The following is a 58,687-nucleotide window of genomic DNA, read 5'->3' on the forward strand; positions in this document are numbered from 1 at the left end:
CGTAAGTTATAACCATTACACAAAAGTTATAAAAACTTCAAAGAGGTGTCACGGAAAGTCATGGCTTAATTTACAGCACAAGCAGCCTGAGGATCCAACCTCTTTTTACAAGCTTGAGGACTAGAAACTTAGGGTTCCACAGGTTTGTCCTCAGTGGATCCCAAACTCTCTAAAATAATCCCAAGATACCAGGAACGGGTCTGAGCGGAAACTCAGAATGGAAGAACCTGCCCGTCTGAGAAGAGGAAACATCTCATCTTGCAGATGGAAAAACACAAAATGTTGAGATAATTTTATTATTGCCAACCAGGTCAGGGCAGAGTTTCTGCTTCGCTGCCAACTTTAGCTAAGACTACCCCTTATAGATCCAGGTGAGATTCAAATCGTAGTATGTTCTATAATCAGCTGTTGTCCATCATTGAGGAATATTATGGGCTGTATCAGCCTTCCCCAACTCAGTGCCTTGCCAAGGTTTTTGAGGCTGACCAATGATCTGGGACAATGCAAACTGTAATCCAAAATATCTGGAGGGCACAGGTGCGGGGTGCGCCAGCAGAAGGAACAGACTGATCAGCTGACATTTTAAAATGCAATCCAATTAAATGATACCAAATCCCAAATTTCTTTGGCTTGTCTGCCCGCAGGATTTCCCTAAATGCCACCGGAAAGCACCCCAAGATTTCTTCTCCATGCTGCCAACCAATTTGAACTGAACAGGTCAGGCAAGACGCAACTGCCTTATAACCAATACATCTTCAATTGAGTGGAGGATAACCCTGGTTGAACCCTTTTTTCTTTAAAAGGCAACCCAATTACATTAAATCCATTTTCCCTTGGCTTGCCTGCCTGCAGACTTTCCTTAAAATAAAGCACCCCAATTTTTTTTCCCTCCACACTGCCAACCAATTTGGACTGTAAAAAATCAGATGGGATGCAACTGCCTTAAAACCAATAGGGTTTTCCTTTAGTGGAGGGTAACCCTGGTTGAACCTGGTTTTTTAAAACGCAAACCAATTATGTTAAATCCCATCTTTCCTTGGCTTGTCTGCTCGCAGGGGTCCCCAAAACTCCTCCATAAAGTACCCCAAGATTTCTTCTCTGCACTGGCAGTCCATTTGAGCTGAAAAGGTCAGGTCAAGATGCAACTGCCTTATTACCAATACATCTTTAATTGAATGGGGGATAACCATGGTTGAGCCTGGTTTGTCGTCTCTTCTAGATCAGGAAGGGGACATTCCTGAGATTCTGCCTTCTCTGCCCCCCAGTTGTTTTCCAATCCTGCCCACCAGCCATTGAGAATTCCCAGATCAGCTGGGAGAGTGTCTCTCCCCCGATTTTATCAGCTGTTTTTTCCTCTTGACCTTCGAAGCCGGAGGATCCAAGCCACTTGAATATTCAGAGGCAATATTCAGATGGGATTTGACCTGAGTCTTCCTGAGAAGGTCATGCCTGGTCAAAGAGAGAGAGAGGGAGGGAGGGAGCAATGAGAAATAAAAAATAAAAAGTTTTTAGGATTTGGGTTTCCAGGAGCAAAGGCTTTATTTATTTCCTTTTCCAAGGCATTTGATTTCTAAAAGTCCATTGTATTTAAGAACAAACCAACAAGCCAACAATAATAATCAAGCAATAACTGAACGATAAAAAGCAAGGGAATATTAAAAGAGGAATACACGGTCAAATTAAAAGAAAGATAAAACCACTAACGGCACCTGATGACACTGGTAATAAAATTAGCAGCAGGAAAAGGTAAGATTTTTTTAAAAAAAACCATGATGCTGAGATAATAAGCAATAAGGCAGAAACTTTTACACTGCGTGACCAACAGGCAAATTCTTGTTTTATTTATTTATTGAATTTATATACTGCCCATCTCACAATCAAAGGGACTCTGGGTGGTTTACAAATAAAAATTTGTAATATAAATATCAATTCTGTGTGGGCAAGGCACAGCTTTGTAGCAGGCCAGCTTCTGATGCACAAATCCCAAAGGGATCAGCATCTCCCACCCCACCACTGAGATGCTTGCCCTGCCATGCATTTCTGGCGACGAGGTAACCATTTCTCAGAGGTACCCTAGTTTTCAACCCAGATCCTGCAGCTGTTTCATCTGAAGGTAGAACTTGAGATCTTGGCTGTGCCAAGCATCGTAGAGGGATACCTCTGGCTTCATTCAATCTGGGCACCTGGTTTCCAACCTGCCATGCCCCACAAGCCATTGGTGGCTGGTGTGTGTTAGGAAGGGGGTGGCACTGGAGAACCATTTATCGGGGCATCCAGCAATTCAACAGACGTCTCCCTGCCACATTGGTGGCTGACACAACCCCACCTTGGAAAAATGGCAATTAAAAAAAAATCTTTGGGTGCAAAAGTCTATCTGCTCAGGGTGGAGTTGGGAAGCCTCGGAGCGAGGAAATGCCTCCATGTGCATGGAAGAACCGCCATTCCTGATCTTGCACAGTCGTGTCACGCCTGCATAGGTGCCTGAGAACGTCCATTTCCAAGGGGACAAGGGGAAGAGAGCATGTAAAGAGTTGGGTGGATTTACTGCATAATAAAATTAATCTTTAGGAACCCGTAACGTTCTAGCAAGCTGCAGACGAAGAAAACAAGATTCTTGTCTTGATTTCAAGCCAAGAGTCAAATCTTTAGTGTTTCCCTGTCCCCATCCCCATCCCCATCCCCATCTTGTTTCTTTGGCCAAAGGGCCACAGCTAAGAGAATGCCACCAGCAGTTCAGATCCAAACCAATTCGAAGGGCTAAACCATCCAGAGTTTTGATCCGACACTGGGCTCAACTCTCATTTTAAAAAAGAGGGAAAGAGAGAGCAACTTTTCTGTCGGACAGCATCAGTCTGGCGGCTGCACCAGAGCAAAAATCTCCCCCTGGGAAGGATGCCAGCTTTCCCTGCCACTAATTAAGTGATATTAAGGCATCCGTAAATGCCACGAGAAAATTGGCAGCCAAGCCGCTCCTAAGCTGATGAAGCGATTGCTTTGCTGGGAGAAGGGGTTTCAGCTGCAGGCGTTCTCGGAGCATCTTTGCATCCTTCTGCCCTTCCCGCATCTGGCCGAAAAGATCAAAAGAGATCGCCGCAAATTTGGACCCACCTCTAGCTGTTCCAGAGCAGCCTCGCCCAACATTTGGGAGAAAATCAAGACAGAGCGAGAATTTTAACTGCCACTGCCTGTCCCAAATTCCCTTTGCTTTAAACATTTCCAAATCGTTGCATTTTATCGTGCCTCTGATTTGCCTTCTCTTGAATGGGTTCAGAAACATTTCAGCTGGGCTTACACTGTGTGCTTAAGCAATGAATTCACACCCTGTTTTCTGGGTTGGCACCACGCGCTAAAGCTGGTGCCTCAAACCGCCCGTTTTTCTGGCTTTGCACAATGCGGTGCTGAAATAACCAAGCAGGCTGGATTTGCACCGCACAGTAAAAGCCAGAACTAGAGAATCAGGCTTAAGAAAACTGGGTGAGCATGGCCTTAGTGCTGCTAAGGAGCTCTGCAATTTGCCCCCAGTTTTGGAGGCAAACGGACTGACAAATAAATGCATTGGTTTATTTCATGTACTGACCGGTGGGGAACTTCAAGCCTATGAAGAATTGAGAAGAATCTCAGATGCCTCCTCAGGGGAGGCTCCACCCATCACTCTCTTCTGATGGGACTGCTAAGGCTTAAAGTTCACACAGATATCCAGAAGGCCAAATGTGCCCCCACCTCTGAGCTGAGATAATCAGCCAGCTGGTTCATACACCAAGTTACACCATCAATGAACGTGCTGCAAAGCCTGGGTTCTAACTCAGTGGATCGTGAGAACCCAGCCCAGGAACTGATTCCACAAGCCATCGTTAAAACGATCAATAAAAAATGGAGCAGACAGCAAACCGATCCAATTTCTTGATTAAAACCTTTCCCTCCCTTGGTTGGCTGTTGCGATGGAATTAAAACAGGAGCATCCCATGCGTTTTCCCACCGGGGGACAAAAGAGCAACACCGAATTAATTAAAAAAATTAGTCATAAACCAGTTAATGCAACTGGGTGATGGTTACTGTTACTTATTATTATCCTGTTGTTCGGCTGAGAGTAAGCAAAGGTGTCCTCAGATAAAACAAAGGGGTACCTAGGCTGAGCTCTCCCAACACACTTAAGCCACGCTCAAGTTAATCCTGGTTCCCTTTTGGGAACTCAGCAGGCTGCACCGAGCCGCTTACATTGTGGTTTAACAGATGGAGCCAATCCAGAGAAACGGGTTCATCCGGTGACCAAGTTAAGCATTTGCAGATAAACTGAGTGGTGATGTGAACCCCAGATTTTTGGAAAAGTGAAACCTTTACTCTTCTGCAGGGGTGTGGGCAGCAATGAGTTCGCTCTCAGTGCGCCATGCTTGTTTGCCAGACCCTTGGGTCCTTGAGAGGGGGGGGGGGAAGCGGCTTAAGATAATAACAACCTTGCAGGAACAGAGGGAAACGCTGTGTAGCTGTAATCTACCAAGAGACTTTGGTGTCAGTCAACCCCACTCCCTGCTGGGCCAAAGCGACATCAAAGCCCGGCCCCATCCCATCTTACATGTTCTTTATCAGCTAATCAGGCTACTTCCCACTAAATAAAGCTCTTTTAAATCCCCCCCTCGCTGGGGCATTCCGTGTCCTGCTGCCCATCTGCTGGCGAGGGTCAACGACAGCAACCTGCCAAAAAACACGGCATTCCCTAGCGGGTTCTTGAGAAGACGACAATGGACCAAGCCCTCTGTCCGACATCCCTCCCATTCCCCCCCATCTCACTCCCCCTCCCTTTAATTTGGCTCAGAGAGGCAGAATTGTCAGCCCCCCTCCTGCTCCTTGTCAAGGGGGGGCTTGGATTAAGAGGGACTTCCTTTGTGGGACTCCTGCGTCCCCTGATCAGTGTTGCTAGCAACAGAGGATGCTTGTAAGGGGAAAAAAAATACAGCCTTTTAGGGGGGGGAAGTACCTCAAAAACATGTCTGTTTGTGTGTGTATGGGTTTCCGTGGGGTGGAATCAACATGAATGTTTGTGAAAAAGGAACAGAAGGAAAAGACAGAGGAGGCAGAGCTGAAACAGACAACTACGAAAGAAAAGGGCCAAGCCCCCCACCAGCTCCCCCAAACCTCAGAAAGTTAGAAGAATAACAACACTGGAATGTGTTCACCGCCCTACCATCTCCAGATTAAAACCAAGGGAATTTGCGAGTGAAATTAAAAAAAGCAGAAGGTAAAACTATAAAAATGAAAGGTTAAAAAAAAAAACCAACCAGAAATGCATGGCTGGAAATGAAAATAAAATAACATAAGTGCAGTAGTTGGGGGAAAGAGGCTTAGCACACCATTCAGCCTAATTAGAAATATGCTAAAATGTCAGAAAGCCCAGAGCTTTGAAGAAGAGAGGAGCGCCAGGCCGGGCTGGGCTAAAATAGCCAAGGTACACCGGATTATTTATTGATTGGGCTCTATGTCTCATCTTGCCAGACCGCCACCGTGCCAAGAACAATAAAACTCAAATGACAAAATCCTAAAACGTGTGCTGTTCCTTTCAAATTAAAACGGTCGCCCCATGTGAAGAACGTGGAAAGATTGCCCCCCCCCTCTCAAAAGACTAACGTTTTACATCAAGGACAGCAGTGAGTTGGCAATAGGAATTTGAATTTTGTCTTTGATTTTTATATCGTTTTTTTAACTGATGGGAGTTGCCCAGTCATACGCTTGACTTGGGCAACTAGATAAGTCGAAATCATAAATAAAAGAATACGTAATACATAAATGGAAGATTCAGTTCCAAAGTAGGTCCCGTTGAGACTCAACCGGATCTGCTCTCAGGAATCTGAGAACCAGGCCGGAAGCTCAGATGGGAAATTAAAAAAAATAGTAATAATTGCAAGGACGTAGGAACATCCTGCTGAAGCATTTCAAAGGTGCCCTTTTTGGTAACAGTAATCTGGGCAGTGTTGGACTTCAGGGTTCAGTGACTGTGGTCTTTCTAGACCAGGGTTTCCCAACCTTGGTATCTTCAAGCTGGGTGGACTTCAACTCCCAGAATTCCCCAGCCAGCTGAAGTTGAGGTCCACCCAGCTTGAAGATGCCAAGGTTGAGAAACCTTGGTCTAGACCATGGTCATTAAGCCCTGAAGCTCAACAGTGCCCAACAGATATACCAGCCATGAATGCCTATCCAAGCAAATCTGGGCCAAAGAAACATCTCCAAGCTGCCTTCTGAGCATGGATGGATAACTTCTGGCTGGTGGGCTTCACCAGGCCCACAAGACTGGGACATCTGGCCTGCAGGACCTTGAGTGAGTTAGCTGTCACTAAAAACCTCTCTGCTGGGGCAGCTTCATCCCCACCTCCCCTTTTAAGGAAGGAAGACCCACTTCCCTGAAACCTGGGCATGATTTTCTATCCCTTCCTTCCTGCATGGAGAAAAAGTGGACTTTTTGCTGACGGGGTGATGCCTTCTCTCCATGCACGGTGCCTGACGATGCAGCCCAGCAAGAGAATTTGCTTGCTCGCTTTGAATATGGGGCTTGAAACAAAGCCCAGGTGTTTTACCTGTTCTGCGTCTTGCCCCGCCTCGAGGCCGCGGGAGCGCCGAGATTCCCAGGAGCATCGCGAAGCCCAAAACTCTTTGCCACGTGGCCCAAATGCAGAGCCCGGACGTGGAAGATGGGCTTGAGGTTGGCTGGGTAGGTGGCGTACGAGCGAATGAAGGACTGCAGGGCTGAAAGACAGGGAGGCAAATGAAGAAATTCAAAAGGCGCCACTCGCTTCTGCCAATTGATCTTTCATTGAGCCCTGCCTGGGTTTGAGAACCTTGGCCTTAAAACCGGAGCCCAGGCTGAACGCCCCAAATTGATGAAATCAGGAGCCAGTCTCCTAGAGCAGTTCAACTTGCAACAGCGACCGACGCATTTGGAATCTGTCGGGATCTTTCATGCACTCATTCTAATACTGGTCATTTTGCAGTTTTGAAGCCAAGAACCGACCTTTACTTTCCCAGCCTCCCTTGAACTCAACGAGTTCTACTCAAGAGTAAAAGTGCAACGGATCTGTACAAGATCATGTTTTTTCTGAACAATGTGCTTAACTAATTTTTTTTTCCTGAGTTTGCAACTAGGGGCCTGACAAGAGCGAGATGGGGTTGATGTGACGGTGAAGGCGCTGGGCCAGGACTGGGTGACTTGGGACCAGTCCCTCTCCCTCAGCCCAGCCTACCTTGCAGGGTTGTTGTGGTGGGGAAAAACAGCAGGAGGGAACATTAGGCACATGGCCTTGGGCTCCTGAATGAAAGGCAGGATAGAAAGCTAACAAGTAAGTAGTAGTAATTTATTAATTGATTAGTCCTGTGACCTTATCAATTAAATTAAATTAAATTAAATACAGAGTTTAATATCAAAAAGAATAAATATAATATTTTGCAGGTTCTGAAGAGCTGTTCCCTGCGTCCTCTGACAGCCTTCCCAAATTGTGCTTTCAATAATGTGTTTTATTGTTGTTCGTACCCTTCCGAAGGAGGCATCTCTTGAAACGTCCTTTTTAAGTGAATACTTTTATTTGACAATAATTGCTGATCGAATCATAATTGGAATATTTTAATCAAACAATCTATCCAATCGTTTCATGTCACTGAAACACCTGTTGGAATTTCAGAGCTACGGAAAGCATCAATCATTTTATTAAACCTCCTTGCGTTGTTCACAGCAGCTGGGGAGGGGCTGGCCTTGGGATTGTTTGAGCCTATGGCCGCCAAGCTCGTTTGCCAACCAGGGGGAAATGAATGGGTTTAGGTGAGCCCCCACCGTGATGCCCACTAAACCACAGAATTGGTGGGCTTCCCCAGATTTAGAGGGACTACGCCTCCCAGCATCCCTAGCAACAGGCCACGCAGCTGGGGCTGTTGGGAATTTTCATTTCATTACCTGGAGAACAGCACACAGCACATCCCCCTTCTGCACCCCAGCAATCTTAAATGCCTGGGATGCTGAGTCCCAAACCACCTGGAAACCCTGAATTCTTGGAGAAAAAGGCTAAAAACACCCACGGCGGATTCGGCTGCTTTCATTCCTGCCCTATAGGCTGACCACAGCTGCCCCCAGCCTCCAAACTCCCCCCCACACCCCTTCTGCCCTTCCTTCCTGAGTCAGAACACCACCTTATTTGCCCAGAGATTAAGCCTAAATCTCTGTGTGGTGGAAGATTGTGGTTTACGAACAGTAATAAAAATGTCATTTTAGCAGGCTCAGTCCTCAGAAGAACCCTGGGAATCCATCAAAGCTCTATTTGCTGAGCAAAGCGAACGCCATTTCCCAATCAATGAGGGAATAACAAAGGACAGCGCTGTGCAACCCCTTGTCTCATTTCCTATCATCAATTTTTTAGCCTGGGAGGGGGAAGCAAGAAAAATAGTGAGGGCCCCCTTGTCTTGAATGGTAAAATATGGGGTTTCAAGATGCTCAGTCACGTATTGGGAGGCAAATGACATCTCCAGCACACTCAGAGCAGAGGCAGGGCTCAAGCTGACCTAAGTATCCTTGCTGCCTCTGCAACAGCTCCAAAGGCAAGTTTCTAGTCCATATTGATTAAGGGAAAAGGAAGGCTTTTAAATATTGATGGATTTTGTTACTGGTTTATAAAAACAGCCATAAAAGTAATGGGTGTAGTAAGAGCCTACAATTTCCCCAACTTGACAGCCCTCCGGATATATAGATCAATTCCCAGAATTCTAGCAATAGTCAAACACTGGCTGGGGAATTCTGGGACGTGACGTCCATGCATCAGGAGGGTGTTGTCCAATTCCCAGAATTCTAGCAATAGTCTGGCTGGGGAATTCTGGGACATGACATCCATGCATCGGGAGGGTGTCGTTCAATTCCCAGAATTCTCAGCAATAGTCATATGCTGGATGGGGAACTCTGGGAACTGAAGGGAAGCTGAAGGAAAGTGGCTATAAGAAATAAAAATGTAAGTGCCAGAACGCCCTGTTTTGGGGAAATCTAGCCTTCTCAGTCATATTTCACCATAGCTATTATTTAGAAGCAACCTGCCTCTAATCCTGCAATCTCTATCTAGGCATCTATGATTTTTTTTAAAGCCCAGCCTGCCTGCATTCCTTCTCTTCCTTTTACGAGCCAAAATCTCACCAGCCCCAGATAAAAAGAAACATTCTCCAAAGGAGGTCCCAATCCACAACTGGTCATCAACACTGGCTAGGTCAAAAAAACAGGGCTGGGGTTGGGGAGTGGATGGCCAGCAGGCCAAGCCTTTGGCGCCATTTCTGTTTGATTTTTTGCCATAAGCCCAAGGCCCAGCTGCTGTGTTAATTATTCACCGTTCTTGGCTGGGGCGGAGAAGGAAGCGAAGGGAGGTGTGCGGATGCCAGCTGGGGAGGGGGTACGGATAGGACGCGTATGCAGAAAGCGGGGCACCGAGAGAGAGGGGAGGGCAGGGGACAACTTTGCAAAAAAAACAAGAGTGGGGGCAGAGGAATGAACTAAGGAGGCAGCATTTCAGCATTCATCATAAAATGCGGGGCCGTTATTCTGTTCACTTGGACGCTGGCACAGGAAAACCTGTTCCATCTGTGTTTATGGAAGCCTCCGTGGCAGAAACTGCTGATGCCAATATGGGTTTGGTAATGTAGAAGCCCCTTTCCTTTGATTCCCAGTGCCAACGTCTCATGCCGGAAATGGCGCTGGTGAGGAAGGCCCAACCGAACGCTTTGGTTCTCCTGCTGAGAACGCCACTCACTGCTCAGCCTGCTTCTCTGGCATTTGGCTGGTCTGTAAAAAGGGGCACGCGGGATCGAAGAAGGCCACAGTATAGTCAGAGCTGGTTAATACTGCGATGGGAGACCACTAGGAAATCCCGGAGTTAAGAAAGCACCCCTGTACTGCCCCTTAAAAATCACACCCGTAGTGTAGCCAAGGGAGACCTTGGTATATTGGTTAAGGCACCGGGCTAGAAACCGGGAGGCTGTGAGTTCTAGTCCCGCCTTAGACACAAAGCCAACTAGGTGACCTCTCTCCCTCTCTCTCAGCCCTAGGAAGGCAGCCATGGCAAACCACTTCTGAAAAACCTTGGCTGACCTTGAAAAGCTAACCAGGGTCCAAGCAGAGTGCAGCTTGGATGGGAGACCACTAGGTGATCCCACTCAACTAGACTAGGAAGTGGGAAAAAATAGTGCTGAAAAACACACGGTCTACGGCCATTTAGTAAAGTCCAGTTTGATTAGTCCTGAAGAAGAGAACGGCCAGATAATTTGAGGTTGCTGCCAAAAAGACAGCACAGGGGTATTTCTGATGTTCCCAGAAAACTTGAAGGAAGGTGGGAAAAAAAAAAATCAAAAGTTCCCGCTGGGGAGATACGCTTCTGTACTTTTTTCCTTCCTCTCGAGAGCAGTGAAGCTGAAATAAAATTAGGCAAGCTCTGGATGCGTTCTGTGGTTCATGTCCATATTAAATGAGGAGAGTCCTCGCAGGCCACAGAGGATTTCCATTCAGAACAGATCATGCAGGAAAAGGAAAGGGAGGCTTTCTACCAAAAAATTAAAGCCTTCTCTTCCCTCCCTTAAACTCAGAAAAACTCATAAAGTTACGCAAGCAAGTTCCTGACCTTTTTTGGCCCATCGGATTGTTTTTGTGCTGGAATGGACAAAATCCTCAAATTCAGTCTGCATCACGGTGGCTCTTCGGCGGACTTCCTGGGCATCTCCTTGATGGGTCTTCTAGACAGCAGAGGAAAAAGAAGAAAAATTTAAGCAGAGCAGGCCAACAGAAGAGATTTTAAAACTCAGGTGTCTCCTTTGCCAACTTGGAAAGGGAATAGGAAGCAATCCATTGCTCTTCTCAAAGGATCCAAGCTGTGGATCTGATGGGAAGGGATTCCAAAAGTCCATCAGGAAAAGCACAAACATTTTCAGAAAATTACAGAATTAAAAATTAAATTACAGAAAATTACAGAAAAATTATTAAAATTTCTCTGGAATCCCTCTGTCCCTAACCATGAATCAATCAATCAATCAATCTGGGAATTAATCTGGGAAAGAAACTGAAAATCTGCAATTTGTACAAATTTCTAGCTTCGTTCTTGCCTTAGTCCCGCATTCTAGATCTGGTGATCCTTGCACGGAGTTACGTTGGCTCTGTACAAATGTAACCCCATGCAAGGACCACCAGATCCAGAATGCAGGACTAAGGCAAGAACAAAGCTAGAAATTAGCTGCAAGGAGAAAATGTGAGAAAATTAAGCAGCTAAGGGGTGAAAATGCCATTCATGACTGCCTGCTCAGCTCAATCTTCCTTATTTTGCTATTTATTTAATTTACATTACCAACACTAGTGGTGGCTTGGTTCAAAACAGAAGAATATGACCACTGGCTTAACTGCCTTAGCTTCCTCCCAACCCCTCTCCAAAAGCAAGTTTCTAGTCCATATTGAGCACGGGAGAAAACTGTGCCCAGCTAACCAATTTCGCTCCCATCCTGTTAACACGGTGGCAGGAGAAGCATCCATTACACGGATATTTATCCTAAGCATTTCAAACAAAGCTTCTAAACTAGCAACAGTAACAACTACCCCTTTTGTGTTATTTATTCGGCTTACAAGGAATACAAAAGGCTTTTTCCCTTTTCAACCAGCCCAGTGGCAACTGTAACAATTAAAATCCTCTTGTTTTGCAGAGGGTTTCAAAACACATCTGCTTTTCAAGCAGCTGCAGAAATCTCTTGCCCTGTAAAATAATACACCTTGGAAGAACATGATGCTAGAAGCTGTGGAGTTGAAAAACAGGAATGGAGGACAAGAAGGGGAGAGAAATTTGCCCTTTTAAAACCAAGCCAAGCTTATTTACAAGCAGAATTGGTGCAGAAAGGAAGTCATCCTGCATTGGGAATTCCCGCTTGGAAAAGTTTAAGCCTTAAGCCGGGGTTGCTCCATCTCCAGGCTGAGGACGACCCTTGGATCGAATGCAAATTTCCATTTAATTAAGTACAATTCTTTACTTGTTCATTTGCTTGCCTTGCTGCTGTTTTTACAGCCCAGCCAACTCTTAAAACCTCCAGGCAGGCTACAGCAAGTTAAAATTAAGGCTGCTGCAATAAAATCAATGAAAATAATAATAATAATAATAATAAAAGGCAACTGTCAATCGGCAGTCATCAATCAATCCGGCCCTTAGATGGGTGCTAATAAAAGCTAGCTAGCTGGGTGACATAAAAATCTCTTTAAAGATCTCCCAAAAACCACAAGGAGGGGGCTTTGTGGGCGTGTTGGCATCGTGCCTTTTTCAACACGCATATTAAAAACGATACTTTGGTGGCCAAGGAGTGACAGGCTGGCACCTATGCCCACAGCATCCATCATGCAGAGCTTAGAGCAAATCCGGCACCCTCGCAACATTTTGGACTACAACACCCATAAACCATCTGACACTAGTGAGGATTGGCGAGACACCAGTTCAAATAATTCCTTTGGCCACGTCATTCTTGGACCTGCTTCGTACTTTGTGCTAAGCTGTTGTTTTCTTTCGAAAGAGTGCTGCAAAAAGCCACAACTGGCTGAATCCAGGCCTTACACAACATTAAGGTTGGTGTGAATCCTGGTTTGTGGACCAGGATACCTCTGGCTGCGTTCAGACCCCTTTGTAAACAATAAACCATGTTTGATCAACCATGGCAGCTGATTCACACACCACGCCAAGCCCAAACCAAACCATCTGCCCCTTTTTTCTTCTTGCATCTCAACTACCTGATCAGGCTGTTGTGAGGACCACACAGAAAGAGGAGAGATGTCCCCTTGACTTCCTTGGGGGGGGAAAAAGGGGACCACAAGGAGAAGTAATCAATGTAAAACATCACACCGATGTAAATACGCAGCTCTTTCTGCATTTTTAAAGAAAAGCGATGTATAAATAATATTTTAAAAAACGATTTCAGGGTCCTGTCCTGAAATAACTAAGCAAAAATAACTAAGAAATTTCCAAAATCACTAATAAATTTCCCCTCCTTCCCTCCCTCCCTGGTGCTCCTGCATTCACCAATCCACCTTTTTTTCCTTTCGTTAAGCCCTGTTGGGTTGCACACAGTGTCACCTTCCTTCCTGGTAGGTGTGTGTGTTTTTTTAATATGAATGTGAAATTAAGTGAAGTTGCCCTTTCCCCCGACGGACAGAATCCTCTGTTATTAAAAAGTAAAGCACTTTAATAATGAAAAACTTTTTTCCCTCCCCTGCCCCCCCGCTTTTCCTGTGTTTTAACTGTTTAAAATTAATGAGAAGGGCAGACCGGTTGTCAAAGCATTATTGAAAGCGGGCAGTGAGGACCAAATAAACTTGAAAATCCCCCCCGAGTGTTAAATAAACACAGCCTCACACCTCTCCAAATCCCACTGATGGTTATTGTATACTTTTCTGTAACCGAGCTCAGAATAGATGCGAACGCCAGGGAAGCAAGAAAAGATTTCAGACTTCCAATAAAGGCCTTAATTTAAAGACAGCCCAGCGCGAATTCCAGGAGAAAATTAAAGGGACCTCAAATTTAAGTGACAGGTGACTTGAGCTATGCCAAGTCTGTCTGGGGATTTAGTAATAATATGGCAATATATTACAAAGGACTTCTCACTATCCTCTTTCTCCTATGCCCAAACTCCCTATCTTTTAGGTTTCAAAATGAGGTATCGCCTCTTCCTTTCTCCAGGAAAAGAAAAAGAGAGAGAGAGAGAAGAAAGAAAGAAAGAAAAAAAGAAAGAAAGAAAGAAAGAAAGAAAGATTTTTAATAGATGATTAAGCCAAAGGATTTAAGAAACAAAATAAACAACCTCGCCACACAGTTAGATGGAAGTCAGACTGCAGGCTTGGAGGCCAAAAAGAGAGAGGAAAAATGAGGGGGGAAAAAAATAATAAAGCTCAGGAAATGGTGAGAGAAAAAAAGAGGTTTAAAAAATTTCCACCCGGCCCTGTCTCCCTGCCATTTTCTTTTCCTTCTCTACATCTCTTCTTGGCCCCCCAGAGAGCAATTTTATTTTTCAAACTGGACCCTAATGGGCATGTTTTGATTCCTGATTTCCAGGGCTTTGGGACTGGTAGAAATCTAAATTTCAAAACAGAGCTGAAGTGGCAAACCGGCACACAAACCGGGGTGTGCAGAGATTGTTTGGTGTTTTAGAGGCGGCGAAGCCAGGGTTGGCTGAATAAAACCTGAATCCAACCACCTTATGGCACAGTGTGTTGCCTAAATCCAGCCCTTGTCATCAGTCAGCCTGAGTTCTACGTCCTCACCATGGTTGAGAACTGAAAAGAATATTTATGCACATGAGTGAGAGAAGGAAGGAAGGAAGGAGAGATGAGAGGAGGGAGGGAGGGAGGGAGGAAGGAAGGAAGGATTAAGGATGGGGAGGGAGGGGGGGAGGGAGGGAGGGAGACAGACAGATGAGGGAGGGAGGGAGGGAAGGATTAAGGATGGGGAGGGAGGAGAGAGGAAGGAAGGAAGGAAGGAAGGAAGGAAGGAAGGAAGGAAGGAAGGAAGGAAGGAAGGAAGGAAGGAAGGAAGGAAGGAAGGAAGGAGACAGATGAGAGAAGGAGGGAGGGAGGGGAGGAAAGAAAGACAGAGGAGAGAAGGGAGGGAAGGAGGAAGGGAGGAGAGATGAGAGAAGGAAGGAAGGAGAGACAGATGGAGGGAGGGAGGGAGGGAGGGAGGGAGGGAGGAAGGAAGGAAGGAAGGAAGAAAAGCCAACTGTCAAAAAGAACATCTTCAAGAGAAATAGGAGTCCAAACGGACCCTTTGGGGGCTAAGAGAGGAGTCCCATCTTCCTTTGGGGGCTAAGGAAAAAGCATTGTGTGGGTTGGGCATCTTTTGGGCCCTTCCCCAGTCAAAAGTGGAGCAATGAAATCTAGTGGAACATTCACATCCCAGGACAGAGATCATTCAACTCCATCTCCTTCTCCATCCCCCTATCTATCAGCCCCACTAGGTAGACCAGACCAGGAATCAACTCCACAGGAAGGCTAAGACTACTTTGATTGAGAATGGCCGTAATAACGGGATCTTGCAAGTGGGATTGTGCCAGGCCTCCCCCCCTTCTTATACTCCAGTGGATTAGGGAGGTGTCTGTCTGAGCCGCTTCCGAATGTTACCTGGCTGTTCTGAAGCATCTAAAAATGCTTTAGCCTCTATGGCCTAGGGAACGGTTCCTGCTTATCTCTGCCAAGGTGTTCCTTGCTTGCCGTCCTTCTGTCTGGATCTGGTTTTTAAACCGTTTGACCTAATGACCCCTTTGCCCAGTCTCAAATAATATCATTACCGCCCCCAAAAGAATCTGTGGTTTTACGCAAGCGTCTCAAACCTCAACTCACAACAAATTGCTTCATTCATTACTCCCAGGATATGCCTAACTTACCTCCAGTTTAAGACCCACTAGTCTAAAGAGAGAGTATGTGATTTCATGCGCTTAAAGATTAAAAAATACATTTTATGGATGCCTGACATTTTCCCCCCAGCGGCTTCTCAGGCACCGTTTAACGCACCAGCTCCCTTAAGGAGGATGCCTCATGGACCCTAATAGTTTAATTTGTACATGGGGAGGGAGGGGCAGGGAAAACATATCAGCACTATTCATTTCTGCCTTTACTCTAGCCTCTGCAAGCCCATACAGGCAGCTAGCTGGAAGTTCCATCACCACCACCATCATCTTTCAAAAACTCAAACCCAAGAAGACCCCACTGGTACATTTCTACTAGCCCTGCATGTCTTCATATCTGAGTGATTTGGGGCTAAAGAAAGACGTTTTTTACAGCTCCTCCATTTTCGGCTTGGAACCTTGGGGGCTGAAAGATCTTCTCAGCATCCTGAAATGTTGTCTTGTGCTTCCCTCGCAGAGCCTAAGGCGATGGTCCTAGCCATCTCCCAGCACTGAAATGACAGCCAAGCCTGCAGGGAAGAGAAAATTTGGGGGGTGGGGGGGAAGGGGGAGGCATTCTGCAAAATAAACCACAAACTACAAACACCAGGGATCATCTAATTCCAGACAGGGAAACTTCCCCGCAGTTTCTGCATACCTCATTTCCTGCATCTCTAAACAACGCATTCTCCGAGCTCCCCATCTTTAAGATTTTACTTTGGGAGATCAAGGTCAAACTGAGAAAAAAGGAGATCTTTCCCCAAACCTGGGCTGATTGTTTCAAAGCAAATGAAACAATTCCAGTTTGACAGCTCGGCGTTGTGTTCTGCCAGATGACGCTGCCTGGCCAGGTCTCTATCTACTTCAGCAGAGAATCTTTCCCCACCAGGCGACTGAAACTATACGGCCTGTTTTAAAAATATTAATTCCAGTTGTCTCCATTTCCCTCTGCTTAACTCCCTTCCAGCTAACCAGCAATCACCAAACCATCCTGGCACTCATTCTGCATTGGGTCGGGCCCAAATATTCAGCCCATTTTGCGCGATAATTGGGAAATCCAGCAATTTTCCTACACCACCCCCTGAGCGTTTTCCCCTGATTTCTGCAGCCTGTTGAAGGCCAGATGAAGGCCATGAACCTTTCCAACTCACAAAAAAATGGCTGAAACTGTTGACTTTTCTATTTTGATTTTCTGGAGTTCCTGGATGCACCTCCTATGGCTCTTAAAAGCTTTAAAAAAATCACAAAACCAAACAGTACAACCAATATGGCCTTGAAAAAGCCATCCACCTGTTTAGATGAGGATTCAGCATGGACAATTCTGAGTTTCAGTGGTGGTTGAGAAAAGAGGCATGAAAGAAATACGCAGAAACACCATGGTAAGAACGAACAAGCTGTTGCTTAGGACCTCTTATTTTCAACTGGATGGCCCCAGGATAACAAAATATTTGTGTCTGAATGGGGCCACAGTGGAAAATGGCCACAGTTCTCCATCCATGGTGGTGAACTTGCTCCAAATTCTCAACTAGGAGATATACAATTCTATACCATTTGTGTCTTCTTACCACACAGAGAATTATCCTTCAACATTGGAAAGATAAATCTTGCAATTTAGGATCACGTCTGGCTATAATATGGTAACTGATTACAACTGTTGAGTAAAACTTTCTATATGTGTATCAAAATATACATAGGAGAGACATATGTAATTAATAATTAAATAAGAATCAGTGCATACATGCTTAACTTTTTTCATTGTTTTGCTTTTTTTTTCCCTTTTGTTGTCTGTTCTACCTCCTTAAATAAATGAAGGGGGTGCTTTTTTTTAAAGGGATATTGGATATCTCGGGCTCTTGGACTGACCCACCTATTTGTCTGTTCTTACCGAAAAAATGAGGAAACTGGAATAAAATCAGTTCAAAGGGAGAAAGGAACCACGTCGTTCAGAAGTACTGACCTTGGATCCCCACTGGTTTCCTTTGAAACGATCATCTTTCATCAAGTTAGACAGGATAAGTTCCATTTTCATCTCTGAAATGCTAGAAAGAGAAAAGGGAAAAACCGTAGGATTAAACGACCGCAAAACCATCCGTGGCAACTCTCCGGATTTAAAATCTAGGCGTATGTTTTAAAAGGAAAAAAAGAGTTCTCAAGAATCACTCCTTCTCTTCACCTCCTAGATCAAAGCCAAGAAGGGTAACATCAACTCTCGTTCAGAGTCCGTGCTTCCTCGAATTTGGTGACAGAAGTCGCAGTACCACAAAATAAACCAATTTTCTTTCTGTTGGGTTTTTTTCCCACAACAGTTTGCTTGGGAATAAAGCCTTTTTAGAAATGTGGGTTTGATGAGTACGTTATTTCCAGAAACGCACGCTGGTGTATTTATTTTTTCAAGTATAGTTCCCCTGCCCTCCCCTCAAAGGCCGTGACAGCGATGTGCAATACCGGAAGACAGAGATAAAATATGGGCAGACCACTAGATTAACATTAAAAGTATGATTATACTTTAAAATATTCAAAAATTACTTGCAGAGGAGACACAGGCAGGCATGTCAACAAACTGGCAGGAAGATTTAAGATGGAAATTCTTTAAGGCTATTTCTTCCCCCTCTTATTTGGGCGGCTCCTTTTGAATATTTATCAGGCCCTGACCCATTAAAAGGCCTTTTCAGGGATGGTGCCTTCTTTGTAGAGCATTTTCAACCCTGTTTAAGTTTGAGGTACCAGAAGGTGGTGGCACCAGGGAACATTGTCTGGATTTGGAAGCTAAGCAGAACCACTCCTGATTAATGTTGGATGGGAGACCAACAGGAAATGCCAAGTTAGGCAAGTTTTTAAAAATTATCCCTTCTGGTCTGATTGGCTGTACAGATAGTCCTTGCTTAACAACCACAATTGGGACCAGAATTTCAGTTGCTAAGTAATGAGGTCATTAAGCGAATCTGACCCAATTTTACAAGTTTTTACAGCAGTCACTAAGCAAATCACATGGTTGTTAAGCAAACCACGTGGTCGTTAAGTGAATCACGTGGCTCCCCACTGATTTCCCTTGCCAGAAACCGGCTGGGAAGTACGAAAATGGCGATCACATGACCATGGGGTGCTGCGACAGTCGTAAATGCAAACCAGTTGCCAAGTGCCCAAATTGCGATCGCACGGATGCTGTGAGGGTCGTAAGTGCGAGGACCAGTCGCAAGTCAGTTTTCCAGCGCCACTGTAAGTCCAGTGATCAGCCCGCCCACCCTCACGCCCAACGTTCTTCCTTTTTTCAAGCCTGTTGCCAACAGATCAACACACTTGGTTCATACAGCAGAGAGAATATCTGGGAGGTTGGGTGGTGAGTGTGGGTGCGTACACTCCACAAGACGACATGTGCCTTAAAGGGAGATCTGCCTCTTCTGATAAAGTCCGTGCAGCAGCCATTGCAAAATGCAGCAACGGTGGGACAAACTGCCTGAAACGAGACTGGCATTGCTTGGATGACAACACTGTCACTTTGCAACCATCGGCTTTCAAGCTTCTTCTAAGTCTTGCTTACGGGTACCGGGAGAAAAAGGCGCAAAATGCACGCGCACACACACACAAGTTAGCACACGCCTTTGGTTTTCTCGTGTATGTCTTCTTCGGAAGCACTGCGGAAAAAATATCCATCGTTCCTGCAAAGGGGCTCACAAAAAAAACCAAAACAAAGTGGGGAAAAAAAAAGTGGGGTATCTAAATATTAAATAAACGCACAACTCTTTTTTCCCCCAAAGGCAGTGGCTGTCTCTAACGCTAGACTGGTTACAAACAAACCATTTGGGGAGGGTTGACATCTACATTAACCAGTTACAGGTGGCAAACAAATCAAATCTTGTCTCCAGCCACAGTTCCGCCGGCCTCTGTTGGAGGTAGCTGTAAATTGGGTATAACAGGGCTATTTAGAAGGACTGCAGGGGGGATGGGACATAGCTTCACACTGGGGATTCATGCCAATTTCAAGGAACAACGGAAATGACGGTTCAGCCGTAGATGCAACGCTGCTGACTATTCCCTTATTTTTCTTGCTTTGTATGGAAACCCACCTTGATAACCTCTGAAATGCACCCTTCGCAAAAACAGAGCTGCGAGTTTCTGAGCTTGGCCTGGTCGGTTTCACAGCCAGCAAATTAAAGCACTCCTCAGCAGGTTTCCCCCAAAGATCGTCTTCTCTCCTCCAGATCCATCTGACCCCCAAGATCTGCAGAAGGGCTAACTGGTTCCTACTACAGAAAGAACACTGGGGGGAACAGCACATCAAATGCCTTTTCCCAGAAAAAAATGTACTGCTGACGTCAACTTTCAGCACCTGGAAAGCTCTGCCCCACACCTCACGATCAGGGATTTATTTATTTATCTATCTATCTATCATATGGCAGCACATCATACACATTGCAGATATTAGTATTTGCAGCAGGGATACTTAAAAAAACGGGAAAATATAAAGGCATGTAAACATGGGAAATAAATCATAAAATATAGTAATCATAAAATAATAATTTATTTTATTTTATTTATATTTATTTATTGCATTTTGTTTATTGCAATGTGTTTGATTTTTATGAGAGTTTAACCTTTATGGCTGTAGTTCGATTCTATTGTAAACTGCCCAGAGTCCCTCTTTTGGGGGAGAGGGGCGGTAATTCGATCTGAATAATTAATAGATAGATAGATAGATAGATAGATAGATAGATAGATAGATAGAAAAGCAGTAGCAATGATTTAAAAAACGGGAAAATATAAAGGTATATACAAATTTATAACTAAAAACAAACATTACGATCGCAAATACAGCCTTTCGCAGCATCGGCTGCCACCAGAAAATCAGCAAAGTTCCCGTCGTAGGCTCTAGTCTACGGGGAACCTGAAATTGATGGGACAAGAAAGCAAGCTTTAGTTGTCAAGGCCAAACCAATCCACGTTGTTGGCTCAGTTGCTGGAAATTATAATGCACCAACATTTATACAGAACCATTGTCTTAACAGTGTTATAATGTCGTATTTTAAGGCAGTCTTTGTTCTGTGAGCTGTGAACACTTGGCATTATTGGACAGGGGTATCAATACGATAAATAAGTACGTCTTCGTAGCTAAAATGGAGGAACTGTGGCTTGATATGCTAATGACAGCCCCTACTTGACGGTGGCTGATTTGGGGGAAGCTAAGCAGGGCTGGCTTTGGTTAGTATTTGGTTGGGAGGCTAGCAGAAAATCTAGTCCAGACCAGGAAGTTTAAAAAATATCCCCAAAGAAGGTGATGATAAAATTCGTCCTTACAACAGTGAAAAAAACTTTGAGGATCTTTCCATGCAATCTCTTTGAACTCAACTTCAAGACAACTCTGAGTTCATTATGGCCTTGTCAGGAGTTTGTAAACTCTATTTTTTTTTCCTGGGGTCTCCATGGCATTTTCTTTCATTTTCTTGTAATTGCATTCCACCACAAAATCATGCAAACAAGCCAATAACTTACAGCACTCTGGTGGGCTGGGAAGTAACCAGACATTAAGCTGATCCTCTTCCCAATTTAAAAAAGTTTTTCCTCGTCCCCACATTAAAACCCCCCAGGGATGACATACAGAGTATTATTCAAGACCTTAATTTGAACTAAGAATTGATACCTGAGCATGTTCATTTCCTCCTCCCTCCCCATGTCTCTCTCCTTTAAAGTTGTACCTCTTGACCCTTCTCACAGACTGCAAACCATTATGGGAGGTTTTTTGGTTATGCAAAAAGTCAAACAGCATTATTTTAAACAAATAAAAATGATGATAGCCTCATATGAAGAATTTTATAAAGGGGTACCCCTCCCCACAAAGACAAAATAGCGATTGACCAGGGACTGTGTTTTTGCTTCAGACATGCTCAACTGCCCAGAACTTCCAAGAATGATAAAGTAACACATCAAAAGGGGGGAAAAATGACCAGCTCTTGAAAAGTGCTCAAAATTGCCATGAACAGCTCTGCCCCAATGCTGTTCCCACTTGTTAGTTCCACTTTGCCCATTAAAGAGACAGGAAAGGAAGAAACTGATCAATGTTTTCCAAAAAGCGGCCAACCGGCTTCGCTCTCCACACACCAACCGTTGTACCGCGACCGGCACATGGTGCTCTTTCTGCCTCGTTTGCCACACTGAATTTGTCAGGATAAATTTCCACAAGGCTCCATTTACGAACAGAAAGGGCAATTAGATTTGATGCCATGTGGTGCCCCAGGCGTGAAACTGTCTCTCCAGATCTGATCTGCAATCCATTATATCCATATATTCTCAGTCCCTTCCCGCCTGTGTACATGCACACAGATATATAATCTCATTTTGCAGATGGCTCTCGCATGTAGCAAGAATCTGGCCTGAAAGCTAAAGGCTTTCAGAGCAGAGTTTCACAGCCTTTCGCTGTCCTTAGAAACTGGGATGCACCAAAACATTCCTTTGCTGGGAAAGCTTACAGTCTTCCAGCGGAGAAAAACTAAAGCAGGATGGTTCAAGAATGTTTCTATTCCATAGCAATAGGGTTTGGCTCAAATACAGGTAGTCCTCACTTAATAACCATTTGGTTAGTGATGGTTCGGACTTACGACGGTGCTGGAAAAACGGACTTACGATAGGTCCTCACACTCACAACTTTTGCAGCGTCCCCACGATTGCAATTTGGGCACTTGGCAACTGGTTTGCATTTATGACCGTTGCAGCATCCTGTGGTCATGTGATCCCCATTTTTGACCTCCCTGGCTGGCTTCTGGCAAGCAAAATCAATGGGGGAACTGCGTGATTTCTTTGACAACCTCGTGGCTCACTTAACACCCACGGTGATTCGCTTAACGACCACCGCAAAAAAGGTCATAAAATCAAGTCGGATTCACTCAGCAACCGAAATGCTGGTCCTAACTGTGGTCGTTAAGCGAGGACTACCTGTATCTAGGCTACAGGTAAGGGACGAAAGCGAAGCAGAAGTCAGCTTTGGAGCAACTAGATTCAGAAGGAAAGCCACTGAAATGGATTTGTCGGAAGGAAGCAGAATCACCCCTGGGAACAATGAAATGGAGACGGGGAGCACGCAGATGGAAAAAGTTTCTATGTGCAAAGTGGCAGACCAATCCCCAAAGTTCAAAGCTTTTTCCAACGCCCGAGCAGGTCTTTCTCCAAATCACTGGTATCTTGCAAGATCGCGCAGGAATCTCACACCGTCTCGGCACGAATTCTTGAGAGCTCAAGATCTTTCCCATTTGTTGCTGCCGGTTTATTTTGACAGCTGCCCTGCTGCCACCAAATCAAGACTCTCTTCCCTTAAAAAACACCAATTCCTTCCTTTTTGCAAAAACGGCCTGCCGGCCTGCCTTCTTCCTTCGCCATTCCAGGGAGGGGAAAAAACCTTAACTTTCCCCTGCAATCAAGCATCGTCTTTCCGATTTTACTTTCAACAGAAATAAAACACAGTTTTGCTCTCTAACGTTCCCAGTTTCCACTTGGACGTCTCTCGTGCGTTCTTTGTGTAATGAAACTTAGGGCTTTAGGGGAAAAAAATCTTACCAAAGTTCTCGTCGGAGTTGAGTTTTATTCCGGAAGAGGGTAATGCGCCCCCCTTGTTCTTGCAAACAAGATGCAGGGCTGCAGCTGTTTTATTAGCTGAAGTTGGCCCTGAATTTTGACACTTGGGGAGAAGTGGGGGGGGGGACAGGGGGAAGAGAGCTGTGACTCACTTAATCTTGTAGGAAGCCAGGAAGCTGACATATCCTGCCTCTGAAGGTAAAAGGATGAGCAAGCTGTTCCCAGGGCTGCCAATCCGAGCGGTTCTCCCAATTCGGTGGATGTATTCAGCAAGCGAAGCTGGAGGATTATACTTCCCCCCCAGAAAAAGCAGAGAACGAATCAGATTGCACGAGAGACTGATTAGAGTATCTGAGATCATTTTAAAAAATAAATTCCCTAAACAGCCCTGCAGAGCCCTTGGGGGGGTGGGGAAGGAAAACAAAGGGAAATGTGTTGTTTCACTATTTTATTGTTTTCCCGTTTTTCCCCGGTAACAAATTGTGGGACTAAACTATTTTTCTTCTTCTGTTGTAAAGGCTGGTCCAAGGAAATAAAGATTTGACTCGTTGGGCAAAGGGACGAGAAAGGAATGGGGGATTGGGACCTCTCTGTCACTGCTAAGGTCCACCAAGATTTTTTTGACGTACAAAAAAGACACATTGCATCACCCCTTTCTTTTTTAAAAAACACAGTTTCCACCTGTTTCATTCAGTTCAGTTCAGTTGACTGCAGTCTTAGGCTGGTACAAGAAGCGTGGCTGTAAAAATATATAAAGAAGTGCCTTCCAACCTTCATCACAACAAGTATAAACAATCTTTGGAACCCTTTACCCATCTTAGTTTGCAACCAATAATCTCTTCATCCCATCCCATCTACCTCTAAAATCGATCTTAAGAAGCCAGTAAAATAAAATTTGAGACAAAATTAAAAGATATCTATCAAAAAAACAGACTAGGACCTGTGAGTCAAATCCAGGAGGAGCCATCTAGGTCTCAGCTATAAATGAAGGAGTATCACATAAAATGTGATACCGTCTAAAATTAAATTTTAAATTTTAAAAAAATTGATATCTACCATTTTCAGTGTGATCGTTTCTGAAGTTAGATAAAATGTGATAATACAGGTAGTCCTCAACTTATGACCACAATTGGGACTGGAACTTCCATTGCTAAGCAAGGCAGTCATTAAGTGAGTCACACCCAATTTTGCAACCTTTTTGCCATGGTTGTTAAGCAAATTACCACAGCGGTTACATGAATCACATGGTCATTAAGCAAGTCCAGCTTCCCACATTGACTTGGTTTGTAAGAAGCTGGCTGGGAAGGTCGCACATGGCAATCGTGTGACCCCGGGACACTGCAACCGTCGTAAATATATGCTGGGCGCCTGAATTTTGATCACATGACCAAAGGGACACTGTGATGGTCATAAGTGTGAGGACCGGTCACAAGTCACTTTTTTTTAGCACCGTTGTAACTTCAAACGGCCACTAAACGAATGGTCGTAAGTCAAGGACTAAAAGTTGATGTTTAACTCAGCAGGGACTGACCAATAAAGCCACTTCAGAAAGGCTTGCCACCTTTGATGTCACTGAAATGTGATATAATGTTCTATATATCTGGCACAGCCACCCTCAGCTGCTTTAAGGGTTCTCAAGGCCCAATGTTTGCAGCTCAGATTCGGGAACCAACGCTGCTCTGAGAAGACAAGGAGATGGCATGAAGAGATTATTGGTTGCAAACTAAGAGGGGTAAAGAGTTCCAAAGATTGTTTATACTTGTTGTGATGAAGGTTGGAAGGCACTTCTTTATATATTTCTTTTCTCTGTCTTTACTATATTCCTTCCTTCCTTTCTTCCTTCCCTTTTCTATGTTTTTTCCTTTCTCTTTTGCATCTTTCACTCTGTCTGTCTATTCTTTTTTTCTTTTAGTCTGTCTTAGATTTTACTATTGTAATTAAAATCCTTAATAAAAATTAGCTCCTTAATAATCCTTAATAAATCCTTAAGTAAAATTAACTGGGACTCCGCCCAGAGTCCCCTTTTCGGGAGAGATGGCTGGTGGTAGAAACTTGAAATATAAATAAATAAATAAATAAAATTACGTCTGCAAAACCAAAAAAGGAGACGCGTCCACATTGGGATGGTCCCATAAAAGAAGACCGCCTACCTGAACAATCCAGGTGACTTGGGGTAGATCTAGCCCACGAGCAGCAACATCCTGTTAAAAAAAGAAATCAGAAAGTTCTCTGTTGTTGGTCTAATAAGGTGAGGATGTGTTTCTGGAGACGGTTCATTAAAAACACTTTGTTATCGGTGAAAAGACCTGCCGGTTTGGGGGTGCACAGGAAGAAAGAACCTCAGAATGTCTCCCTCTTCATGAACACAGGGATGTCTTTGTTCTAAATGGGGATAGTTCAGCGGCTGGCATCATGGCAACTCTACCCCTTTCGTCTCAATAAATCTCGTTGAAGAAAACTTGGGGAGAATTGTGTGTGGAAAAAAAGTTGCTTTGGGTTTCGGTGCAACAGGCAGAGAAAGGGCCTATCGTGGGGCAGAGCGATTCAGGCATTTTAAGGGGCAAAATGGCTTAAATACTCATTTTATCTTTGGGGAACTGCCCTCCAGTTCCCCCCCCCAAAGTGTAAAACAAGAAAAAGGCTCATGTTGTTGATCCTACCCACTTTGGAGGCCCCACCCACTTTGGGAGGGGCTCTGGGGGCCTCACAAGGGATGCTCTGGGCTACACGTGGTCCGAGGCCACCCTCCTGGCACCCTGTCCCAACAGGTCCTCTGGGTCACTCAGTTCAAACACAGGGAGGTGACTCAGAAGGACAGCTCAGAAAAGGCCAAAAAAACGGATCGTGGTTCTAAATGATGATAAATGCCTGAACGCAGCTTTCCACAAACTGGAGCGCCCTGCAGAGGGGGCGTGGGGGAAAATAGGGAGCTGTGCCCAGAAAGGAACTGGCATCTTGAGGAGGAAGAGGAAGAGGAAAGGGAAATATTTCCAGCAGTCCCCAAGGGGGGATATGCCAGGGAAGGCAGCCCCAAAACGCTTCAACAACCCTCGCTGAAGAAGGGGCCATCCAGACCAGGCAAGATTTCTGGTATCTCTACATACGGTTTCCAGCGACACACCCACTGGCCTCCCTGCACGTTGTTTAAGGGCACCTGTGTTTTTATCATTGAAATAATGTGCATCTTATGGTTGCTGGATCTGCAATATTTAAGTCATGCAAAGACTCCAGCTTGGGGTGGGTGGGTGGGATCCCTCTTTTTCTACTGATACTGGGGGAAATTCCTGTGCAATAACCAAAAGAAAGTATCTTCCTTCCTTCCTTCCCCTCTTCCCCTTCCCTTCTTCTCTCTCCTTCTTTCCCTTCCCACTACCTCTTGCCTTCCTTCCTTCCCTCCCTTCTTCCTACCCTCATCTCTCACCCTTCCTTCCTTCTTCCCTCCCTCCCTCCCTCCTTCCCTCCTACTCTCATCTCTCCTTCCTTCCTTCCTTCCTTCCTTTCCTTCTTCCCTTCCTTCCTTCTTCCCTCCCTCCCTCATCTCTCCCCCTTCCTTCTTCCCTTCCTCCCTCCCTCCCTCCTTCCCTCCTCTCATATCTCTCCTTCCTTCCTTCCTTCCTTCCTTCCTTCCTTCCTTCTTCCCTCCCCTCCTACTCTAACAATCCTCATCTACTTCCACATCCCCAGTCTTTGCTCCGGTTCCCTTCTGCTCTGCCAAAAGGGCGTGTGTGTGTGTGTGTGTGTGTGTGTGTGTGTGTGCTGGATGGGACCGTGCACTTCAGCTTATTAGGTTCCAATATGCCAAGATACTGGATTCCAGTTGAAGGAGCGGATGCGGGGGAGGATTTATGGCACCCAGCAGTGACTGGCACAGCCTGCTGCCCGTTCCCCGTCCACTTGACGAGCCCCACGCCCTGCCAAAAAGGGTTATTAGTTTAAGCAGATCAAGGAGAGCACCATGCAAAGGCATAATGAATATGCAAATATATTAGCACTCATTATAGCGTTTCCACCACCCTGGTTTTTTCACTCGGCTGGTGCAATCAAGGCCAGCTGCCTCCCAACGCGATCGGCTCGGCAGACGCGCCCCCCGCTTGCGCTCTGGCGGCCGCGCTCCGTGTCTGCCACCAAGCAGCAATGGTGCACCTTCCCTTTAGAACGTGACCAGGCTTTCCACAAACAGCCTCTATTTGTGCCCCTGGTCGTGCCACGTGCCAGGATGGCAATGAGGGAGGTGGGCTATCCCAGTGGGGAATGGAATGGGTTAAGCCCAAATTTCAACAAGAATAAGGAAGCTGATTTTGCAGAGATAGGCTTGAGCTACTCCGGTGGACCTGAATGCTTGGATGCTACAAAAAGTTTCTGGTATTTACAGCAAGCCAGGACTGAGGTTTCATGCTACTGGCCCATACGAAGGAGAACTGCCTCTTCCATGCCTAGAAGCTGCTAAACAAGTATATAAATTTGATAAGTAAATAAATACATACGTAAGTAAATTACAACCTGGAGGCCGTGAGCCCCCAGGATCAAAGGATCAAGAGATGCATCTACTAAGGGTTGGATTGCAACTCCCACCGACCCTGCTGGTGGGGAGTGATTGGCATTGTAGTCCAAGATATGTAGCCCGCACCCAACTGAGGATGACCAGCCAACGGTCATCAGCACCTTCTGCGGACGTGGAGGAGAAGAGCAGTGTGATTGGGTGACTAGGCGGCAAGACCGTCTCCCGACTGGCCAAAGTGGAGTACAAAGAACGCCTATTCTGGCCTAGGCTGAGAATAAGGCCTCCTGATTGGCTGAGCCCTAATATAAATGCGCTCTTGGATAGACTTCATGGCATTAAGAGTGTTTTTGGCAAGATGACAGGACATCCTTGGCAACCACATTCAGGATGAGGAAGTATTTCCAAAAAAAGTTCCCAAATTCGATCCAAGCAGCCATCCTAGCCTGGCCCTAGCCGTGCCACAAAATCTTGGGGCAAAAATAAGACGTTTAGGGGCAGCGTTTTCTAAAGGACCCTGGGCACCGAGGCCTTGACAACTGGTGGCCGCTGTGAAGCTTTGAGGTCCAGATGGAAGGCCCTCCGTTCAGGTGCCAGGCTGTCAGCTGGATTCAGATGATTCATTTCTTGGCCCAAAAGAGCACCTTAGCCAAACAGGAGGGGGAAGGAAGCGGCAGAGGGGTCCAAAATGGACGTGGGAGCCCTCGCGCCTCTCCCCGCCTGCCAAGAGTCATTAAGGCTGAGCGTGGAAAGCCATCGGCGGGGAGGACGCCCCCGCCAGCCGGGCGACAGATTGGGCTGCGTCATCAGCGGAAGAGAAGGGGAGGGTAGCAGCCCAAGCTGTTGGAGGGGGAAAGCTGCCGCCTGTGCCCGCCAGAAAACTGGCAAGACACGTTAGTGTGATGGAGGCAACCAGCAAGGGGAAGGAAACAGAAGCTTCTTCAAAATGATCTTCCTGCGCCGAAGGGCAGCAGCTCCTTAGGAACGCCGAAGTAAATCTTGAACTCGAAGGAGGCCAAGTTCACAAAACTGCTGTAATTTAGATAGATAGATAGATAGATAGATAGATAGATAGATAGATAGATAGATAGATAGATAGATAGATAGATAGATAGATAGATATAGATAGATAGATAGATAGATAGATAGATAGATAGATAGATAGATAGATAGATAGATAGAGGTGGACTCAGGGAAGACGGTCTTGAGAACATAGGGCCATCAGCTTCCTCCAAATGAGAAGAGAGCTGGTTTCTTAGCCCGTGCAATTCCAGGGGCTGTCCTCCTCGGCTCTCCAAATGGGAAGAAAACAAATCCTTGATCAACACCGTGCCTGCACAGTCCTCGGTTCTGCCTCTTTGAATTCCCAGCCACCCCCAAGGGCAATAATTTCACCCTTGGCCAAAGAAAGGAATTGCCAAACTTTGCATTTCTCAAATCGCCCAAGGAGCAAGGAGATTGTGTGGCAAAGCAAGCATCTGAAGCATTGGGTGATCAGAACGCCAGGAAGGCAGTTTAAGAGGACAACAATTGATCAGAACGGCTTTCAAATTGAGGGCAGTTTGAACGATTAACCACCAACTAAAAAAAAAAAACTTTTTTTCATCAAACTGGCTTTACAAATTGATTAAATAAAGAAATAAATAAGCAAGCAAGCAAGCAAGCTGTTCAATAAAGTACAGGTAGTCTTCAACTTACGACCATTTGTTTAGCAACTGTTCAAAGTTACAACGGCACTGAAAAAAGTGACTTGCTGCCAGTCCTCACACTTACAACCGTCGCAGCATCCCTGCGGTTACATGATCAGAATTCAGGCACTTGGCAACCGGCATGTATTTATGATGGTTGTAGCATCCTGCGGTCATGTGATCACAATTTGTGACCTTCCCAGTCAGCTTTTGACAAGCAAAGTTAATGGGAGAAGCTGGATTCGCTTAACAACCATGTGATTCACTTAACAACTGTGGCCAAAGAAGTCATAAAATTGGGTGTGACTCACTTAACAACGCCTCGCTTTCAGATGGAAGTTCCAGTCCCAATTGTGGTCTAAGTCAAGGACTACCTATACGTTGCTCAGTTTTGCTCCGAAGTCCATAATCTTAACTCAGATTAATCATGAGGACCTAACCATTAGGGCTACCTTCTCCCTAATTTTTGATACTTCGTATTCTGAATTAATTTGCTACCTTTCTCTGACAAACACAGAAATATGTTAGGCATTGTACACATTCAGTTATTATTTGTCAACTCACGGTGCAGAGTAAAACACCAGTCTTTGATTGCAGAAAGGCCTGGAACACAGATGACCTCTCCTAAAAGAAAAGGAGAAAATAAAATAAAATAATAAAACAAGACATGTTGCCAGATCATAGAAGTAAAACTAATTCCCTAAAAGGAGAAAAAAAGAGAATTCCCAAGGTTACCAAGCACTTTAATTTTCAACTGGTTTTGGAGGGGGCATCTTTGGACCTGCCTTCATTTAATGACTGATAAACAGAGTATTTTATACAATTTATACAATTTTATACAAAAATGCAAGCAGGTTTCGGCTACCAATTTTAACTGAATTTTATTTGTTCAGATTATAAACCCCTCGGAGTATGGATGTATGTTTTTGCTTATGTTGCTGTAAGGAAGCATACATCAGAAACGAATGAATGCCATTTCATTAATTCAATTTTTTTTTTTAATTTTCTTTTCAGGGTGGCTGGCAGATCCTGGCATCAACTGGACACTATTTCTTGGAAGATTTTGGAAAAAGCAATTCATTTTCTCAAAGAGGCCATGGGGCCACCCTTCCAGGCGATCCTGTCCTATTCACCAAGTTTATGATTTTAAAAGGAGAGTGAGAAAGAAAAGGAGGGTTGGCCTAGACTGAAGGACATCTTAACTATTTATGTTTTGGAAGGGCAGACTTTAGACAAGGAAGAAATAATTCCCCAGTGCATAGGTTTCAATACTGCTACATACAAGTCGTTGAGAAGCATGCCCGTTATATGTTAAAAAAAGGGGGGGAGTTTATAGGGAAGATATGAACTCACCTCTTGTTTCATGTCACCATGCAAGCGTGCAAACTTCAGAGGAGAAGGAAGGGCTGGGGGTAATCCTGATCCTTCACCCCCAGGCACCCCACCCAAGACTTTTTGGAGAAGGACATAATGAAACTCCACTTGCTCGCAACTTGAGAAGAAGACAATCATTTTATGGCGTTTTTCAAACTGCAGAAAGAACAAGATCCAAGCTCAGTGCTGACCACATGCTGGGCCTCCACAGGGGGCTAGGGAAGACATGGGGGAGATGGGCAGTAATAAAAATACGATAAATAAATAAAAATAAATAGCGTTGAGAGTAAGGAAGACGCCCTTGACCAAGATCTGTGAGCTTCGCTGATAAAGAGAGACGGGTGAAATATTTATTTTTATATTTTATATTTATTATTATATACTAATATTTATTAGGCCCAGAATGTCTAGATCAGGGTTCCTCAACCAGGGGTCTGTGGCGCTCTAGGGTTCTGCGAAAGATCACTAGGGGTTCCCTGGGAGATCCCGATTTATTTAAAAAATTATTTCAGATGCGGGCACCTTCACGTTGAAGAGGTAAGTTTCATTCTTTATTTCTAGTTTAAGAACACTGTTGATGCATATAGACAGGCCTACCCATGAAACAAATAGAATAATTTTGTAACTTCTGGCCTATGTTTGAGCCTGAATGTGGAGGGGTTCCCTGAGGCCTGGAAAATATTTCAAGGGTTCCTCCAGGGTCAAAAGGTTGAGAAAGGCTGGTCTAGATAATGTTCAGAAGTGGCTCAGATAGACACCTCCCTGATCAACTGGAGTATAAAGGGGGGGGGGGTGTCTGGCACAATCAGTCTTGCAAGACTCTGTTATGGCTAATCTCCATGAAAGTAGTTTTAGCCTTCCCGTGGACTGTTTTCTTGGTCTGGTCTACCTAGTGGGGCTGACATCAATCTTTTTTTATATGTACTGTATATACCTCTTTTTCTTAAAGTTCAGTAATTAGGGAGGTGTGTCTGATCCGCCTCCAGATGTTATCTGGACGTTCTGGGCTTAAAACATGTTTTACCCCTTCTTGCCTTGGGAGCCGAGCTTGTATACAAATTGAATAAATTAACAAACAAATAAAATATCTCCATCGGGGTCACCTTCCTTTCTCTTTACAGATAGCACAGAGCTCTATCCATCATCCTGGGCACCTGGTTTTTCTTATAAGTACTTCAAATCTCTCACCTTGAACTTCCCAAAGATGAAAGCCGCCAAGGTCACCAGTCTTAGCTTGCTTGGGACCATCACCACGTTCTGGCGGAGTTTTTCTGGCACCGCAAAACTGCCTGCTTCCTCCCTGGCAGGAAGTATGCCAACAGCCTCGTGAACACCACTTTTTTCCTGAGATGTGTTTGAACCCAGGGGTTCTGCCGCAACCGAAATGCAGACGGGATCCTGCAAGCTGATATGGGCTAATCTTGAGACTCCTGTTGCGAGGCGGTAGGAGGGGAACAAGAAATAATGACATTTCCGTCACCAGCCAAAGAAACTGCAAATTAACTCTTTCAAAAGCCCATAGTGTATTCAACAGGGGGAATGAGCAAGGATGTTCTGATGAGAGGAAAAACCACCTTAATTCTAAATATTCCAGTTTCCATAAGTCAGAAAAGACAGAAGTGTAATTCTGGTTCTCCAGCACCTCTCCAAAAGTGAGTGCCAAACTGTGATTTTAAATATTGTAAGGGGAAAAAAAGCATGACGGGCATGGAGAATAGTTCTATTAACTGGACCGGGCAAATATTGATCTAATAAAGATTTTAGGCTTGCTTAAATTGAAACCCAGCTAGGTGCCAGCTCTCAAAAAAATCTCAGCAGGGTTGGACTTAGTACATGGATGGGAGACCATCAGGAAATCCCAGGCTGTAGGTTAGGTTAGGAAGTCCCAAAAACATTTTACAAGAAAGCAAACTACAGCAGGTCCCCAGTTTAAGAACGTCCCGGTTTACGGACGACTCCTAGTTACGAACAGACTGCCATAAAGACCATTATATTAAAAATTTGAGTTTAGTACAACGTTTCGGGTTAAATACACAATCCTACTTTGTGTATTATTATGTTTAAGACGTTTTAGTGTCTTTGGAAGTGTTTCTTAACTGTTTTATATGCATTGACAGGTAAAATATGTACTAGATACCAGCCTTTCTCAACCTTTTGACCCTGGAAGTACCCTTGAAATATTTTTCAGGTTTTGGGGAACCCCTGCACGTTCTGGCTCAAATCGAGGCCAGAAGTTACAAAATTGTTCTATTTGTTTCATGGGTAGGCCTGTATGGATGCATTCACAGTGTTCTTAAACTGAAAATAAAGAAGGAAACTTACCTCTTGAATGAGCAGTTGCCCCAATTTGAAATAATTTTTTAAATAATGTGATCTCCCAGGGAACCCCTTGGGACCTCTCATGGAACCCTGGTTGAGAAACCCTGCTATACACTAAGACAAACATTTGACTAACTGATGCTAAATAATGTCCCAACTTACATACAAATTCGACTTAAGGGCAGACTTAGGAACGGACCTTGTTCTTAAACCGGGGACCTGCTGTCCTTTCAAATAATTGCCAACAAAACAGACATGATGTCTCCGTATAGCCTCAAGGGGCCCAGCTCAACTCGAAGGAGATTTTACCTTCTATATCAAATTTCATTTTTTCCCCAGCCCATCCATTACCCGAGGGGTCCCTTTCCAAACACTTCACTTGACAATCAAGCCCTCCCACAAAATGTAGTGCACCCCTGCTCTAAATATTTGAGCCCCCGGAGCTATATTTTGTAATTTGCTAGATCCTGAAAAAACTCCCTCTATTGGTGATTTTCTCCGAAAGCAGCAAAGATCCAACAATATCAGAGCAGACTGCCTCTTTCTAAAATATTTTTTCAGAAGACATTTCTGCAAATTTGGGAGTTTCTAGCCACTTGCCAGAAACTGCTCCTTGGAATGCAATGGGCAGAATTATCTTCCCCCTCATCTTCCAGCATTTTTAGTTACCAAGGCCTGCAACTAATCGAGATTTCTACTAGAGGTACCCCAAAATATTATGTTCAGTGGCCTTATGGGTTTAAAAAGAACCAGCAGTAGACAACAGCTGCCATATTTCTCTGATGGCCACCATTTTTTTTTCTTTACCCACAATGCCCTGGAGCAATGTGACAGTGCTGCATTCTGGGAAAATGAAAGAGAGGGAACCCACTGGGTAAAGGCCAGCCTGGTCTAGAGGGAGAACAAACCTCAATGCAGATGGTGATTTCATTGCTGATACAAAGGATCTAAAGCTGCATTGAGGGTCTACCCTGTTCTTTACTTTGGTACCCCCCCCCCAAAAAAGGTAGCCATGATCACACCCACCTTCTGTAAGTGTGGCTGACAAAAGAACGTTCTGCCGTTTTGGGCTGGCTTCATTGACAGCATTCAGGATGGCAGCCACTGCCTTTTCAAAACCCAAATCCAGGATCCTGGGAAAAAAGGAAAGAAAGTGGACAATCAGTCAGAAAAACAGACGACGCCCACTATATTCATTGCCTACAGTGGGCCCAAACAATTTTGGAAGGAGGAGGGGAAAAAAAGACTTTGGAGCCTTGCTTTGCACAGACCAGCTTCCCTTCCCTTTCAATTAAAACAAATAATTCATGAAAATCCTGAAACGAAAGAGTCCCTCCTTTGGGGGGCAGATGGGCAGTGATAAAAAATCTGACAAATAAATAAATAATAAATAGCATCTCAACTTTTAACGTTTAGTACTCCAAAGCTTTAGAAACAGTCTTAGTAAATTTGCTTCGTCTCTTATTTCCTTTTATGAATACCTAAACATACATACATACATATACATATACATACATATATATATATATATTCCTTGCTTAACGACCACAATTGAGACCGGAATTTCGGTTGCTAAGCAAAACAGTCATTAAGTGAATCAGACCCAATTTTATGACCTTTTTTGCAGTGGTCATTAAGCGAATCACCATGGTGGTTAAGCGAACCATGTGGTCGTTAAGCAAATCACGCAGCTCCCCATTGATTTTGCTTGCCAGAAGCTGGCTGGGAAGGTCGGAAATGGCAATCAGGTGACTGCAGGACGCTGCGATGGGCGTAAATGCAAACTGGTTGCCAAGCACCCAAATCGTGAACACAGGATTGTGGGGATGCCGCGATGGTCGTTAAGTGTGAGCACCAGTTGTAAGTTGGTCTTTTCAGCACCATCGTAAGTCTGAACCATCACTAAATGAATGGTCATGGAGTGAGGGCTGCCTGTATATAGAACTACACACACACACACACACGCATATAGCTTATGTGGGTTGTGTGTGTGTGTGTATACACACATATACACACAAACAGACACACTGACATACACTAAGTAACAATACAGTGGAGATCTTAATATTAAACAATTAGTTCAAGACCAAACCTATTATTATATATAACTAATACTTCGATGTGAATTGCAGCAGTTCTTTTTTTATCTTAACGCTGGAGGAAAAGTCAATCTTACATCTGCGATACCGATATTGCAAACTGCAATTAACACTGGTAGAATTTTCACTTTTCTTTTTATATTCAGTACTCCAAGCTTTCTACATAATGATCTTTAATCATCTGACATAAATCTTGCTGCGCTGAAATCATTCAGTGTGTCAAGATTTATGACATTACAATAAAAGGAAAAAATAGTCTTTGTGGAAAAGCTCGCGGACGTTGTATTAGATGTAACTTTCCTTTCAAGCTGCTTGGACAGACTACTTGGAAAGGTCATTTGATTAAATTTATATCCCACCAGCTCCTAACTCCTAGTCTCTAGCACTCCTTCCTCCACTTTTAGCTCACCACAACAACCCAGCGAGGTAGGCCAGGTTGAAAGACAGAGACTGGCCCCAAACTCCGGGGAACTTCTGTGGCTGGACTAGAACCTGGGATCTCCCACTCTTAGTCCAGCACCTTCCCCATTAGACCTGACTGCCTCTTTATTCAGCTTGCTAAATACCTGGAACCAATTAAGAAACCTTTGTCCTATGCGAGGATGCGGATTTTGCAGGGAGAAGATGAATGATCATTTTGAAAAGCGTCAGCAATTGTGCATGTGTTTTGGCCACGGTATATTCACACATTTTTGGATATTTGAAACATTCATATACGCGTATGGTTTAGAAAATAAAAAGTGGACGGAAGGACGTATTAGGTGAGCAGGTGCCATGTTATAAACCCTGATGGCCGGTTATGACCACCTGATGTAAAGAGAGCTACCTCTGCAGGTAAGAAGCCTCAGGTAGGAACCTGAGCAGATCTTTCTACCAAAGGGAGACTGGATACTCGGGGATCGTCATACCTGTCAGCCTCATCCAGAATCAGCCACCGGATGCAGCGGAAATGGATGCACTGGGTAGACTTGATGTGATCCACCAGCCGCCCAGGCGTCGCAACAAGAATATTTATTCCTTTGCGCAACCTGTTTGAACGAGGAAGGGAGGATGTCTGCAAAGGAAAGGCTGAAAATTTTCATTTCGTCTCCTTTTACTCTCCGGAAAACTAAAGAGGGTCCCTTCTGAGATGCTTCCCACGCCTCCTCTACTTCTGTGGGCTGAGATACCTTTGCACACTGGTTGTCCAGTCATCCCCACAGACCATTATAGGTAGTCCTTGACTTACGACTATTTGGTTAGCAACCGTTCGAAGTTACGACGGCGCTGAACATGTGATTTACAACTGGTCCCCACAGTCATGACATCAAAATTTGGGCTCTTGGCAACCGGCGTGTATTTATGACGGCTGCAGCGTCCTGGGGGTCACGTGATCGCCGTTTGTGACCTTCCCTGCTGACTCCCGACAAGCAAAATCAGTGGGGGACCATGTGCTTCGTTTAACAACTACATGATTTGCTTAACGGCTGCTGCAAAAAATGCCACGAAATTGGGTATGGCCATGTGATGTCTCACTTAGCAACCGCTTAACGACTAATTTCCCGGTCCCTATTGTGGTCGTAAGTCGAGGACTACCTGTACGTGGCCTGAGCCAAGGACACAAGCCTCTCTTCACCATGATAATGTTAATTAAAAAAAAACAAACCTCCATAGGAGACTGAAGATGAAAGAGCACGAACTTTAAAAAAAAATTGTGGGGAGGGTGGACAGAATGTTATCGCGCCGGCGCCATACCTGGCTTTTTCAGATTTCTTCTTTTCGCCACCCATCAGGACCCCAGGCACAATCCAAGTAAATGGCTAAACGATGCAGGAAATGGAGAGGAAGAAAGTGAAACATCTTTTTTTTAAAAATACTCCTCTGCCCAGAGAGGGAAGAGGAGACAAAATCTAACACCAGCCTGTCCTCCATCTCCTTCAATCAGTGCTTACCTTTAAGAGCTTCTGGAGTGTTTCAAAACTCTGTAGGACTAGCTGTGGAGGAGAAGTTGCATTAATTACGCCATTTGCGCAACCCCGCTCTGCCCCCAACTTTTTCACCCCCTCCGCACAGGGAAGAGATATGTTTTCTCCACATCCCTCTGTAGTTGTTGTTAAAAACAAACAAGGTTTGTTCTGGAGACAAATATATTTATTTATTCACTCATTCAATTTATATTGCCGCCCATCTCAAACTAGTGACTCTGGGCAGCTAACAATAATAAAAACAACCATACAATAAAAACAGTAACAAAAATTAAATATGAATATAAATTACAGCCAAGAGATCTTAAAAGCCACTGGTGTTAACACAACCATGAAACGGGGCCCTTCCCACACTCAGGGCCCCAGGCCCAGGCACAAAGCCAGGTCTTCAAGGCCTTCCAAAAAGCCAGATGCCAGAGCTTTATAGCAACTTCCCCCGTTCTGGTGTTCACCGGAAGTATTGGATTACTTCCCATCATCCCCTGCCGGCTGGCTAGCTGGGGATCATGGGAACGGTGCCAACGTGGCAATTTGCAGGGAGTGAGAACTCCAGCTGAGTGCAGGACCACCAACGGGGTTGGCTGAGATTCTGCATTATCAGAGAATTCTGTTTGAACGCATTGCTGGAACTCAAATCATCAGACCAGGACCAAGATTAATCCCAGAAGCTGGGGAAATAAACTTACCTCTCTGGTTGGAACCAGGACAAGGGCGTACGGCCCATCACTACGCTAGAGGAAGCAACAGGGAGACAAGACAGACGAGGGGCAAAATGAACTTTCAAGAATAGAAAAAATATCTTGGCCTCTTACGCCAACCCAACACGCAGCAACTGACAGGCCGTTTTCACAGCTATCCGCTCTATGGTGCATGCAGAACTTGCTAGGAATTATGGGAAAGGGCAGGAAAGAGGAATTATAGGACTAACCTATGTTACCGCATCTTTCTTGGCTGCATTCATATATGCAACATATATATGTATACGCCCCCACATGCATGTGGGATACACAGGCATGTATACAATATTAATTCTTTTTCGGTCTTTATTTACTAAGGTCGTGCAATAACTGGGGTGCTTTCGGCGGTAAAATACACATTGCAACCCTAACCCTAACCCTAACCCTAACCCTAACCCTAACCCTAACCCTAACATTGCAACGGGGGGAGAGAAAATCAGGAAAAAGTCAGGAACGCCGGGAAGTTAAAGCCGTGGCTAGGATAGTCTGTGGCCAAACACCCCCAAAGCGAATAGGCCGCTTCTCTGCAAAAGGAGATGCCTTGTGCCGTGTGCTTACCTTGATTTTTGGCTCCATTTTTTGCAAGGATTGTACAAGGGGGATGCTATAAGCAAGCGTCTTTCCTTGAGGAGAGGGACAGGAAGGGGGAAGTCAGCCAAAAAAGGAAAGCTGGCACGTTAGGAAAAAATAATAATTTAGCAGCTTTGTCTCATAACCTGCCTACAGGGCAGGGTAGAATTCTGCAGATGTTTAAGGCCTCCACGTCACCCCTTAAGAAACCCCAAAACAGGACCAGTCCCACTTGCCTGTGGAGACCACTTAAGCCCATGAGGGCCTCTCAAAACAACAGGTTGCGTCACCCCCATCCAGTTGTGCACTGGATTGTTAGTCATTCCCAAACAGGAACAGCCAAATTCTCACCTGAGCCCGTCTGTGATCTCACCAAAGCATCCTTTCCTTGCAAGAGTGTGGGAATCGTCTCCTTCTGAACACTGGGGAGGTTTAAAGACAAAATGAGGCCGTAACAAAGTTTTCTTTGGGCCAGAGGACAAACCAGGCAGCCCTTTGCTCAGCTGTTTTACCTACAAGCAATGTTAGACCTGTCCTTAGACCCTTTATAGTGCTCAAGTGGCATTTATCGCCATGATTATGGCTAGTAATGAGTTTTGTCGGGCATGCTCAGTTGCCTTCTGTGCTGTTGTGTATCTACACACACACACACACACATAAATACCTGTATAAATAAAATGGCTTTAATTGATTCTGGTACGCATGCATGCCTGTGTATGATAGCTTTACTTGATTCTGGTGCGTGCGTGTACGTATAAAATACACACATGCACACAATTTCTGCTATGTGCCTCTGTGAATATATACAATGGCTTTGCTTCATTCTGGTGTGCGCATGTATGTATATAAATACACACACATAAAATGGCTTTAATTGATTCTGGTATGTGTCTGTATATACAGAGAGAGAGAGAGAGGTTTATTTATTTGTTAGAATATATTTCTTGCATTCATATACCTCAGTTTTCTCTGGAAGCTCAAAACAGCTTCCAAAAAGGGTTTCTCTTTTACACTCACTGCCACCACTTTTGTGAAATGGCTTGAAGAGAACAAGCAGTTGAAAACTGCCTATTGAGATTCTTAATCCAGACTCAGTACTTAAACATTACATGCACACACACACACACACTCACACACACACACTCACAGAAAGCTTTTTACCTGGTCATGCTAGATACTTTCAAGCAACAGGTTATTGTTGAAATCTGGTACAGAAAAAAATAAAATAAAGTGTTAATGCTGGAGTTGTATTATGACTGCAGCTATATTATGCTCAAACAGAAACCCACTTAGTTTAGTACTGCGCTTTAATTGTGCTTAACTATGCTTTGTTTAAACATGGCTTGTTGAAAAAGCTGTTTCGTTTGAGTTCCCTTCACACATTGAGCTATAAAGCAAGGGAAACATGGGGTCCTCACGGGGCCAAAGGATGATATAGTAGGCAATATGCATCATCATACAAATGTATCCTTGTCTCTATATATCTCTATACAATTACTTTACGGTGCCATTTGCACAAATAACAAAGTCCAGCATCTGCAGGAGAGGACAAGCCTTCTGCAGTTGGAGAGAAAAGGCCACAGGGCCACCTTAAAGCAATAATGAACAGAAGGTTGAATTTGATTGTTTCCAAACTCTCTTTCCTTTGTTTAATTCCATCAGCCCAAAATTCTTCCTGAAAACGTTTGAAAAACAGACAAGGGAAAGATTCACTGAAGCACTGCTGCATACCCATCCAAAAAGAAGGATCTTACCAAGTGAGGGTGGAGATCCAGCCGATCAAAGGAATCTGAGGTGAAGACCTCCTCTTGAACTTGTTTCACGGCAGTTCTATACAAGGAGCAAATCAACCAATGAACCAAGAAAAAGAGCTGGAAAATTTGGGGATCTTCAGCTGTTACTGATACACAATTCCCAGCTTTGCTACCCATTGTTCCTGCCGACCAATGTAGGGAATTGTAGGGACGTGCAAACTCAATGATTCGGGAATGGAACATTCTGGAACATTCCATTTTGTAGCCAGGGAGTTTTGCATATCCCTATTTAGCAACATCTGAAGGAGCACAGGATGTCTACCACCGCCCTGGGGTATCATGGGAAATGAACATGGTGGCTCTCAACGTTACAGTGACCACATCAGATTCCCAGGACTCTGCTTGCCCTTATGAGCATCTCAGTGTTCTGCACAGTTGCCTTGGCCAACCAATCAAAACAGAGCTGGCCCCATTCCCAACCACCAATCAACCGGTACTTCCCAAGAAGCATCCAATCATCGACCAACCTCACAGGCGAACCCCACTGCACTGAGGAAGCCTTGCTGAAATGTCTCCAAAAAACATAAGCTGTACTTCGGAACTGAGTTCAGCTAAATTTGGAGAACCGCAACTAAAAAGATGCATGAACGGTCAGATGAGCAATGAAACAGTCAAAGGCAGAATAAAAGCAACAGCAAGGAAGTTTAAAAAAATATCCCACCAGTATATATACTGGACTTCCTTATGAAAACCAACAGAATAATCATGTCTTTCTCTGGTGCTGAAAGGACAGCGCCCAGCAGACCTCACTTGGAAGAGCATGGGACCAATGAAAAGTACAAACACCACTATTCTAAGACGTTCTTAGAATATGGGAAGAGGCATTCCTTGAGATCTTTCTGCCTCAATCTCTAAAGAGCTATATACAGAAAACTTGGGATGAAACTTTTAACCAACATCTCCATTACCAGCCACTCTTTCGGTTGATTTATTAATTTATGAGAGCTTATTATGTGTAGGGAGCCATGGAAACGACCCCGGAGAAGGCAGCCAGGAGCTGTTAGGACAACAAGGGCAGAAGAAACATGCCTTAAGCCAAGGGAGGTGGGAAACTACTAGAAAGAGACTCAGATTGGCTCCCCCACCCTTGACTCCTGGGTTGTAAGAGGGAGGGAGGGGGGAACACAGGCAGACTTGCAAGATTTTGTTACTGTAGCCCATCTCAATAGAGGTAGTCCTCAACTTACGACCAATGGTTTAACAACAGCCTGAAGTTATGACAGCCTCGGAATGGGTGCTTTACAGCCTGTAAAGCACTTCCAATTGTCCTAACAGCCAGGAACCACGCTGAGACAAGGAACAGGTCTCTAGTGTTTTATTGCTGCTACATAACAGGGAAATCCTAACAAACTGAAGAAGCATGGGGAAAACCCAGACATATAAACCCCAAAGGTTAAGGCGGGCCCAATCTGTGTCTCTTGGAATGGCTGCCCAATTCTTCAGTGCTACGCATGCGCTTTACAGCCTGGATGGGAGCCCCCTGCTCGCCATCCTTACTCATGACACCAATCATCACAAAATATCGCACCCCCACCCCCACGGTAACATGACTGCATTTCAGGCACTTGGCAACCAGCTCACATTTACAACCAGTTGCAGCGTCCCGTGGTCACATGATCGTGTTTTGCGACTTTTTTTGCCGTTTTCCAGCCAAAAACACCCATTGGGTAAGCTGGATTTGCTTAACGACCCGTGATTCGCTTAACAGCTGCCATAAAAATGGTCATAAAATTGGGTCCTGTCATATGGTGACTTGACTTACGACTGCAATGACTTACGATGGAAATTCTGGTCCCAATTGTGGTTGTAAGTCGAGGGTAAGCTGGATTTGCTTAATGACCCGTGATTCGCTTAACAGCTGCCATAAAAATGGGCATAAAATTGGGTCCTGTCATATGGTGACTTGACTTACGACTGCAATGACTTACGATGGAAATTCCGGTCCCAATTGTGGTTGTAAATCGAGGACTACCTGTAAAGAAGAGTTCTAGTCTTCTTCCTAATCTGGTCTACCTTGTAAGGCTGACAGTATGCCCCTCCAGTCCAAAAGAATTCTGCTATTGTTCTTTTGTATGTTAAATTTGGATGCCATCCAAATTTAGGCTCACCATGGCTTGCAAGAACATAGAAAAACACACTGGTTATTCTAAATGCTGTGATACTACAATAGCACAATGGTTATAACACTTGCCTCGTAAGTGGAAGGTTGCTGGCGAGAAACCAATTTTTTTTAAATTGATTTGGCTGTGGCTGCGGCTGCCTGCTTTTCTACATCACTTAGAGGCACCTCGCCTGAAGTGTTTTACAAATTCGTAATTTTTTTTTTTTTTAAATTAAAATCCACAGGGAAGCCAAAGATTAACCGAGAACCTCAAACAAAGATACAACACAATAGTTTCAGAAGCAAAACCCAGAACGGCCATTACAGAAACACGGTAGCAAATAAATAATATAGTTTACAATGAATCATCTTTTTGTTTTATTTAGCGAAGAGAAGTTAAGTACCTCTGAATGTCAGGGATTTCTGGATTGTTTTTAAAGAGACTGGAAGTCTTCACAAATGGCCTCTTGCTGTGGATGTCGCCGTCTCTGGCTTTAGTCGAAAGCTTCTCTGAAGATGATACTGGCAGCCCAGTTCCTTTGATGCTATTTCTGAGTTTTTTCCATTGCCTCTTGGTTTGGGGCAATAAAGAAGAGCGCTGAAGTTTTACAGGAGTGGCTTCTTCTGCTCCTTCTAACGTTCTTTTCATGGCCTGGGAGCAGAAAAGAGATGGAGGAAATACGATTGCAGGTTGTCCTCGACTTACGACAATTGGGACTGGAATTTCCACCGTAAGTCATTGTGGTCGTAAGTCGAGTCACCACGTGACCCGATTTTACTATCGATTTTACAATGGTTGTTAAGCAAATCACCACAGTCGTTAAGCAAATCCAGATCCCCCAATGGGCATTTTTTGCCGGAAAACAGCAAAAAACATCGCAAAACACAATCACGGGACTGTGGGACGCTGCAACCGGTCATAAATGCGAGCTGGTTGCCAAGTACTCAAAACGTAATCATGTGACTACAGGAGGGGTGCGCAATGTTATGCAATGCTAGGAAGTGTTTTAGGGGCCATAAAGGACCCATTCTGAGGCCATCATAACCCAAGTTCATCCTTTAAGCAACTGGAATCCGAATTAAAAGCTTCACCAAAAGTTACTCACCAAATGCTACCCAATTTTAATTGGACAGAAACAGAAAAGAATTAAATCCATAATAAGGTTGATCTTAAACATGGGCATTCACATTGCTGGGAAAGGGGAGGCAAATCACAAAACACGCATGACATCATCACGCAAATGTTGCAATGTGTGAACTTGAGTCAGGCATTGGGACGGAAGTGTGTTACAGGTAGTCCTCGTTTAGCGACTGCCTTGTTTAGCAACCGTTCAAATTTAACAGTGATGAAAAAGTAACTTTGCAACCAATCCTTGCATTTATGACCTTCACAGATCTGTAAAGCAAAAGAAAGCTGAAGGAAGATAGTAAAATTGTGATGTTTCAATTGGTTTTGCTTAATGACCAAGTTGCCAGTCCCAACTGTGGTCGCTAAATGAGGACTACCTGGTTATAGCAGTATTTGTGTGATGATGTCACCTCACCCCATCTCCATCATTATAGTCTGCTGTGGGTTCCCCTGAACGTAAATTAGTTTTCAGCTTGGCCTCCTCCCATCCTTTCTGAACATGAAGCCAGGACATCACTCAAAAATCAAGGTTAGCTTTTGGCCTGGAAAAATTGCACACCTCCAGCTTTGCCAGCAAAAGCAGCTTGTTAAAACGAACCATTCGTCCAATTAATCATAATTCCCAGCTCAGATAAGATAAACCGGTTGAACAAAACTGGATATGCACTTAGGAGCCCCAGAGGAATGGGGAAGAGTTTTAATACCAAAATATTTCAAATATTTTTCAGATATCTGGGAGAGGTCTGAACATCCAAAGGAGAGTTCAGAATCTGAAATAATCAGAATGGTTTGAACAGCAGTGCTAGATGAACTGGTTCAAATCCCTTCACTGGCTCTTCTTTGGTTGGAAAATCACAGAATTAAGCAGTTGGGAGGGACCCCAAGGATCATCTAGGCCAGTCCTCTGCAACGTGCAGGAAAATCAATTAAACCAGCTGCCAAAGGTTTACCGTCTCCTTCAGGCCCGCAAGAAATGCAGATACACACCCCAAGAAGTTTGTAGGCTAACGGTCGGGTGGGGAATCACAAATGCCATTTTGAGACCAGCAAGCCAATCAGATCCAATGCACACGCCAGCTGCAAATATTTTTCAGGGAGGAAATCCAAAGTGAGAATCAACAGGGGCTGTTTTCAGTTGCGGCAGATGCAAATCTGGGGCTTGCCTCTCAGGAAGGGTTGCAGACCCCCGCATCCCTGCCAAAAAGAACCGAGCTCGCTGGGGATGATGGGTGTTGCAACCCACCGCATGAGTAGGACGCGTGGGGAAGCCCAGTTTCAAATGCATCCTTTCTCTGCAAGCCAACATCTTCCTCTTACCCCCCGTTGCAATGAGCCTACCTTTTTTCCACGGCTCCATCGTGGCTTGCGGGGTCTCTGTCCTGCCGGGCGGGGGGACCTTGGAGGCAGCGTGCTCACGTTAATCAGCAATCCTTCATCTGAGGCCATGCTAGCTGAATGCAGCCCGGATAGACAACTCCTGCATGGAAGGGTCAATTTCAAAGTTTGCAAAGAGTTTTTTAGGGAGAGCAAGCAACAGCAAGCAGCTCCAGGAGAGCAACTGGAAATATATCTATATCTATCTATATCTATCGATCTATTTCTATATCGATCTACGTATCTATTGATATACAGATATTCTAACTGCAAACTTCCAGCAAATCCCTGCCTGCAACCACGTGTGAATGTTGCCCGTGAAAGGACCCCAACCTAGCTGGCAAGTGGAACTCCTGGCCAAAAAACTAAATAAGCAAATCCAGCTCGGTTTGCACTAACTGGAAAGAGAAGCGCTTTTTTCCTAATTGGGTGGGGACGAGGTTGTGCTCCTGGGAGAGGCTGAAGTGGGAGAAATCTGCCGTCACGTAGGCAGTTGGATAGACACCCTTCGGGGGCTCCCTCCCCGCGGTCCTTTCTCGAGGCGGCGCGCGCGGCGCACGCGCGCTGGCGCCCTCTCAGGGGACGGCATGATGGCGGCGGCGGCGGCGGCGGCGCGGAGCCCGGCGGACGGGGCGGCCGCGGCCCCCTCGCCGCCGCCTTCGCCGCCGGCGCTGCCCGACGGGGCCGAGGAGCCGGACCCGGGAGAAGGGGACGACGCAGCGGCAGGACGGGCAGGCCCCAGCAGCCGCGCCGGGTTCCGGGTGACGGCGGTGCGGCGCGAGCCGGCGGTGCGGCTGCTGCACAGCGTGAGCGGCTCGGAGCCGCTGGCCTGGTCCGAGGACCACCGCGTGGCCGTCAGCACCGCCCGCAGCGTGGCCGTGCTCGAGCAGCTGAGCGACATCCGCGGCGGCGGCGGCGACCTCGTCATCCACCGCACGGCCGTGCCCGCCCCCGCCGCCGCCTGTCACCTCAAGGTGGGCCCGGGGAACTCACCGCCACGGGGGGCGAGGCAGGGCGCCGGCCCCGCGCTTGAGGGAGCGGGAGGCGGGCGGGCTCATCCTCCTGGCCAGCCCCCCCCTCCTCCTCCTCCTCCTCCTCCTCCTCCTGTTGGACGTCGACTTCTCCGGTTCCCTGGCCAGCCGGGGGATTGTGGGAGTTGGAGTGGAAGGCTCCACAGCTGTGAAAATAGTAGCCGAGGGCGCCTAGTCCAACCGTGAAGGGGTGAAGCCAGTGGAGGAAAAGGGTGTGTGCGCTTTTTTGGGACTACCGTGCCTATGTTCCTTGGCTTTCTAGGAATTACGGGAGTCCTAACTTGAAAGGAGGTGGAGGGCGCTGGGTTGCCTTGCTCTGGGGTAGGTGTTTGGGCAGCCCCCTCTACCCTCGGCGTAATTGCAACCACCCCACAATTCAGCTGCTCGTTTAAGAGAGACACGCAAGCCAATTTTCTAATCAGGGTTTGCTTTCTGGCCAAGATCAAGACTGCCTTTCGAAGCAGTGAAACCTTTCCCTTCTCACCCTGAAGACCCTGCCTGCTTAGCTGATCATTGGCCAGCAGCCAGGGTTAGTTATAGGCTGTAACCCAGACTTTGTATTCATAAGAGAACTTGGCACGTTCATGGAGGACGGCTCTATGGACATTTAAGGCACTTAAGGTGATGGGCCTCTGCATTTTAAAGAACAGTTGTCCTTCTGTTGTCACGCTTAGCACTTAGAGTTCTTCAAGGGACTCCCTTGAATAAAAAGCAATGAGCAGCCAGTGGCTGGAGCTAATCTCCCCCCCCCCCCCCCCCCCGCATAAATCTTATTCTTACAACCCAGAGATTTTGGATCTGGGCCCCCCTGGCTTCACCCAAATGTTTCTGATGTGGGAATTTGAGTGGCAGGTAGAGCACATGGCTGATCTTGAAAAGCTAACCTGGTTTAGGCCTGGCTTGGACTTGGATGGGGGACCCTAGGAGACCCTGGAGCTGTAGCCTAGACAGAGAATTAAAACCACCACCATCATCATCATCATCATCATCATCATCCTGGTAGAAGATAACGGTGAACCACTTTTCTGTTGTTTCCAAGGAACAACATGGGCATCTTAGTGAAGTCTCTAAGAAGCTTTCACCCTTAGTGCCTAATCCAGCCTTTTCCAGCTGAGGTGTCTTCCAGATGTGTAGCTTTCAGCTCCCAGAATCCTTAGCAGTGCTGAGATTCAAGAAGCTTCAGCAGAGCTAAGAAACTGTAGAAGCTGAATTCCATATATTCTGAAGAAGCTGGGCTAGAAAGTGTTGGAGTGGGAAAATGTGGTTTAGGTCTCTGCTCTTGAACCATCAGCTGTCTTCTGCACATCAACCTTGCGAAGTAGGTGTGTGTGCAAAGGGGGGGAGGGCAGGTGTGCCGTCCATTCTTAAATGCAGAATAAAAATGCAGGGAGGAAATTCTTGAAAATCACCCCTGAAACTATCAATGTTTCAGAGATATCCAAGCAGCCACTGTTGATAAAACACTGCACCCTACAGACATTTCATCCAATCCAGTGGGCCTCTGACTTTCTTGAAAAAGGGGGCATTTTCATGGAGTTTGGTGCTATGGATTAGGATATGTAAGAAGACTTCTGAATGTCCGACCAAGTAACAAGAAGTTGCTTTTGTACTTTAGTTATAGCTGTATTTTTTGGCTTGCATTAGAAACAGGATGCTGACTTACGTGAATGGTGGTCTGGTCCAGGAAGGCAAATATTCAGGCCAGAAATTCGGTAATAAATATACTTAGTTTCTGTGGTTTCTTCAGCGCTTTAGACTCCAGAGTTGGCCACAGCCTGTTTTATGGTGTACCATCACCAGTAACTGGCTGGTGTGCTGAAAGAAGCTTCTTTATCATTTTGAATGCATTATAAAACCTGTGTCCCCCCCGCTTTCCCCCCCTCCCACAGGTCGGCTCCAAAAAGGAAGTTGCGGAATGTAAAAAGAAGTTTGCGAGTTCGAACGATCCAGCAGTGAGCCAGACATTCAAGTTAGACAGAGTGTTCAATCCTGAAGGGAAGTCCCTGTCCTCTATGCGCGGCTTCAGATACTGCAGCTGGTCTCCGCTGGGTTGTGATGCAAATGGCCGGTGTCTCTTAGCCGCTTTGACCATGGACAGTAGACTGACCATCCATGCTAATCTGAATAGACTTCAGTGGGTGCAGTTAGTTGACTTGACTGAACTCTATGGAGAGTGCCTGTATGAAAACAGCTACAGGGTGTGTAAGACAGAGACTTCCCAGGAAGACCTAAGGGACTTCTCTGAATTCCAGAGAAGACACAGGATGCAGACCCCTGTCCGCATGGAATGGTCTGGCATCTGCACCATCCAGCAGGTGAAGCATAACAACGAGTGCCGGGACGTGAGCAGCGTGCTCTTGGCCGTGATCTTTGAAAACGGGAACATTGCCGTGTGGCAGTGCCAACTTCCATTCATAGGCAAAGAATCCATCACGTCCTGCAATACCATCGAGTCAGGAATCAGTTCCCCCAGTGTCTTGTCGTGGTGGGAATATGAGCACAATAACAGGAAAATGAGCGGACTGATCGTGGGCAGCGCTTCTGGGCCCGTTAAGATCCTCCCTGTCAACCTTAAAGCAGTCAAAGGTTACTTCACCTTGAGACAACCGGTGGTTTTGTGGCAGGAAATGGATCATCTCCCGGTGCAGAATATCAAGAGCATCCCTCTCTACCACCCCTATCAGAAATGTAGCTGCAGTTTAGTGGTGGCGGCAAGAGGATGTTACGTCTTTTGGTGTCTTCTCTTGATATCCAAAGCCGGTTTGAACGTCCATAACTCCCACGTGACCGGGCTCCACTCTTTGCCGATTGTCTCCATGACCGCAGACAAACAGAACGGAACCGTCTACACCTGCTCCGTGGATGGGAAGGTCAGGCAGCTGATTCCCATCTTCACAGACATTGCGCTGAAATTCGAACACCAGCTGATAAAGTTGTCGGATGTGTTTGGCTCCGTCAGGAGCCACGGGATCGCCGTGAGCCCGTGCGGCGCGTACCTGGCCGTCATCACCACAAAGGGCATGACCAACGGGCTCCACCCCACCACCAAAACCTATCAGGTCCAGTTCGTCACCCTGAAAACGTTCGAGGAAGCAGCTGCGCAGTTGCTGGAGTCGTCCGTCCAAAGCCTTTTCAGGCAGGTAGACCTCACGGATCTCGTCCGCTGGAAAATCTTGAAAGATAAGCACATCCCGCAGTTTCTGCAGGAAGCTCTGGATAAAAAGATTGAGCGTTTGGGGTCCACGTACTTCTGGCGCTTTAAACTGTTCCTCCTACGGATTTTGTACCAGTCGCTGCAGATCCCCCCTTCTGAGCTATTGTGGAGGCCCACACACGAGGACCCCAAGGTCTTAATACCACATTCCCCTGGAACAGGCGATAGTGAGGAAGAGCAGTTGGAAGAGCAGCCTGCAGAGCAGGGCGGACAGTGTCTGAGTGAGGCACCCAAAGGAAGGGACTTGGATGAGTCAGTGGATAGCACCCAGTCAGTCCCCTCAACCAGTGGGGCCCAGGAGCAGATGGAAGAGAAGCTGCTTGAGATCCAGGCCCAAATCGAAGCGGTGGAAATGCATTTGACCCGAGAGCACATGAAGCAAGTGTTAGGGGAGGTCTACCTCCATACTTGGATTACGGAGAACACCAGCATTCCAACAAGGGGGGTCTGTGATTTCTTGATGTCAGACAAAAGCTACGAGGACAGGACAGCACGGGTGAGGGCATCTTGACATCAAAACCATTGGGTTGTGGAAAGATCCTGACCGGCTTACCATTTACACACACTGTACTGGTTTGTGCGAGGGACGCGGTGGCGCTGCGGGTTAAACCGCTGAGCTGTCGATCGGAAGGTCGGCGGTTCGAAACCGCGCGGCGGGGTGAGCTCCCGTTGCTCGTCCCAGCTTCTGCACACCAAGCAGTTCGAAAACATGCAAATGTGAGTAGATTAATTGGTACCGCTTCGGCGGGAAGGTAACGGCGTTCCGTGAGTCATGCTGGCCACATGACCCGGAAGTGTCCTATGGACAACGCCGGCTCCAAGGCTTAGAAACGGAGATGAGCACCGCCCCCTAGAGTCGGACACGACTGGACTTTACGTCAAGGGAAACCTTTACCTTTTTTACTGGTTTGTGCAACCTGATTCCTTCCAAGCAGCTGCTTATGTCGCTGATAGCAGCACAGCTAACCAGAAATTAATGCAGAATTAGAAATTAATGCAGAACCAGAATATTTCTGGTTATGTCCTGACTGCCTCCCCCTCCACCCACCACAATACAGCAAGTTAGTTTTCCTCAACCTGCCCTCCAGGTCTGTGGGCTGAGAAAAATGAGGGAGACAGCAGGTTGAAAAGAGTTACACTGAATTTTCAATTGGCGCAGTGCTGTGTAAGATGGGTCAGAGTAATCCTCTTTGGCAGGGGGAGCAAGCAGAGGGTTCTGAATGATGAATAAAAGGAGAAACGAAGAAAATTGACTAGGGAACTTCGATGCAGTGGAGTTAAAGGTGATTTTCAGGACTGAAAGATTAGGCAACCAAGAGCATTTGAGGATAAAGCTCTATCTCTGAAAAAGTTAAACCCACTGTGTTTCTGTGTTAGGTGGAAGCAGTATTCTTGCTCGCTTGGATAGTGTCCCATCTAGGTAGAGATAGTGTCAGCCCATCAAGGTAAGCCACGGCAGGAAACAGATGCCCCAAAGAGCTCTATAGTCCTCACTTAATGACAGTTCATTTAGCAACAATTCAGACTTATGGCAGTGCTGGAAAACCAACTTGTGCAGTGTTCCACAGTCATGTGATCACCATTTTCAACCTTCCCAGCTGGCTTCTGGCAAGCAAAATCAGTGGGGAACTACGTTATTTGCTTAATGACTAATGGGGATTTGTTTTGTGACTGCTGCAAAAAGGTCATAAGTTCGGGTTGGATTCACTTAACAACCAAAATTCCAGTCCCAATTGTCATTAAGCGAGGACTACCATCTGCTTTCTCTTCCCCAGCACATACATGTTATTAAGAAGTAGATTGTAACCCTAATAGTGTCTTGTAGTCTGAAGAAGCAGAACTGCTGGTATTGATTCCCCTGTAAATTATCGTAAAAAAATGGCAATATTTTCTAGAGGTGACAAGTGAGGCATGATTGGGGCCTGAAGTCTTACCTTTCTCTCTGCCCCTCACCCCACAGCCTGCCTTCTTTTGAAATCTCACTGTAAGGTCTTTACCTCCGGGGCCTATCTCTTTGCTTAAGTTAGCCTGCAAAGCAATAATTCCATAAATAGGCCTTTTTCGTAAATAACAAGCACGGAGTTCTGTGGTTGCCAGAACCCCCTTCTCTTTCCAGCGGTTCCTAAGCAGCCAAAATTTGAAACTCCACGGAAGCACGTTCTAAAATACTTTATTTCTGCTCTCTAGAGCAGTGTTTCTCAGCCTTGACAACTTTAAGATGGGTTTACTTCAACTCCCAGAATTCTGCTTGGGAAATTCTGGGAGTTGAAGTCCACCCATCTTCAAGTTGCCAAGGTTGAGAAACACTGCTCTGGATAGTCACGTGTTCTTAAAGTTCCTCTCTTTCCATATATATTCAACCATCCATCTTTTTTTTCCCCCCCAAGGTGAGTGGGAATTGTGGCAATTTAATTCCTCAGCAGCTCAGGGAGAAATCACGCACTCTGCATTTTGCATGCTTGAGATACCTGTGTTGTTGTTGTTTTTTCCCCCTCCCTCCTCATTCCTTTAAATTCCATTTTAAGCAGGTTTGGGGGTTTCCATCTTGAGCTCCTCAGAACAATCTCGTCTCCTGTGAGATTTCTTTACCTTTCCGTATGCCGCTGTCTCTCCCGATAAGCGCCGTTGCTGTGTTTTCTCAGGTGCTGATTGGGCACATCTTAAAGAAGATGAACAAACAGACATTCCCTGAGCACTGCAGCTTGTGTAAAGAGATCCTGCCGTTCACAGACAGCAAGCAGGCAGTTTGCTCCAACGGACACATTTGGCTCAGGTACGTTGTTATTATTTTTATTTATTTATTATTCAAGTGTCGCTACCGCCCATCTCCCCCAAAAGAGGGACTCTGGGTGGCTTGCAATAAAATTAATGCTGTAACAATAAACGTTAAAATCCCATAAAAATAAAAACACGTTACAAATCTAAAATATTTTATAAACGGCTTCTCCCTGGAACGACGTCTCCTCTTTTCCCCATCTGACGGTGACGAGAGAAGGGGCTCGGGTACCAGATTTGGAACGTATTTTTGTGCCCCGCAGAAGCACCTGCTAATGCAAGAGCCACTGGAAAACCCTGACTGGCAATTAGCCAGCCAGAACCCTTCCAAATGCTGCTCTAAGTTGGTGGTTGCCCACCCAAGCGTCTAACTTTACCACTCCTGCTCCCTTTAACTGTCCAGTTCATGGCAGACGTAAAATATGGTTTTAATTTCTTGGAAAGCTCAATACCCAGGTGTTTTTCACATCAGATTTTCCAGCTTGTGTAGTTTGCACAAAGTGTCTGCGCCCAACGTTATTCTCCAACGATGTCAGAATTTCATTTCTTTTAGCATTTGTTCTTCTACTATTGTATACATGAATATTGTCTCGGGGACAAATTCCGTAGGTGACAGGAAAGTAAAGGGCAGAAGGGGAATCCTGGTGCAGAGCTGGAATGAAATCATTTCCCTGCCAGAGTTTAAGGGAAACTCTCCTTTGAGAATTGTTGCCAGATTGATTTGGAGCCCAGGGTTTGATCTGACAGATTGGTTTCCAGTCCATGAAAAAATATGCGCCTTGCTAAACTTGTTAGCCTTATAGATGCTGAACTTTTAATTGTTGTGAAGGTTTGCATGTGTGTACGCTTTCATGAAAGCTGGCTGATTTTTCAAGAACATTAATTTTTCAGTTCCTTGACGTGACTGGGAACTGATTTAGCAGGTCCGTCAGGCTTCCATATAGAACCAAAAGTGAAAAGCGTGCACCGTTTTAATGTAATTTGCACATTGAATGAAATACTTTTAAGGGAGGGTGATAGCATGGAAACCTTTCATCTTACGAATTTTAATGCGCTCATTGTGATATCCTGTACTCATCAATAATGTAAAAGTGGGCGCTTTCTCTGTAGGTTTACAGCTGCACATTGGACACAGAAGATTTAACGTAATTTATTCAGTTTAGGCACCGCCCAACTCCAAACCAACTCAGGGGCTAGGTTTCCACAACATACTAAACTCTGGTTTCTAGAATAAACCAGCTTTGGCCAGGTTCACCCATCATGCTAAGCCAAAACCAAAGAAACCTCAGATTGGCTTAGCATCTTGTGCGATGCTGGCTGGTGGGAGACAGGCACGCAGCCTGCCCATCTCACCGTAGGGGGATAAATCCAGTGTTTTTAAAACTCAAGAGGCCCCTAATGGGATCTTTTTGGAGCCGGATGGTGTTCTGTCGTTCGACAGCATCCCAGGTTCACAGAATATGTGTAACTAGCTCAGTTCAAAATGTGGAGGCTTTATTTGTGCAACGCTCAAGCTCGGCATGATGAATTCTAACCTTACTTTTTTGTTGTTCGTTTCTGTGGCTCAGCAATGCGAAGCGAACCCAGGCTCGATAGCTTTATCCATGGCAAAGCTTTGTCATGGATAAAGCTAGGGGATACGGCAGTCAAAACCCAACTTTGTTTTTGTAAACCGCCCAGAGTCCCTCCTTCGGGGCGAGATGGGTGGTGGCATAAATAAATCAGCCCTCTGGTTACATTTGTACAACCCACTTAACCGAGTCACCTGACGATTGAGGGTGTGCATTCCCACAACATGCCAAACTGGGTTAGATTTTCCCCCCACCCCCACCCCGCCCCACGACTCAGCTTGTTGTGCAGACCCCACTCATTCGAACAGTGTCCCGTTTGGTGTATTGCGGAGACCAGAAATGGGTGAATGGGGTTAAACAGGGTGGTGTGAACTGAGCCATTATCATCGCTGCTTTTTTTCCATAATTCACTTGCTTCAGGTGCTTTTTAACCTACCAGGCCTGTCAGAGTCTGGCGTACAGAAGATGTTTGCTTCGTGACAGCATTGCTCGCCACTGCACTCCGGAAGGTGAGCTCTTTTCGTTTGACTTGGAAAGGCTGCAAAGGCTGGGAGTTTTCCATCACGGGCAAGGCGGCTTGCCGGCTACTTTTCCTTCAAGTGGTACTAAGGATTCCAACTTCCGTTGTGATCCAGGTCTTATTTCTGCCCGGTCCAAATACCATGGATTTGATTGATATGAGTCTTTCTTAACTCTTGACCATGTTCTTCGTCCCTTTATTTCAAAAACAGTTTGAAACCCGATCAAAGAGAGTGCATTTCTGCAAACAGGGCCTTGTCTTATTTTTCCCCCACATTGCTTTGTCTCTAAAGTGGCAAGAGAAAATCAAATTGCACGCCTGATCGTTTGTTTGGCCCAATATATTTTGAAGAAAAGGACAGCTCTCCAAAGATAGCTATTCTCATTTTTGGTTTATAAGCACGTAATTTGGCAGTTCAGAGCCAACACGTAGCACCTTGTGCACCTCAAGTGTCTTCTCCTTTTCTTCCTCCCTCATTTTGCCCTTCAACAACATCTTTTCTTATTTTCAGATCCTGAATGGATCCAGAAGTTACTGCAGGGGCCTTGTACTTTCTGTGACTCTCCTGTTTTCTAGAGGATGGGTCAAGATGATGAGCTTGAAGCAGCATTCCCTAGTGGCCAAAGCACCGTCCAACGTTGGATCTGCACGAAGGCTCTCACTCCAACCTGTAAATTTTCAAAGGGGAAACTTGAACTAGAGAAGCCCATCCCCCTTCCAAGAGATGCAAAGGCCTTTTCTTACGAAATCCCACCATCACCGTTTTCGAAATGCTTCTGAACTCTATTCGGATTCAATGTCGGTTGTTTTTGACAGTGAGGATCTGGGACCTTTTTGTTCCACAAAGGAATGCTTTTGTTGGAGCAAAGCTGGTTGCTCCACTGAGCAGGCACTGCTTGATGGACTGGTGCATCATTGACTCTGACGCTTCCCTTCCTTAACGTCTAATGAACGTTGGCACTTAACCGAACCAGCGACAATTAAATTATTACAAATAATGTATGGGTTTTTGAACTGTGTCAGAAGGACTTGCATGCCTGTAGTCAGCGAAGAAAAGTACCCATTTTGTCCTTTACTAAGATTGAGCAAACCTGTTCTAGACTCCTTTCAAGAACTTCCAGGCAGCTAAAATCCCTCAGAACCAACTACAGGGAGCTTAGTTTGAAAGCGAATCGCACCTGCTTGTAATATTTTAAGCATCAGTATTTTTACTCTGATTTCCTCGGCTGCTGTCAGTAATTCTCCCACCACCCCTTCTCACATGTTCACCTCCAAATTTGGGCTGCTTCTCTCATTTAGCAAGAGTTTTGTCTATCACCTGTCAGGAGTTGCCCCTTTTTCTCCAGTTTCGGGATGGCAAAATCCTTGTCGCTTCCGGTCCCTTTGAAAATCAACCAGACGTAATAGAGCATTCCCCCAAGGCACGCGTGGCAGTTCTGCCTGTCTCCTTAATCCCTTCAGGCTGCAGGGCAAAGAGGACCTTGTTCAGCCTTTATCATGATTGTTACTTTAAATATTCCTGCCGCAAATAGGAAATGCCTACGTTCCCCCCACCCCACCCCGTTGGATTCCTTTCAAGGAGAGAAGCACTTTTGTTGTGATTGTTTTAATCGGGCGAGCATTGCAGTCTGAATATGGTGTGACCTGTGGTTTTCCCCTCTTGTTCCTTGACCTACATGTCAGCAACTCTATGGAGCGTGTCATTTGTTTCACACGAGCATGGAAAAGTCTCTGCAGCTCAACAGTATGAATTGAATCCAGCCTGATGCTTTCTGATGTCTCTGATGAGTTGGTCTTGATGGTTGTGAACCTCCTGAAGTTACTGATGCCCCCAAGATAACAAGAGGACGTTGAGATTCCAGGCTATGACCTCTAGTCCAGCCGCCTTGGCCAGCCACCCTGGGAACTGAGTCAAGGTAACAAGAAGGCATCGAGTTTTCTGCTTTGGTCCAGAGATTTGCCTGCAAGATGTCCTGCATCCGTATTCCAATAATTGAACAACATCTTGTTGAGTTTAAACTGAGTGTGAAGTTGATCTCCCATCAAAACATTTTTGGTGGCAAAAGGTGGGAAACCGCCACAGCGAATCCAAGTCTACCAGTGCTGCACGACCACCTTCATCGTCCCCGGCAGCACAGCTTACCGCAGTGACAGATGTTCCCTTTGGAGGGAAGACCAGACTGGGCTGAGGGGGCCAATGGTTGAAAATACAGATTGGTTGCGTTTTCTATGCCCTTGTTTGTCCTGCTGGAAGTACGTAGCTCTGTTGAGGGAGCGGGAAGGGCTTTTGCCAACAATCCTCTTTTCCTTGCTTTGTCAGAGCCATTCACAGCGATCCTACTGAGAACACCTAATAGGATGCATTAGACAGTACTGGGTTAATTGGATTAAACAGCATAAAAGGCTAATTAAATATTGAACGAAATGTTCTTTGCTGGGGTAAGATGAGGAAGCAAGGAGCTGCCTTACCGTCAGTCAACGCTGCTAAAGAAAGCCCAATTGCCCCTGGGGGGGCACTGAGGGGGGGAAGGCTGGAACACACATGCCAGCTGCAGCGCCCATTTGGCCCCAAAGTTGGCATTGGTTCTTGTTTAGGATCCTAAAGTATCTAGGTTTCCTAGTTGCCGGGCTTCTTAGAGCAGGGCCCAATCAAGGAAGCACGAATCCCACAGATTTCAGTAAAAAGCTTAAATGCAAGGATTGGGGGTGAGGTTGAGGATCTTGCAGTAAGGAGGCAGAGATTCTTCAAGCATTTCAGAGCTGTTCTTGGGTTTCCTGCAGCTGCCCTGAGTTGCTGTTTATGAAATAAGGTGCTAACAAACTCGGCTCCCATCTGTCGATTTGTTTTTATCTAGAGTTCTCTTTCTTTCCCAGCCTGCTTATCTCTAACACTATTTTTTTTCCTCCTAAATGCCTTAACACAAGGAAGGAGAAAGTTATTTCTTTATTATTTCAATGTCAGCGGCCACCCATCTCAAATATATAACTCTAGGTGGCTTACAGCAATTTAAAAAAAACTGTATAAAAAGGACAAGAGCAATATAAAAACCACATTTAAAAAAATGTATCAAAAACCCTGTTTTCCTGTTAGCCCAAGCCATCAGAGGAGAGGACCACCCCTTTCTTCTCAGAACCAAACGAGAGAGGATCCTGAATAGATTCTGTTTTTCAGCTGCCTTGATCTGAATCTCCCTTAAGATCATCCATCAAGGCTGTTTATAGGATACATTTCAATTAAGTTGAAGAATTTCTCCTAGGGGAATTGCCATTTACACTGGGCCATTTCTGAAAAGGTCCTCCAAGATAGCAGAGGTACCCAGGCTCCTAAAATATTACTGAGCAGGCCGTGAGCAAGTTTTGCTTCTCTGGAGATCCGTAAGAGAGAGAACATTTATCATTCAGCGTGTTAACATTTCTTTCGAAGAGAATTGAAAATCAAAGGCCAAGTACCATCATCCTTCAAAAGCCCCAAGCTTCAAGCAGCGGGATAAAATCTAAATTCCCCGCCAGTTCCCACTACCGCCTTACCAACTAATAAGGTTCTGAAATTCCACGGGTGTTTGAACTTACAAGAATAGTAAGAATCGGGTCTTTGCTTGGCCAGTCCGATGGCCCTTCCATCATGGGAGTCTGCAAGGACAACCTCTTTACAAGTTGTCAGAGAAAGTAAAACGGAGGGGAGAGATTAACAATGATCCAGAAGCAAGCCGCCAGAGTGATAAGAATCTCTGGAGTGGATCATTTTGCAGTCCTTTTGGTATAGATTTCCTTGTTCCCTCCTAGCCCTATTTGGAAGGCCAAACAGATTTCCAGCCCCTCCTCCTGCCTGTGTTTGAAGCTTAGGGTGAACACACAACTTTGTCCCTCTGGAATTAAAGTCAGTTAAAATCCTAAGACACCGTGTTAATGTACTTGATTAATCATGGCTTTTCGTTCTATGCATTGTGGGAATCCGCCCCATCCCACGTAAAAAACATCTCACCAGCCCCGACCTGTTCCAGGCTTCCAGAGTCTTTCTCTGCTGATCTGATCATTTCTGGGTTCTTTGAAACACTTCCACACCTGAATCTAGTCAGGCTTTTTGTCTGTTGTTTGAAAAAGAAAAGCAACAAAACAAAACTGGTGTGTTGCGAAGAACACATCCTGTTGCTAGCCCGCCCAAGTCTAGGCAGCGTTACGAAAAATTCCGGGTTCTCTGTTCCCTTGGAGATGGTACTTGATCACGAACGTTAATGATGGCTTTCTTTTTTTTTAATAGGTGTGAAATATAGTTGGATAATGTGTTTTGTCTACTGTCACAGCCTCTCTGTTACATGAAGCTCCTTGTGAATAAAGCAATGCACAACTTTCCCGGCGTCTGCATTAACGAATGGGCAGCAGAGTTGGCTTCCCTGTTGTGTAATCACCATAAAGGGTGGAATGCCCAGTGCGATTGTTATCTAGATAGTGGCCCCATGTAAGCCAAACCCTGAGGAATTCTGACCCTTTTCAGAGAAAAGAAATGAATAAAGACCTACCTTTCCCAGTGGCTTTCCTGCTTTGTTGCTTTTTTCTCATCTTTGGGGTACTGTGATGGTGAGCCTCACCACATCTCCCAACATACCGCCATTTTCTCAAGTGATTTCCCCTCTTAGCTTTAATTCCCAGCTTTCCATTGGCTGGAAAGACCAGACATGACTTAGGTCAAAACCAGGAGATCAAGAGTTTCAGGAGTGGCTGAGCCACCGTACCCTTGCTCGGCGCCTGCTTCTGGCTCCTCCAGAAGGTCACACAGGCCGATGTGCCACACAAATTTGCCTAACTAGGCTTGGAAGAGGCCACCCCTGAGGTGTACGAAACCATTTGAATCAGAAACTCCTGTTTTCAAGCAGTTCTTGCCACCTTTCTGGAAAGCTGCTGAGCTCAAAACATGGCTCTTTCAGGTTGGAACATTCCCGGCCAGGGCAGAGC

The 58,687-nt window shown here is 45.5% G+C and overlaps 2 protein-coding genes across 2 annotated transcripts; one reads left to right on the plus strand and one right to left on the minus strand.

The window, feature by feature from the left end:
- Positions 1-291: 291 nt before the first annotated feature.
- On the minus strand, positions 292-44,824 carry DDX31 (DEAD-box helicase 31). The gene is made up of 20 exons (XM_063316128.1): positions 44,591-44,824; positions 42,528-42,775; positions 39,963-40,038; positions 39,370-39,413; positions 38,560-38,630; positions 38,197-38,261; positions 37,588-37,632; positions 36,869-36,910; positions 36,672-36,736; positions 35,846-35,965; positions 33,865-33,971; positions 31,708-31,949; positions 30,499-30,675; positions 29,710-29,769; positions 25,110-25,160; positions 23,112-23,251; positions 17,357-17,438; positions 10,623-10,734; positions 6,564-6,732; positions 292-1,449 (listed from the first exon to the last, which is right to left on the minus strand). The coding sequence occupies exons 1-20, from the start codon at positions 44,696-44,698 to the stop codon at positions 1,308-1,310; spliced, it is 2,166 nt and encodes a 721-aa protein (XP_063172198.1). The 5' UTR covers positions 44,699-44,824; the 3' UTR covers positions 292-1,307.
- A 392-nt stretch (positions 44,825-45,216) lies between these two features.
- GTF3C4 (general transcription factor IIIC subunit 4) lies at positions 45,217-58,268 on the plus strand. Its single transcript, XM_063316445.1, has 5 exons — positions 45,217-45,600; positions 47,547-49,367; positions 51,514-51,644; positions 53,657-53,726; positions 54,249-58,268. The coding sequence occupies exons 1-5, from the start codon at positions 45,217-45,219 to the stop codon at positions 54,435-54,437; spliced, it is 2,595 nt and encodes an 864-aa protein (XP_063172515.1). The 3' UTR covers positions 54,438-58,268.
- The last annotated feature ends 419 nt before the right edge of the window (positions 58,269-58,687 follow it).

Source organism: Candoia aspera, chromosome 16, assembly GCF_035149785.1.
Source record: "Candoia aspera isolate rCanAsp1 chromosome 16, rCanAsp1.hap2, whole genome shotgun sequence".
NCBI lineage: Eukaryota > Metazoa > Chordata > Lepidosauria > Squamata > Boidae > Candoia > Candoia aspera.

Excerpts from the sequence above, each read along its gene's own strand:
- DDX31 (XM_063316128.1), bottom strand. The coding sequence starts at position 44,698 with ATGGCCTCAGATGAAGGATTGCTGATTAACGTGAGCACGCTGCCTCCA. Across the intron at positions 42,776-44,590 it reads GATGGAGCCGTGGAAAAAAG|GCCATGAAAAGAACGTTAGA; the intron begins GTAGGCTCATTG and ends TTCTGCTCCCAG. Across the intron at positions 23,252-25,109 it reads AAGTCACCTGGATTGTTCAG|TATAATCCTCCAGCTTCGCT; the intron begins GTAGGCGGTCTT and ends CTGGGGGGGAAG.
- GTF3C4 (XM_063316445.1), top strand. The coding sequence starts at position 45,217 with ATGGCGGCGGCGGCGGCGGCGGCGCGGAGCCCGGCGGACGGGGCGGCC. Across the intron at positions 45,601-47,546 it reads CCGCCGCCTGTCACCTCAAG|GTCGGCTCCAAAAAGGAAGT; the intron begins GTGGGCCCGGGG and ends CCCCTCCCACAG. Across the intron at positions 51,645-53,656 it reads AACGGACACATTTGGCTCAG|GCCTGTCAGAGTCTGGCGTA; the intron begins GTACGTTGTTAT and ends TTAACCTACCAG.